General features: G+C 39.0%; 1 protein-coding gene across 2 annotated transcripts; it reads left to right on the top strand.

Moving 5' to 3' along the window:
* Window positions 1-10,690: 10,690 nt before the first annotated feature.
* On the top strand, window positions 10,691-34,014 carry HDAC2 (histone deacetylase 2). 2 transcript variants are annotated; one of them, XM_071806621.1, is made up of 14 exons: window positions 10,691-10,951; window positions 18,236-18,348; window positions 18,809-18,926; window positions 19,870-19,944; window positions 20,241-20,379; window positions 22,445-22,586; window positions 25,858-25,950; window positions 26,043-26,151; window positions 27,517-27,657; window positions 29,129-29,237; window positions 31,493-31,623; window positions 32,489-32,644; window positions 33,391-33,448; window positions 33,636-34,014. In XM_071806621.1, exons 1-14 carry the CDS (start codon window positions 10,708-10,710, stop codon window positions 33,664-33,666), a joined length of 1,659 nt encoding a protein of 552 aa, XP_071662722.1. In that variant the 5' UTR covers window positions 10,691-10,707; the 3' UTR covers window positions 33,667-34,014. The 2 variants fall into 2 exon arrangements, with proteins under 2 accessions (XP_071662722.1, XP_065690418.1); XM_065834346.2 differs by having other exon boundaries at window positions 10,693-10,920.
* The last annotated feature ends 38,075 nt before the right edge of the window (window positions 34,015-72,089 follow it).

The following is a 72,089-nucleotide window of genomic DNA, read 5'->3' on the forward strand; positions in this document are numbered from 1 at the left end:
AGTCTTGACAGCAAGGACTTGGTTATACTGAGAGGGGATTTCATCAATGTTTATAAATATCTCAAGGGTGGATGTCAAGGGGATGGGATCAGACTCTTTTCAGTGGTGCCCAGCGACAGGATGAGGAACAATGGGCACAGACTGAAGCACAGGAGGTTCCATCTGAATATGAGGAAAACCTTATTTACTCTGAGGGTGGCAGAGCACTGGAACAGGCTGCCCAGAGAGGTTGTGGAGTCTCCTTCTCTGGAGACATTCAGGACCTGCCTAGACACATTCCTGTGCAATCTACTCTAGGTGTACCTGTTTTAGCAGGTGGGTTGGACTAGATGATCTTCAGAGGTCCCTTCTAACCTCAACCATTCTGTGATTCTGTGATACTCTTGTTGTGTCAGAGCAGTTGACCTGAGATTATGGCTGGCACCTGACAGGGTGACAGTGATCTCAAAATAAGATTAAGTAGTTTGGGTGTGAGCATGCTGCCCCCTCCTTCGAGGCTTTTAAAATCTTTTGTTCCTTTCTCATCTTTCCCACCATCGTGTGCTACCACATATATCATATTGATGTGCTTGCTAGAAGATATTGATGCATTGAGATTAGAGTAAGTGATGAGGAGCTGCATGAGGAGGCAGCACTGTATAGAGAGGTCACAAAGCATGCATGGTAAAATAAAAAAAGTGCTGAGTAAAGTCTTTCCAGATACATGGATGCAGCTCCTCTTTCAGGATACCCTGTACAATAAGTTACCTACACATAAATGAGGTGTTTTGTATCATCCCTTGGGGCTAGAGCAAGGACACGAGCAAGGTTTTATGACCTTTGGACACACCTCATGAACAATCTAGCAAAGCAGCCCAAATGTGTCAGCATTTTAACTGCTCACGATGCTACAGTATTAAGTACAAGAAAACATAATTTGTAGAGACCATATCACAACCACCACTCTTTACTCATCAGAGCAGTAAGGTAGAGATTTGAAAAAAATGAATGAATGAATCGACATGGCTCCTTGGGTGAATTCTAACACAAAATATAATTTTTAAAATTTCCTTAAATAGAAGGAAGAAGGTTAGTGGAGAGGATAATTTTCATGAAACTAATTGGCATTTCATCCTATATTCTGACTCTGAAAAACCATAATAGTCTCCAACAGTGGTTTCCTTCTCTTTGCTTTTTCAGCTGCAGACTTGTAGGAAACATCTATTGAATATGGTTAGTAGCATCCAACTGGTGACTGCATTTTCTCTTTTTTTGGAAAATGACTCAGCTAGTTGTCTGTACTGCTTCAAGACTTGTCAGGGACAGAAATACAGCAAGTTCTTCCTGTACTCCAGAATGCACACTGAAACAGACTTTTCCATGGCTAAAAACAGCACAATAAGTAAAAACCCCAACACTTCCCACCAATAAAATTCCAGTTATATCTGTCTACTTGCTGTGAAATATAGTCCCCTGAGAAAGTCATTTCAAATCTTAGAGTTACAGCTTAAAATGAAAATGAGCTTGTCTTCAGATGCAATGAAAGTCAATATTTTTCTTCTAAAAAAGCACCAATAAATGTGACTTGATTTGCTTTTCTTCTGTTGAAAAATGACAGGTTTTAGCATAGGTCTCGATCAGTCATTGGAAACTCCTTGAACATTAGACAATGCAGATAATCTGCCAGTTGTCTGAAATGCAGCAACTCCATAGGGTGGATTCGCCTAACTGGTAAATTCATTATCTTCACTTTTTAAGTGGCAAATCTGAAAACAATCGTTTCCTTGGCTTTTTGCTAAACAAATCTGTAGCTATTTCTTTCCCAGCCCTTGAATAGGAGGTAAGCAGATGCAGTTTCAAAAGTTTATCCTATGGTTCAAAAATATGGTTCACAGCAATGTTGTGAAGGCTGCATATCAATACCTCAGGATGTTTAATCATTACCACCTGAAAATTTGAATCAAGGGACAGTTAATAGATAGTATTAAATCCTGCTTTAATTCAGGACTCCATAAAGAGCAAAGCAGTGGAGAAATAGGCCATCAGGTTATGTATGATAGAGTAACCTCAAGTTTTCATATTGTCCATGACTGAGTATTAAAAACCTGTGTTGAACAAATATGTGAGATTTAGTTCTGTTATCTGCTTTTCATGTCAGAACTAGAGAGAGGCTTTGGTTTCTGCTGTATTTCCCTTTTAAAACCTAGGTCTCTTGGGAGACTGAAGTTATATTTAGAACTCTTAATACCTTTGACATAAATATAATAATGGAAATAAGCACTGAGTGCTCTCAGTATAGGTTTGGCTGCTTAAGCAAACCACAATGAAAGTAGGTAGTTTGCAAATCACTTAGAATGTAACTTGTCCAGATCCTGAGCTGGTATGATTAGCTTAGGTGCTAAACCAGCTGTTTGTGTTGACATTTAGGCTTAAGTACATAACATTTGAAGAACAGAAGAAAAATGCTTGATGATAGAAACAAGCTAAAACTTAGAATTTTGGAATTCATTCTCAGGCTCTGAACCTGCTTTATCCCTCTGTATTTCTCATTAGATCAATGCATCTCTTTTAATTGCTTCATCTCTTCAGTCTTCATCACCAATGAAAAGTCTAAAATACAGAAGTGACTGCTGACCAGGAGACTTTGGAATTTGTGATGCTGAGAAGAGTGGGAGACCCCACTTGGGGTTGAAAACATGAAAGAATCAGGCTAGATTTAGAGTCAGGGTATATGTAAAATGCAACTAGTCATAGCCTCTCAGCTATGATCTTGCTAAAGAAGACTGCTTCCTTGTCATTTTATCTGGTCATTTTAGAGGGCAACCCTTCCATTGTGCTGTCTTATGCCATTGCATTTTATATTTCTCTTTTTCTTACCTTTCAGCATAATGGACTCTACGTATTATTGCAATATCATATGAGTACTCAACAGACCTGACTCATCATATTGCTCTTCCCTTTGGGAAATACTGGTCCCCACACTCTTCTCACTGGTTGAAGGACCCTGTGGCACTTCCCATGTCCCTGCCTGTCTGATCTTTGCTCAGAATGGCATTCCGATGGATGTGCCAAGGGATCCACTGACCTGCACAGAAACCAAGGAAGGGACTGAGAAGATGAGGATGGTACATGGAGACACTTTCCCTGGTCCAGTTGGCCTGCTGGGGTGCACAGCCAAATATGGAAACAGGAAAGTGCTGTAGGGGCCAGTAAGACAGATGTGACCATGCCAAACTTCAAACAGCCTTCTAAGATGTCTGTTATTTAACCCTCATATTGTTTAACCTTCATAATGTATCATGGGCTAAAACTGATTAAAAAGTAAAAACAATAGCATAGGCAATTTAATGGGGAATAAAAACGTAATAGGGACTTTCTCTCTCTTTATTTTTTTCTTCTGTAAGAATCTAAAAACTCTGTTTCAGGTTACTCCTCTATCACTTCAATGCCAAGAAACATGCTTCAGCCTGCATTTCAAATGCTTTGACCTCCTAGCTACCACCTGCATGAATGTGGTACTCCTGAAGAAATCTGCTTATCAAGTAGGGTGAAGCCAGGAAACAGGAATTTTGGCAGCCAAGCAAGTGTACAGCCAGCACATCACCACCAGTGGCTCCAGGATAAATTATGGTGGAAATGTACAGAGAAGAACTTGCTTTTTTTACTAAAGGGAGTGTTGCTAGTAAAAACACAAAATATGCATAGTATATACATTGCAGTATTTCCATCTGGGTATAATACGATACATTATTACAGACAGTTACCAATAAGTCACAGGTCCTAAAATGTGAAATGAGTATGGATTCAATAATGTAATATTAAGCTGGGTCAGTGAGGTGGAATTGGTATTTTGGTACTTGGAAGAGTTCTTTTTATTCAGTGGGCTCCCTGGAAATTAGATCATAGTTGCTTAAAAACTTCTAAATGAGGACCTTTTTTGACTAGATTTATGAGAAGTAATAAGAAAATCTTTCTTCAGGACTTATTTTGTAAAAATGCTTTTGCTCACCATTGCTTCTGTTCTTTGCCCCTCAGGTTTGCTGTGCTGCAAAGAAATGCTGTGGTACATTGCACCTGTGGTACATCCACGCTAAGAACAGATGAGGAAAGAAGGAACATTCATGACTTTGCAATAATGAGATTGCTGATCCACAGTCTGCTGGTAATTCCTGCACAGTGGAAATCAAGCCAAAGAGAATTGCCAAGAATCTCGCCTGCATGCTGACAACTGCACACCTCCTCAGACACATCCATCCTCAGGTCACCCTTTCTGGTTTTTATCCTTGCACTGGTACGGCAAACAGAGTGGTTAGCAGTCTTGATTTCTGAGCAGTGAACTGTCTACATAATCCAGTATTCCATTTATTTTATCTAGTTTTATTAATTGGCAGTTTATTCATGGCCAGGATTCAATCAGATAGGAAATTCAAACTGATAGGCACCAGTTTTATGAGAAGTTTGCCCCTGCTTCCCTTAAATTGTTTTCTAATTGATACAAATGACTATACGGCTCACTGGTTTTTGTTTGCTTGAGATATCAAGGGTTAATCAAGGAACCAGGAGGGAAAGTACATCATTCAGGGACCAGAATGTCTTATCAGCTGTGACCTGTTCAGCCCTTGAGACAGAGAAGAAATAAGGAAGTGATTTATAGGTTATAGCAGTTCAGGGCTCACTCTTCAGGAGTTGCTGGAGAACAGTGATGCTCTGCACACTGCTCACCCATGTCCTGATATGCTCCTCATCTGGTGACTTCACACCAGCAGACTGTTTCCTACTACCAGGGTACAAGTTTCCCATTATTAAACTGAAGGCAAAAACTTAACTGTGTTTGTCTGTACTAATTTCTGTAAACTAGGTTGTTGCTAAGAACAGAAACATTTAACCCCAGCAGTCTGTAAGCATGCAGAGCTGTGAAATAGGTTGAGAAGACCTGTCTGCTACTTTACACAAGTTCACATTCCATTCAACTTCGGTATTTAGCTCAGAAGTAGATAGGACAAGGCAAAGCAAAGCAGACACCAGTAAGTCACGAGTACTGTGCTTGTGGTGTGTGACTCTGCGAAAATTATTCTAATGGATGGTTATTTTTTTATCTATACTTTTTTAATCTCATAACTATCTGTCGTATTTTCTTTAAAAAGATGTCTATCTTTCCTCAGGCATTATCAGATACAGAGAATATAATTCAGTCATCACACCAAAAACTAGCATAATTTAAGCTGATGTCTCTTTGCAAACAACAAACATTGTAATATTGCACATACCAGGCACTTCAGCAGTCACCAAGAAACAATATTTTAACTGCAGGAACAAGTGATAGCCATTTAAGTTCGTACAGAGGTGAATGTATACTATTTTCTCTAAGTCTGTTAAAATTTTCAATACAAATAAGAAAGGTGAATTACACTACTCTCATCATACTATAACTAGCACTGCATTTTTCTTCTGATCCACCTTCCTCCTACTAACCACTTTATAATAAGTTTTCTAAAATAAAATATTTTAATATTGATTATTATGTGTTTTAAAAACATTATGTAGCCATTTTTTGTTAAGAGAAAAACAAGCATTAGGGCCATTGTATCGTATCACGCTGCTTTGCATAAACACTGCATCTGTGTTTACATGGTGCACACCAAAGACAGACTTTTCCTGGCTACTAGACTGCCAGACACACAAAGGAACAGGGAACCAGTTTCAGGAAATTACAGAAGAGACTCAATGGGTGGGTATGGCTGCCCCAGGTAGAATATACTACTGATATAGTATGTTAACACACATCACATAGAGATGAAGAAACTACACAGAGAAATGATAGGCATGTAAGAGAATATACTACCCTGTTTTACTGTTGACATGAGCACACAGGAGCAGAGCAAGTTCCCTTAGCTCCCAGACAAACAGTAATGACTATTCTATAGTATTAATACAAAACCACTATGAGTGTTGGCATTTTCCAGCAATGATTAAGGAAGAATGTTCAGCAGTCTACCCTCTTGAAATTCAAAAGCAATTAGTAGAGAGCAATGTTGCCTGTGCTTATTGCACAAATAACCAAGGGAGAAAACCTGGATCTCAGAGTTAGTTTTCTATTCAGTTCTCTTTATCTGTTTGTTCTTTAATGACTTGGACATATTGCATTAAGTGATTTCATTAGCAATGTATCTGCATGATCAAACCTGTGTTTCCTTCTCAGGAAAGCAGCCCCAAAGTCCTATTTACTTTTTTTTTTTAGAACTTTTGTAAAGTCTATAAATGTCTTCAGAAAACTACTTTTTCCATGTTAACTTTCTTCTGTGCTCTCAAGAGATTGCTAGCACTACCAGACAATGGGGGAAGTCAATAGTATTGTCTGTGACTTTCTCCTTGCATTTATGTATGTGTGATTAAAAGTTTGTGTTTGTGAATGCTGCTAATTGGTAGCACCTGAAAATACTTGTCACAGGTAAAAAGGTGCAGGGGGAAAAAGAATGAGTATGACTATGGCAAGAGTTAAAGAAAGGAGGGCTGGGTTGTACTGTATTTAATGCTATAAGGGATAACTATTCTATGAAAAAGTAAACTAATGAAAAGATTTTGTGTGTATCCCTAGGTTAAATTAGTTTGGGTTTTCTTGGAGTGTATGATCTGGAGTGAGTTACTTTAAAAGGCTCTCTTTGGCCTTTGATCATGAGGCTTACTGAGTTCTGCTAAAATGAACTGAGACAGCTGTATGTACAAGCGCATGTATGGGATTACACATTTTGGGTAAGAAATGAGCGAGGTGATGGCAAGTTTTCTAGCTGTATTGTTCTGTTTGTAGATTATGCAAGGAGAGAGAAGGATGGTGGTCTGGTCATAATTCCTGTAGTATCTGAGCAATGCCACTTTTCTACAGCAGTTGTTAGAAGGAAAAAAAGAAGTGCTATAGATCCTTCCTTTAAGCCATCTGTTTTAAAAGTCTGCTTGTTTTCACCATAGGGGAGGGGGGGTGGTACTCTAGATTTGAGAATGCCACCTTGATCACTTTTTGATAAGAAAAATAAAGGTTTAAACTTTTAGAGATTTCTCATTTGCTATTTGCATAAGCATTCACTGAGCTTTCAAAGTAGATGTGCTTTAGGAGAGAAAGAAAGAAATAGTAATAGTTTATATTGTAATGCTGGCTGCAAATGCTGAAGCTGAAAGGTATTCTGTTTAAAAGCTCCTTATTGCTCCTTTTTTCATGTCACTTAATAAATAAACACTATCTAAGGTACAATATAAATACTATGTGAAAGAACAAGCTAATGCTCGTATAATGATGCAGAGAAAATGTGAAATAAAGCAAAAATGTGAAATAAAGTCAGCCAGTAACAGCAACAAGCAATTACAGGAAGGTATAAAAATATCTCCATTATGTTGTAAAATCATGTCTGGATGTAGCTACATATTAAAATTGAATAGTCACCTTTTCCACTAACGCTTTGTTATATACAGTTTTCTGTCTCAAAACTGGCCTAGGACTCAAACAGCTGATGTTCATGTGCACTTACCAGGGGGAACAACTGCTCTAGAGTTTCTTCCATGTCATTAGCTTTAGTGTAGCATGGCTGCTGTGCCACTGCCTTAACAAGTACCTTTGAATGTATCTGCAGAACTTGCATTTCTAGAAGTGAGTCTGAGCTGGGCAATCAACCTTGTATACATACCTTTGAAACTGGATAGTTAAGCTTTACTGACCTGTTAAAACTAATAGTGTCTTTACTGCGATACTGGATTATTGCAAATTCAGTGAATGAATTCTTATGTCTTGGATTAAAGGGTAACTTTGTATGCTTGTCTGCATGCGCTTGATTCAGGTGAGTTACCATTCTGGGAGCTTCTCTAAATGAGAACTATACCTAGGTAGATGCAGGTGTTAGAAGAACACATATAGTAATTTTTACCCTGAAAGTAAAGCAACTTCTCTTGATTTAACTAATGTCATTTCAGTTTCATTTAAACCAAATCACCTTTTTCTATATGAAGTTGAGTACCCATCTGAAAGTACTTTTATAACTTATTAATATAATAAAGATTTTTTTTTTTAAATTTGGATAAAGTCCCTAAGAAGAACTTTGACAATACATCACTGCTTGTATTGAATTCCCTTCAAGGTGCAAGTAAAACTGCTCCTCATACTGAACCAGCTGACTTGTGCTATTATATTATTTGGATACAAATGTTTATCAGGCAACTACAAAACACTAAGTAACTTCACAAATGCATTGAATTTCAAGGTCAGAAAAGTATATAATACTTTATTTTATATTAGGTAACCAATTTACAGAGCTTCTGGAGTCCACTTTAACTCTTTTCAAGCAGTGACAGCATTAAGCAGTCTGAGACCAAAAGGAACTCAGCGGTAAGTGAATAATATCATGCCTATTATGGCTTATAATGTCATGCAGGTATTTTGCTGCTGTTTGCAGCAAGAAGCATATTACTGGCTGTATGATAAGCTGTAGAAATCAATTTTGCATGTCATTTCTAAGAGAGGTATTTCCAAAAAGAATATGACAACTGCTTCTTAAATATGCTATATCACCTGGCTACATGAAAAATAGTATCCTTTTGTTACAACACAAAGAGGGCAAAACAATCCAGATCCCATTTTTATTTCAGGTTTATCCTCAGGGTGTTCTGTGAATATGGATTCACAGAATGTTAGGGATTGGAAGGGACCTCAAAAGATCATCTAGTCCAATGCCCCTGCCAGAGCAGGAACATCTAGATGAGGTTACAGAGGAAGGCGTCCAGGCGGGTTTTGAATGTCTCCAGAGAAGGAGGCTCCACAACCTTTCCAAGCAGCCTGTTCCAGTGTTCTGTCACCCTCACCGCAAAGAAGCTTCTTCTTATATTTAAGTGGAACCTCCTGTGTTCCAGTTTGTACCCATTGTCCCTTGTCCTGTCATTGGTTTTCACCGAGAAGAGCCTGGCTCCATTCTGGTGACACCCTTTACATATTTATAAACATTAATGAGGCCACCCCTCAGTCTCCTCCAAGCTAAAGAGACCCAGCTCCCTCAGCCTTTCCTCATAAGGGAGAACACATGTGGTTAACATAAATACATTTTACAGTTGGTTCTCTCTTAACAATATAAAGGCAGTTTTTGTCAGCAGCTTCCTGTTAGGTATCTCTAGGAGTGAAAATAACCTAATTTTGGGAACAAAGAACTATCCTATGTTTGTGCATGTATTGGTTTCAATGAGCGACACTGATAACAAGTAGGCATTTATATAATCTAATATAAAGGTACATGTGGCAACAGTCAGGCTTTCTAGGTACTTTTAGAGTCTCCAATAAATCAAGAAACCTTGGTTAGGACTTCTATAAGGAGTGCAAGTGCTGAAATATTGGATTTTCACATCAGCTGAAGAAACAGTAATATTTTGTGTAACTGAGACACATCCCTAGACTCAGATGCATCAGACTTCAAGTTCTAACAAGTCTGAATCTCTATATAAATGCAAATACAAGAAAGTTGTAGTTACTGAGTTAAGTAAAAATGTGATCATGTTAACATTCTGTATTTCCTCCTCCTGTGTTTGTAGCTGAGCTGAGGCAGGCAGAGAATACAGGTGGCAGATGTCAAACTGCAACTTGATTCAGATGTCAAGCCCTTTATATCCAACCCCAACTACCTTCATCTTGCATAGCATGCCTTAATTTTGGAAGAAGCAATTGCTATGTATCCTGTGGGGTATGCCCTGAACTTCTAGAGCAGGGATCCTCAGCAGCAACAGTGTCAACACGGCCCAGGTACCGCCAGCAGCGCTCCCAGGTCTGCATCAGCCCGGAGCCTGGGCCGGAGCCACCTGCTGCCTCAGATGCCTGGCGAAGAGGCAGTGCGGGACGGAGAGCTGAGGTCTTCTCAAACAGCTCTTCCATAAACCTTCAGGACTTCATTAATTAACACAAGGAAAAAAAAAAAAAAAAACCACCAAGAAAGAGTTGTAGAGAACTCCGCTAGTAAAGAAAAAAAAACAAACAAGCAAAACAACCAACCAAACCCCACTTTTGCTGTGGAAAGCGGCAGAATGAGTGACTACTCACTGGGGGGGGGTGGTACACGGCAAGACGCCCCCACCATATCAAATATCTGCCCCCGCCCCGTCCCAGGAAGACGGGCCGAGAGCGAGGCACCGCACCCAGCGCGGCGGGAAGCGCCTCCTGGTCACGGGCGAGGCAGCCCTGCAGCCCCGGCTGCTCCTAGGCGGGAGGCTGAAGGGAGTCACCGCATCTTACTCCCGTGCTGAGCAGGGGACGAGACCGCTGTTCTTCGGGCACGGAGCCGCCCGGTGAAACAGGGGCTCCCTGTTGGCCACGGGCTGCCCCGCCGCAGCCGCTGCCCAGGCGCGACCCCTACCCCGCCATCGCCACGCGATACCGCGCCCGCACGGGGCTGAAGGGGGCAGCCACTCCGCGCATGCGCCAGAGAGTTCCGCTGAGGGGCGGGGACAGAGCCCGACGCCCGCCGGCGGACCGTACCACTGTGCGGCGTGGGGGTGGGCGAGGAAAAAGCTTCCTCCAATAGTTCGATTGTGAGGATTTCCCTCTGGCTCCTTGCTTGAGTTTGTGTGTAGCTAAGGGACAAGGGCAGTGATAAGCAGGCAAGAGCCCTTGCTTGCTCAGACGCGTCCTTTTGGCATCCTTATCTCACTCGCTTCCCCCGGCGGCAGCGGATTGGGCGCGTCCAGCTTGCTCGCCCCCTCCCGCTATCGATGGTCGGGCCCGCTCGCGCTGCCTGTGGCCCGGCGTCGCGAGTTCCCGCTCTCCCGTGTCCGCCCCCTCCCTCTTTCCCTCCCTCCGTGCCGGCTCGGCGCTCGCCTCGACCTCCCGCTCCCTCCCCCCAGCCCCGGCTCGGCCCCGGCGCGGCAGCCCTATGGCGTACAGTCAGGGCGGCGGCAAGAAGAAAGTCTGCTACTACTATGACGGTGAGCGGGGCCGGCGCGGGAGCGCGCGTGTGTAAGTGGGGGGAGCCCCTGTAGCGGCCGTCTAGGTCGGCCTGCCCCTGGCCCCGCCATTACGGGCGCCCCCTCCCCTGCGGAACAAGTTTCCCCTCTCGGTTCCACGGAGCCCGGGGGTCTCCGGCGCCTTCACATGCGCCGCAACGCCTCGATCCCGCCATCGGCCCGGCGCCATCGCCCTTCGCTGTGAGACTGAACCCCGGGGCTGCCGGACGACGGGAAAGGGGCGGCGGGGATCGGGGAGGGTGGCGGAGGCGGTGGCGGTCGGAGCCGGGCGAGGTGCGGGTCGGGGAGCTGCATGGCCCGGCGGTGAGTGCTATGTCTATTGTTTCTCTCCGACACACACACACACACACACTCCCCCGCTCCCCACCAAAAAGAAGAAAAGTTGAGACACTCCCCTTCATTCGCCTAGCACAGAGGCGTTGGAGTCGCTGCCGAGTCTGGCTCCTCCCCTGCAAAAAAAAAAAAAAAAAAAAGTGTAGGCCATGTGTGCCTTCGGCACCTGGTGATTGTTGAGCTGAGGCCTTCCCTTTCCTCTGGCTTTCATGCGGAGATCTGCTGTGAGGAAGGGTGACTCTGCCCCCCAGCCTCAAACGAACATGCATTAGGGTGAAGGTTTGGCTGCCAGGAGCCTATCCTCCAGCAAAACACAAAAGTTGCATGTGTAGGTGTTTAATAATACTGAAATTTGAGTTGCTTGCAGGCCTTCCAAGTTTGCACCCTTGTCTGATGGGGACAGAGTGACTTGTGATCTCCATTTTCAGTCACGACGAAAAAGTACATAAAGCTCGTGCTTAGTTTCAGATATTTGCAGCAACTTGTTTGTGGTTCTCTCTGACCACAGCAGCGAGAACTTTTCGTTTTCCTCTTGAGTTTGCGTTTGCTTTTCCTTTTTTTGTGCTTGGAGGGTAAACTCTTTGGTCAGATTAGTTAAGAGATCTGATTTTTTTTTTTTTTTAAATTGCCTTCTACTGTAACAGTTCTTGAAGTTGGCATCTGAGACTGGTGTTGGTAGTAGCCAGGAGACAGAGGTTTGAGGCTGTTTTGCTGTCTTGCTTTGGTGTTTTCACCATTTTGGAAATGAAGATGAATGGCTAAACCCACTAAGATATTAAAGGTATCTGCTGCTGTAACAAATCTGCCATTCTTTAGATGGCAGATCTTGTGGGGCCTGCTTTTTTTTTTTTTCTAACCACACTAAAGGAGGCAGAGTGGTGGTTGCCGCCCCCTTCTCTTTGTTGCTAGCTCTGGTTCTTTGTTCAGCCTAAAGGGGAAAGGAGGCCCCAGTTCGGGATAATTTTGGTGAGGCTGGAATCTTTTCTTTGAGAAGAGGAATCACTTTGCCTTGTTGAAAGGAAGACTGTGATGATAGTTTAGAAGCTTTCTCTCTGCAAATGTTTGCATTTTTAAAATCAATATACTTTTTAAAGAAAAATATTGAATGAAGCCTGGCAGCTGTATTTAAGGAGATATTGATACCTTAAATTTTTCTGCAATCCCTGGATTTTGGTACTGAGTGCTAGTGTCAGGCTCCCTTAACAGACAAAAAGCTGTACTCGTGAAGAGAGGGGGGAGACTGGAGAAGGAAGAAGTTTTCAGGTGACAGGGTAATGGCGACTTAAAAGCAGTTGTAGCTCATATCTTGCTAGGATAAATGCAGATAAAAATAATGTAGAAGGAATATCTGTTGTAAAAATGAACAGCTTTGGAATTATTTTGATGTCTTTTTGTTGTTGTTGGCAAAGCCAACAGTTACTTTATACTTTCTCTGGAAATAAATTTACTAGAAGGACTTTTAGAGTTAATACCTGCAGTAAATATTGCTAATACTAATTTGTGGTTCAGCTGGCAACTCTTGAGTATCTTGTAACTGTGTCGTACCAGCAAAGTCATGAATCAAAGAAAGGGGAGTGTTCACAGCCTTAAATAACTGAAAAACAAAAAATACAAAGATAACTCAAGCATGCTAAAAGCATGTCATAACCAAAGTAAATGACCTTTTTTTCATAATTTTCCCTCCACACATACTTTCACTTTGTGTCTGTAAAAGTATACACTAAAAAGTGTTCAAATGTATTAGAGTATTATATATGCATATATTTTGAGATGCAGTAAATTCCTACATGCTTTTTGTGAAACTCAGTGTGATCGTCATTTGAAGTTACTTTTTCAAATTAACCTGTCACTTTCCAGGTCTTCTTAGACCATGTTGCTGTTAACATTTTTTGATAATTACCTGTTTTAAGTCTTCAGAGTGTATCTGGAACCAATAAACTTTGTATAGAAGCAGCCTGATTTCATTTTCTGCAGTTTGTCTGTAAGTCAGCCACATCCATTTTGCAGAATTTGCATTGCTCATCATGCTCCAGACAGGAATTTTATTTAAATTTGAGCCAGTATACTATGAGAAGAACTATAAATGTACAAATTAAGATACTTAAGTCATCTCAGCTGAAATATTTTAATAACTGCCTCTAATCTTTATATATATATGGCTATAGCTTAGTGAAGTCTGTTGCTCACACTGCTTAGAACCATGCTAAATATGGAAGGATATTGTAGCTTTTATTTTAGCTTCTTACCATGTGTCTTCAGGTTGTTGCTGCGATCTGCAACATGAGGCTCAGGTAGTTCAGCGGCGTCTTCCAAACAGGTACATGTTGTACAGTTGCCCGCAGCAGTGAAGACAGGACCTAAGTGGTCTTTCCAACTCTGTGCTCCTGTAGAGCAAAGCACAGTTCTAGAGATTTATGCAGCAACTATCATGGCTACAGTTAATAAGTGTATTTATTCCATACCACTTCACTAGCAATATTGTTTAGATTGCTCATTATGCATAATTTAATGTTCAAAAGTCTCTACCTTCATGAAAAATTGGAGAGATCTGCATCAGAATGTGGTTCGTTCAACCCATGAAAACAAGACTAAGCCTGTTTTAATAGGGCAATATGCTGCTATATTCAGAACTGTTGAACTACATTAGCATTTGCAGTTTATCTTCTCTGCAGATGTAAGCTTGAACTGAAAAGTGTTTCATGAAGACTGATAGATGCTTTGTGCGGTGGCTTCCAAACATGGTGGTTGGTGTTCACCCTCTGCTCAGTAGTCAGAACTTTGCCAGTCATATGCTTAATTTTAAGAACCAGAACAAAACCCCCAACCCTTAAAATGCTAGTGCAGTAATTTTAGGCCTGTTTGAATAGCTGTTTGTCAAACTGATCAGACACTGGTGATATTTTCTAGATTAATCTTTACATGAGTTCACCCGTTAGTATTGCTGCAGTCAGTCCAAATGTAACTGCTGTAAAGATTTGTAGGCTTTTTTTCATTGTAGCGGTTATGTTTCTGCACTTAGTACAGTTCTGAAATGCCTCGTGATTTCATGGTAACCATAGTTAAAATAAACAGAGATATGGTCAGTGTGCATAATAATTTATCAAAGTTACAAAGTAATGTACCTTACAAGTTACAAAGTATCAAAAAGATAAGTCATTGTCTTGCCCCTTTGTTCAGGCCACTGAGACTTTTGTAATTTGTTAATTCAAATGTATTATTTTTCTATATATATATCTAGTAATTAGAGACACTAACATGCTTTTTTGGAGATACTGCAGCTTTTGTTGGTTGGTCGTGTGTTTGTCAAACATAACTGAAGTTCCCTGAGGGCATGTAGCCTCTTGTATTTTTCTGTGTATTAGATTATTTAACATCTGTAGACCTTGCTGAAGGCTTAGCTGGAGAAGTGAATGTCTAAAACTTAAACTCTCAAAAGGAATTCTGTGAGTTTGTTTTTATTTGATATCTCTCTCTAGAATTTAAGCAAGTAACTTGTATTAATTGAGAAGTAATTTTTTTTTAATATATTTGAATCCAGAACATTACAGTGTATGTAGCAACTTAATTTTCAGGTAGGTCCCCTAGCCATTTGTTGGTATCACATTTTGCATGATGTGGTGAAAAGCACAGGACCGTAAGCTTGTGCTAGCATTAAATTGACACTTATCATCTGATTTTATTTAAGGACTCAATTTTTCAGAGATTAAGTTATTACTTCTCGATGGGAGCCATTTAGCTGATGTTTTTACTGATATAAAACAGTAAATTTCAATCTTTGAAGCCTTGCTGTGAGACATTAATAGATTTGCCAACTTTCTGCATATACTACTTTGCATTTTTTCCCTCTCCTTCCTCTTTCAGTTATGTTCTTTTCTTTTGCACTTTCCACATGCACCCACACTGATGAGTGATATAAAATACACTTGTAACACTTCTGTGTGATTATTATCTTTGTATTAACAAGCTGAGGATCAAGTACTCATACTACCTGCAATATTAGTCTTGTGCTCTTGGCCTCACTGTACCCGTTTCTCATATTTATGTGTACACTAGTCAGAGTTAGTCTGTCACTAAGTGCAGGAATTTTTAGCTCACATCAGTGGGGGAGGTGTCCCATCTCCCCACACACTAATTCTCGGTACACTTTGTTTTTCTCATCAAAGTATTCCAGTACTGTGATATGTAAAGAGGAGATACATAGGTTTCAGGGCCAGGGGATGAAGTGTTTGTATCAGGAAAGGCACCTTCACGGGGTAAAGGAGGAGAGACTTTTGACACGTTAGCTTTCACCACAGGATGTCTCCAATATAGGTCACTTTGTGATGTGATTTTGACTGGAAATCAAGGTGCTAATGAAGAAAGAGAAACCTCTTTGTAGCTTTTCCTTCCCCACGCCTGTCAGCATACACATTGCAACAGTCCCTTGAAATGTAATGGGCTTTTTGTCCATATGTTTGATTTGTTTGTTTGTGAGGTTGGTTGGTTTGTTGTTTTTTGTTGAGGCTAATGCCAAAACCCTTTTTTGTTGGTGATGCTAAGACCTGGAAGATGTAAATGGTATTGCTTGTTGCTAAGGTGTGTTATATCAATATTTATTGTTAGTCATTACCACTGACCTCTAACACAGAAGGATCAATATGCTTCTGCCAGATGCTCCCGCACTGGTCTTCTATTTGATTAAATAAACTCCCATTAAATTTACTAACTTGCCAATTCTTTTAAAAGTTCTCCTTTCTGGTAAAAAATAAAGTGAAAGTTAAAAGGTATGATTAATATATTGATTTTTTTTTTTAAAGTGTATATTGCAGTGTGTGATATCTAGAATATGATTATATTTTGGATCTGTTTGATTTATTGCAATGTATTGAAGTATTTGTTGCAAGTATATTTGAAAAGCTTGCTGATGTTTGAGGTGTTTTTACTGTTTTACATATGGGAAAACAAAATCTTATATTTTACATAACACACAAAAAAATCATTATTAGTTGTCTACTTCTGTATTCATCAGCATTCTGAGTAAAATATAAGTGATAATGACTATACAAGGTGAAATAGTTAAAATTAAATTACCTGATTAAAAAAAAGTATGAGATACATACACATTCTTTAAGACACAAATGCATTTGGAATGAAGATTCCTCAAAGACATCATGTTGTTAAAAGTCACTATTGACTTAATTTTCAAAAATTTAGGCTCTTACTAGCTTGGAGCTTTGTAAATCTGTGATGTAACAGTAACTTCACAAAACAAAGTAGGGCTAGTAAATGGTTGGTGTCGTTTTACCAGTCATTAGTTTTCAGAGATGTGGTAGATCTTTCCTGAACAACAAATTTGTAAGGTAGTGCTTTGTAAAATGCTTGGAAATATTTTTGCTGACGGGGAGGGGTGTGGATATACTCTTTTAATACCTTTTGCTCTTGATGTGCATGTAACCTCCCACAGGCCTGCACTTTTTTGTATTTGCAAGACTCCAGGTCTTAGTAACTGATAAGAAGTGCTAATCTTCCACTTAAATACTTTAATTAGGGTAGGTCCAAGTTCTTCAAAGTTCTTAACTTGATGCTAAAACTTGGTATATCCATTGTTGCAGGATGACTAAGTTAGGTGCGAAGTAATTGTTTTTCTCGATAACTTCATTTTACATTACATGAGGTTATATCTGTTTTCCTAAGTGTTGTTATTCTCCTTGTCACTTTAAAAGCTGGATTTTAGAATACTTTGAGACTTAAAAATCTTACTGCAATGCTTGCTTTTCTGTATAGTTGGTGAGGCTACTGTGAGCTGACATTTTCCCTTTCTCCTGAGGTGGAACTCATGTTGAAGAAATTGAAGCCATTTTGTAGTGGTGCTTCTTTTTACCTCTGCCTACCAGAATTTGTAAAATAGTATGACACTGTGAAAATAGTATTTATTTTGTCCGAAGTGGACAAGGCAGAGCATATTGGAGGATGTGAAAGAAAAGTAAAAATTTCAAGAAGGTAAAGTTAATTAGTCTTGTCAGGAAATTTTGTCCAAAAGAGATGCTATTAATAAGAGTTATTAGGAATTCTCCAGCTGAAACCTGTTCACAACTGGACATACCTTTTAGGCTTGTCTATGTTTCCAGAAACATATGGACCACTAGTTCTATTTAAAATGAGTTGTCTCTTGTGAATGTCAGTGTTCAAAGGGGAGGCACATATGTTGTAACAGTACCCAAGAGGAGAAAACTTGACAAGCCCGTGATAGCAGCCATTCTTTTCTTGGAAGTTTGTGTCAAATTAGTTATTTTAATAATCTATCTAGTTTCTCTGCAGTTTGACAGAGCCAGGCTAATCTGGATTACAAGGTTCTTTTAAACTATTGTGGATCCCTAGTGGCAGGTGGCTGGGGAATGTTTGTACATGTGGTTGCAGCAATAGATGTGAAGCTAACTTCTGGAATGTAACTGGTAGAGTTAGTAGTTAAGGGCAGGCTGAAGGTAGTATCTTAAAATCAGCTCCTGCAAAATGGTAGGTTTTACCACAGCCTATATTGTGGTATAATATGGCTGTGTCATCAATTGTTTCTGCTCTCCTCTGAATTCTACTTTTGCTTCCCATTTCTTTATTCTTTAGTTCCTCTCCACTATTTTCTTCATACTTGATTTGAAACCACTTCTTGTAGGCATTTTGCTCCTCTACTACTGTCTACTTGTAGTAAAGGTGTTTGACTTCCTTTTTGCCCTCTGCTTCTGGCATACAACTTTCTGTAGGCAGTTTATTTTTGTCATGGCCTTTTTGAAATAGACTATTTCCTTTATCAGTTTAGTGGGTGGTGGTGGTTGTTGGTTTTGGGTTTTGTTTGGTGTGTGATTTTTTTTGTTTCAATCACCATACCTGCTTTCTGCTGGAAATGATTCTAACTAGCAATGAAAGACTGTTTTATGGTATGACTAGCTATTCATTTGTGTAATATTGACAGGTGATATTGGAAACTATTACTATGGACAGGGGCATCCAATGAAACCTCATAGGATCCGAATGACCCACAACTTGCTGCTTAATTATGGCTTGTACAGAAAAATGGAAATTTATGTGAGTATGAGCAATAGAATGTCCACTGTTTTTGTTATTTTTAAATGGCTTCAAGTATTCTCACACAAATTAAGTGGAGAGAAGTGGAAGTGGAAATAGAAAATGCTTGAACAGTGTATTCAGAGCTCTCTTAGAAATGAAACAGTATTTTACAACTGGTGAGGACTGCAGATTGTTGTCCATGTCTGGAAGAAGTAATATAGAGGCCCAGTAGAGACTTTTCACCACTATTTTGATGGCTGGGGGGGTGGAGTGTTGGGGGAACATTGGGTTAACTGCACAAAGAACTAATTAAGTTGTATACTTACAAGAGAGTAGTCCTTGCTTTATTTAAAACAGTACTATTATCAGTTTCACTATTTTGCATTCAAAGTAGATTCGATTTCCTTCAAGTTATCTGTTTTAGCTAATTATTAGCTGATTTTGCAGAACATTGATTATTTCTATAACTTGTTATCAGCGACCCCACAAAGCTACTGCTGAGGAAATGACCAAGTACCATAGTGATGAATACATCAAATTTCTCCGATCAATAAGGCCTGACAATATGTCTGAGTACAGCAAGCAAATGCAGAGATGTAAGTGTCAACATGAGGCTAAATCTATGTGTATGTACTTTGTTGGTTAGCCTTGTTTAAAGCTGAATATTCAACAGTACAGAGGTATGAATGTGGCTTAATGATATGGGTGGGTTAGAGAAATATTGTAACGAGTAGCATGTGCCTGCGTTTAGTTACACTAGTTTTGGGACTTCTCTAAGAAAAGCAGCCATCTTGGCAAAAATGTTCTTTAAGCTTATGTAAGGAATTTTGCTTCCCCATTCACAGGGTCTATTCTAGATGTGAAATAATACTCTGTAAACTAATGCACAGATTAAACTTCAGTTATGAGGTGTTTGCAAAAGTGTCTTAAAATTCTGTTCTAATGCAAAATCATTCTGAAAAAGAATGGCTTTTAGAAGAGTAGAGAATTAAAAATCAATGTGTGAAAATGTGTTAAAGTCAAGAAAAGGACTTACTCATTCCTGTTGGAGGGAAATAGTAAAAATTGTACATTATTCACTGCTCACCCTTTCTGTTAAATTTATTTCTTTAATTATAGGAATGGGCTCAAAGTACTGTTAGGAATGCAGTTTGACAGCTATTATATCAATTTAAAAGGTAGTATTGTAACCCCTTTATGATGCATTATTCTCAGTGAATTATTTTTCAAAGAATTGTGTATTTCTTAACATGGCCTGTATTAATCAGCACTACTTAAAAAAAAAATCTAGAAACTATCTGTTTTCTTGCTGATGAGGAGACAAAGCTTTCTGGAAAAAAGAAAAAATATTAGATCGAAGTCATCTTAGATAATAAAGACTTTACCTTGTTTTCAGTGTTTTAACATTTAGCTTGACAAAAATGACATGGGGGGGGTAGTTAAAGTGCTGAATGAACTATGCATTGCATCTGTGTTATGCATGCATATAGCAATGCTGTTGGAATGGTGTTTTTGAAAAGTAATGCATTTCTTACACAGTTAATGTTGGAGAAGATTGTCCTGTATTTGATGGCCTGTTTGAGTTTTGTCAGCTGTCGACTGGAGGCTCTGTGGGTAAGCACATATTGTTTGCCAGCTATTTTGTAACTTTATTACATTTGTATCAGCAACTTAAAACTTTGCTTCAGTTTTAAATATACTATCAAACATAAGGGGTTTTTTATTAATTAATTGTTTATCAGTTACTTGATATATCTCATATTTGACAGCCTCTATCTCAGCATTGATGAGAGATCAGATCTAATATCAGCTTATTTAAAAATAAGATACTATTTCATGTAATAAATTTCAAGGCCTTCAGAAGTTTCTGACTGCATTTCCTTTCAATTTTTGTGTATGTTTTCTTACAGCTGGGGCGGTAAAATTGAACAGACAACAAACAGACATGGCTGTTAATTGGGCTGGAGGACTTCATCATGCCAAGAAATCAGAGGCATCTGGTTTCTGTTATGTCAATGATATAGTGCTCGCCATCCTTGAGTTACTGAAGTAAGTTTATGATGAGAACAAGAAATAATTATAGAAAGTGTCAAATTCAAGTACTTAAATGTTTGAAGATATGAATTCTAATTATTATTTCAATGTGTTTTCATAGCCTATGTTGAACTTACGCAGTTTCAATTAAGAAAACTACAAGCTGTGCCTGATTTGGCTTCAACAAGAAGTTTAAACTAGATCACAGGCAAGCTGAAATATAACTAATAGAAGATATGCTTAAAACAGACATATAGGAAGTACTTCATTACACAGAGAATAGTGAACTTCAGGAACTTGCTGCTACAGGAGGCTGAAGGAAGCAGACTGCAACAACAGATTCAAAGAAGAGGTTAGACATAATAATGGACAAGAAGTCTGTAAATGGATGTTAAAGATCCAAGCAGCAGTGGAGCCTGTAAAACTCCATATACTCTAACTCTAGATAGTGGGGAAGTACTAGGGAAGCAGACGTCAGAAAATGGATAGGTTTACATGCTTTCTGTAAATGTTCATCTGCTGTTGCTACTTATAAGGACAGAGCAGTGGGCTAGATGGATCACTGCCCTGACCCCTTAGGGCAGTCATTATGCTCACAATCATGCACCGATTTGGTTTCTCAATATGCCTGCTTGTTTCCTATCATTTGAGTCCTTACTAAATCAAACAGGAATATTCAGGGACAATCATGCACTGAACTTCCTTGCATTGTTACATGAATTAATGTGGCTGTTATGAATAAATAATGAAATAACAGCTGTGCTGCTATGACTGCAAAATAAAAAAAATGAGAGGAGTAATGAAAAAGTGATAATAATTAACTTCAAACAGTAATGCTTCACTAAAACTTCATATCCCAAATGTTACTTGTACTGCTTCAGAGAGCTGTATCCTTTCTAGTAACACATAAATCTCATTTTTTACAAAAAAATATTTTAGGTATTTGACTCTTAGGAATGGAGCAGCTGAGTCTGCTGGTGAGGGATGGGGGAGGCAGCTATAGTCTGGAATTGCTTTTTAAAGATGAAAAACATTTCTAAAGGCACTACACAAATAGATAATATTAACATGTTAATTAAGACATTCATGTTAATATACAGCATGTTTGTAGGATCTGTCTTTGCAATCTAAGAAAAGCTATATAATTTTCTGTGGTCCGGTCTTGAATTTTTTAGCTTAATGTGCATGTGAAGGAAGGAAGGTTTCAAGTAGTCATGGGTTATTTAACTATAGGAAACTGTCCTGCTCAGTGTCTTGTTAAGTGAAAAATCTTAGCCTACCTGAAATTATGGCTGCTTAGACTCACATTCTATAGCACTATGCAAAACATGATGATGATGTGTCTTCTAATGTTGATAGACTTTCTTTACTGAACAACACAGAATATAAGGGGTACTTACTGTTGTTTGCAATGGTCGAAGGCTTCAGACAATTGTTTTCTTTATTCATTTCAAATAAACTGATCTGAAACTTGCAGTATTTAAGGAGATGCTAAGCAGTAGTGTCATTATTTCATGCTAATAGTCTGATACGCTTGGAAGTAAGGATGTTGCTACCTTGATAAGTTACAGAGGTGAAGAAGAAAAGTTGATGTAAAATAAATATTTAAATTTATTTGTTGTGGGCTTATGGAACATGGGTTATTCCTGCTCCTGGCACTATGCTGTTTGAAGTGTGCACTAAGAGAAATTTTAGTGCAGACTGTGTTGGTAATTATTGAGAACACAGAAAGAAATGCCCTGTGAAAGGGGCAAATTCAGCAGATGTGAACAACAGAAAGTTATGTGAACAGAAATACAAGGTATTGATTCTACAGAGTGAGACAGCTTGGGGTACATACTAAATACAGTATGTACTTAAAATACTTATTTTGATGAAGATAAACTTATTTTCATTGTTATCCAAACTGTACTGAGAATTCTAAGAGCATATAATCACTTCAGTCGAAATAATCAAAATGATAATAATCTTGGATTTTAGTGTTTGGTTGTTTTTTTTCATTTGTTTTTTCCTTTTAGGTACCAGTATATTATGAACATGATAGATAATGATGATTCCTCATACATGATTTTCTTCCTAGGTATCACCAAAGAGTGTTGTATATTGATATTGATATCCATCATGGTGATGGTGTCGAAGAAGCATTTTATACCACAGATCGTGTGATGACAGTATCATTCCATAAGTATGGTGAATATTTTCCAGGCACGGGGGACCTTAGGGTAAGGTTGAACACAAAATTTTATTAGGTGATAAATTGCCTCTTATTCTCTTCCTTGTAGATATTGTTGTAGTACAAGGTTGCAATAGCTGTGTCCAGTAATACTATACTTCAGTAAATTTTCAGAAAATAAGTTAGTCTAGAGTGAGAGGTTTATTGAGAAATGTAAGAAAAAAATACAGCCTAGTGAGGAAGTAAATTATTTGCTTTTACATGAAATGAACACCTTCACTTCTAGATAAATTTACTGAAAATTTAGTTCAAATATATAATTAATTTAGTTCACTGAGATTTTGGAAACATGGTATATTTATAATCATTATCTATACATTTCGGTTCTACACATACAGCGAAAAGTAGCTGTTTGGAGATCACATGGCTTCAAAACTTACTTCAAATCTTAAAATAACTTTATGCCAGAGCTTCAATTGCAACTTGAATTTCATAGAATCATAAAATCATGTTGATTGGAAAAGACCCTCAAGGTCATCAAGTCCAACCATCAACCCAACAGTGGCACCAAACCATGTCCCCAAGAACATGCGTGTCTTCCAAATACCTCCAGGGATGGTGACTCCACCACATCTCTGGGCAGCCTGTTCCAATGCCTGACAGCCCTCTCCATGAAAAAATTTTTCATTATGTCTAATCAAAACCTCCCCTGGTGCAACCCAGGGCCACCTCCTCTTGTCCTATTGCTTGTCACTTGGGAAAAGAGACCAACACACCTCCTCTTGTCCTATTGCTTGTCACTTGGGAAAAGAGACCAACACACTTCTTGCTACAACCTCCTTAATTTACTGTATGCTATTTGCCTAGTAATACAGCTGTCTCATTTTGGAAGTATTTATGTCATAAAGTGTGTCTTGACTTCTTATGATGCTTACTACTGAAGAACTTTAGCGTGCCTCGCAGACTATGCTAAGCCTTATAGCTAGATTGAAGGAGGGAGCATTGGCCTGTGAATAATTATAATTTAACCTGTTACAGAATCTTTGGCAAAGCTGAGAATGGAAACCAATTTTCCTGGCCCTTCATATTAATTTTAAGTTAGTTAGTCATTCCTCATGTTGCACTGTTGTCCATTAAAACAGGAAATTGTTCCACTTTGCAATTTGAAAGAATATTTCAAGTATTAGGATTAACAAATTCCTAGCTTCAAACTCTTACATTATACCTTTTTATGAGAGACACTCCCAGGATAAGTCACTCCTGTGGTATTAGCAACTTTCTTCTTTAGCTTGTACGTATTTAAAAAAAAAATTGTAAACATTTCAAAAAAGTTTACTGACAAAACTTCTGTGCTGGGAAAGAGTTCACTGTTTTCCTACTACTTTTATATTGATTCTAGAGATGCGCACGTGCGTGTTTCTGCTAATATTCCAGGAGCATGCTCTCCCCAGCGTGCTGATGATACCCAGAGGACACAGGAGTAGATGAAAGTTGAGCTTTAAATCAGTGGGGTACTAAGTGCTCATTTTCGTGTGGCTGGAGCTGAATGTTATTACAGTTGTTAGATTTTGATAAACTCTGTTCTAAATTGATTTAGGTAGAAATCACATTAGGCATTGTTTTTATGCATGTGGTTTAACCTGACTGGCCACAAGGTGGTAGTGGTGCTTCAAACAAAAAACAGCTGAGACCAGGATGTTTATAAAGACAAGCTGTTGCTGAATTTCACTAGAATTTTTTTGAAGGGTTAGCTATCTTGGCTTTTTAGAAATGGCACTTACCGTTGACAGAGAAGTTTATGGATTCTTCACCTCACCACACCCAGGACAAAGAATTTAAAGATACATAGCTGAAATAAATAGAAGAGTATTGTATGTTATTGGGATTTTTTTAACACAGTGTCAGTGACAAGCAGTACCTCAGGCATGGTAACTTTTATTCTGTGCTGCTAGCTAGTATTTTGAAGTGAGTATTGTCTGCATACAGACTTCAGCAGGCTTTATTGTGATTATTACATCCTCATAGGGGGAAAAAAACAAAACAAAACAAAACAAAAAAAAAAAAAAACCAAAAACAAAAAAAACCCAAACATTAGCTTTTCCTTATCTCCAGAGCTTGCAAAGCTAATTGAACTAAAAGGAGAACTAATTCTCTGAAAAGTCAGCATTTCTTCTGGAGACCAGTGTTGTGTTGGTTGCTTGTACTCAACTTGGTCTACCATTACTGGTTATTTACATCAACTTCAACAGCCAGATCTTATGTTTGTTTTTGTCAGTGGGCTCCGTTCACGCTTGTTTCTGTTATTCTTTAGTTTGTTGGTCTGATTTGATGCAGAAACAAATCATGCATCATCTGGTGATTTTGTGATCTCTGCTCTATCAGTGTAGCCGAATCTCACAGAAATTGTCTAGTTCATTCATCCATTTTCTACTGAAGGTATTGTGCAGTCTGAACTTCCAGTGTCCTTAGTAAGTTATTTGACTTCCTGTACATCTTAGATCATAGCACTGATGTTGTCCTGGATATAAGTAGATATGTCAGTTCATACTGTAGTGCTACTTAGAGGCCTGTGTTCTCCAAGGAAATTTGATCAGTTGATGAATGGGCAACTACCAGAATGTTATATTGTTTCTTTAGAATTTATAATAGATGCAAGTATCAGTTACAAATGAAAAAGAAGTGGATGGATTCAGGGTTTATTCATTTTTTTTTTTCCTCCAAAGTTTTTCCTTTTAGTACATGTGTTGTCCAGGAAGGTCTGGTTAGATAGACTACTACAGTTCCTGCCTTGTCACCTGATGGATCTGAGCATAATCTGCAAGTTAATTTTTTGTTTAAAAAAGTCTCAGTTTCTTCAAAAGCACCTATAAGTTGCCTCTGATTTTCTTCTCTTCCTTTTGCTGCAGCTAGTTCTTCATCCTGCATTTGGAGCAAAGAATATGGTTTTAAAACCTTAAATCCAGACCTTCTGTACAGCACTGAAAACATGCATATCACCTTGATCTTTTCAGTTTTCTTGCTTGTTTTTGTTTCTCTAGTTTTAGTGGGCTAAACGGATCGGTTACATTTTGTCTTTTTGTCTTAAATCTATCAATTAAAAAAATAATGTAGTCTTCTGCAAATTTAGTCTTGGTTTACAATTCCTGCGCTCCAGAATGATTTTTATGGGAGAATGGGGAATCAAGTAAGGTTCTTTGCCTCTTTTTCCCCACGCCGACATGAATAATGGTACAAAATAGTATATCAGAATTGTGTAACTTTTTTCAATTATATAATCATGTGTTTCTGTGTAATAAAGCATTTGGAGTCTTTGATTGTAGGACATTGGTGCTGGAAAAGGAAAATACTATGCTGTCAACTTTCCAATGAGGGACGGTATAGATGATGAATCGTATGGACAGATATTCAAACCAGTGAGTACTTTCTTTTTTTAAGCTCTGGAAAAATACTGGTTTTATTTTGTCCATTTATTTTTTTAATGTGAATTAACAACTTACTGTTTTAGATTATATCCAAAGTAATGGAGATGTACCAGCCCAGTGCTGTGGTATTACAGTGTGGAGCAGATTCATTGTCTGGTGACAGGCTGGGATGTTTTAATCTTACTGTTAAAGGTAAGCATAAAAGTGTTTGTCTGTAACTTTTTATTTAATAGAAACCTCTGTCCTTCATACTATTTTTCAAGACACTTTCATGATATGGACTGGGATCAGAAAGATTTTGTTCGTTACTGTTATTAATCACTTGTTTCTTTGCCGTACAAGGATGGCCAAAAGAAACCCAGAAGTTGCTTTTTTCTTTCTGTCCATGTTTTCCATGTTCTTCCTCTCCAATCAAGTGATTCCTTCTGTGCACAGGTTTTCTGTAACTTTAAAGGAATGTTCTGGAGTGATAGGATGGCAACAACTTGCAACGCTTAATATGATGGGCAAATAACTAGTGGTTCACTTAGTAGAACTGCAGATACTAAACATCAAACACCATCTTGGGCATAAAATAGGTATTACTGAAGTGAGACCACTCACTGCATTGTTAAATTTATAGTGGTGTTTCTTATACTGAGCCTTATTTTAACTGCCATTTTTTATTAACTTCCGTAGCATTAACTTATTTTAGTATTACTTACATTTCTACTCAAAAGAGTGATTCTTGAAATTGCGATGAGATGTTAATTTAGCAAATATTATTATATTTTATTATCTCTATTTAAGTGCTCAAATGTTAAATGTGTATTGAACTTTTGCGAAGCCTTGAATCCAGCCTCTTTGAATCACTCATCTTCTGGTCTTCTTAATGAAGCAATTAGAGTTTTGTAGGCAACAAATTGCAGTATAGTATCTGTTGGGTTTGCAGTGTTTCAGGGTTCTTTTTTTGGTTTGCACCAGGTGGCAAAGCTACTTCAGTTGCCTATACAGCTCAGATTTTTTTCCATCTTACATATCTTGGAAACCAAGAGAGCTGCTGCCTGCTACAGATGCCTGTCAGTATGCTGTATCTCCCTGGAGTGTGTACTGTCTTGGCACCAGTTCACTCTGTAAGCAAGACTTAGCAACCCCTAATACAGGTTCAAAGTTAGAAGTAGAAAGGACCAAGTACTGATTTTCTGTTTTCCCTTCTTCCTCCTTTGCATTTGAGTGAGAAATTGTCCCTGGATTTGCCACTGGGTATTGACATCAGTTATGAAAAAACAAAATGCTCAGTGTTCTATGAGAATTTCGGAACAGCAGCAATAGACCGTCGTGCAAAATTTCTGAAGACTGGGGTGGACAATGTTCAGTTTATTTTGTATGTTTCTTACCTGTAGATCTTGACTTCTTGTGAGGTTGTGCTTAGCTCTAGGGGGAGACAGTTCTGTTTTACCTGAATCAATTAAATTCTTACTTGTTAAGTGTGACTGCATGTCTGATTAAATATTTCATTATATGTTTTTCTGTTTAATAGATATTTTGCATATATTATCAACTCTTTGTGTTTGACAGGTCATGCTAAATGTGTGGAAGTTGTAAAGACATTTAACTTGCCATTGCTGATGTTAGGAGGAGGAGGATATACTATTCGTAATGTGGCTCGATGCTGGACGTATGAAACTGCTGTTGCCTTAGATTGTGAAATTCCTAATGGTAAATATTAATACCCAAATTATTATTTTATTAAGCAATAATCAGGGACAGATAGCAAATATTCCTATTGCTAACTGTAATGCATCTGTTTAGAATAAACTATGTAGAAAGCTATTGTTACAATTTAGTCAATAAATAGTGAACTTTCTATTCTTTCAAATAGTTGCATAGTGAAGCAGTTTCTCTGAGGAAGATCCCCAAAGATCCTGCACTCCCTTTATTTCTGGCCAAATATATTTCTGGGTGTGTTTTTTAGAATGCCTTTTTATGCAACAAACCAGTCCAAACACTGATTTTATGTTAGTCATGGCAATTTTCCTGCTGGACTGCAACTTTTGCTGATAACCTTTTGCTGTTTGTGTGTTTGTTGCTGAAGTCATAGTGTTTCTATCTGACTTAAGTGGAATGCTGCTGTCAGTGAGAAAAGAATATTTGGACAGTACCTTTCAAGATGTATACTTTCCATATTGCATGTCAATATATATATATTTGTTGCCAACCAAAGCTTTTGAAGAGACAGAGTTTTTCCTTATCTGGAAACTTTTTTCCATTAGTATGTCCAATTCAATGGATATATATGAGGTCTTTTGGATTTATTTTTTTTTTAACATTCCTCTCAACTTTGTGGGTTCCTGTCATGTTTAATCTATCCTGAGGAGAAACAGTGCATCTTGAAATGTTGCAATAGCAAGTTAATCTTCCTGTCTCCTTTCTGTCTGACTCACAAATTGCTTATTCTGTAATACTCCTAAAGGAAGAAACAAGACATAGGGTTCAATTACAAGTGGATTTCAGTGTTTTATTTCTTAAGGGTTCTAGGTTTTTTAGATTTGTTACCTTATCTGGGAAGATACAGTTGTGTTCAATATAAATTACTGAGACTTTCCTTGATATGGACTCTTCATCTTTATTTTGGAGACTAGATGTTCTAGTTGGGGGCCATTATCTGTGAAAATACAAAAATTGGAGTGGAGGGAACAGACAGACAAGGGCATCACTGAACCACTGTACAGCACTCAATATTGAACTAGTTGTGATCTTCAGCCTAATAATATCTGCTACATGTTTTGCTGAAGGAGTATTTTGAATGGCTCACGCAAACTTTTCAAACTGGACTAGCTTTGAAAGCAGCTATAAGAAAACATCAGTTGATCTTATCTTTTCTGCAGATGCAGCGCTTTTAATTATTTTGCCAAATTTGTTACTTACGTTGATCCCGTGTATGTTTTAACATTATTACAGTGGAACTTGCTCTTGCTCTTTGTATTTTGCCAACAGATTTAATTTCATGTATTGAATAATCTAGAGGAAAACACTGAAGAGTTCAGATAGTACTTAAATATTATTGCTTGCCTGAATATTTTAGGTCTGATAGTTCTCTAACTGAAATTCTGTCAAAATTACTGATGTATTTAGAATGTTTAAAGTCTTTTTAGGGTCACAAAGTTATCTTTTGTGTTTGGATTTACAGAGTTGCCATACAATGACTACTTTGAGTATTTTGGACCAGACTTCAAGCTTCATATTAGCCCTTCAAATATGACAAATCAGAATACTCCAGAATATATGGAGAAGATCAAGTAAGTAGCAATTACCTTACCTATCAAGTAGGTCACGTGGATCAGATTTCTCCAGAGGTTTAACTGCTAGACAGTTTTGAAAACTCTACCCCTTTCTCTGTTAGACACTAAAAAGAAGTACTGAAAAGATTTGACATATTTTTAATTTCTGTCAGAAGAGTTACTTTTAAAAAGTCTGTTCCTAAAATAGCAGTGTATGCATATGAAGTCCTATGGCTATAAATATAAAAATTTTAAGACCCAGCTTGGATTTTCACTTTTTCCAGCAACTAAAGAGATTACTGTTTTATTTGGCTTCCCATTCTGATTTTGTAGACTTATCACGTCAGGAAAGAAGCTGGTATGCTGAGATGATCAGGATTTCTAATTCTCATCTCTGTATCTAAACATGAACCAAGATTGTCGTTCTTTGTAGCTACCAGCTGTGAAAATAAAAAGTCACATGTGAGCTCGGACATCCAGAACTGTGGACGGTGATACGTGTGCAGGCAATTGAGTGACTGTGGTTTGACAAATCCACAAGATTTGAGAAGTGCTCATTGCCAAGCTATAGCGGGTTTGCGTTTTTAGCCTGTGCTGCTTCTGATACTTAGTTTATTCCTCCTCACGTCCTGAAGGTTTGATTTTAGACAAATATTTTACTCCACAAATGGTGTATGCATACATACAATCTTGTACTCAACTAATAAAAGAAAATCAGTTAGCCTGGAGTACTCTTTGGTTACTGAGGCTTATCCCTGCTCTGGGTTTAAAAGAATAAACCCCCACCCCTACTTTAACAGGCTGTTAATGGTGCTCAGGAATTCTTTTGGTTACTAAAAATAGCTGAAAAGAGATGTGAAAGTAGCTGTATAAGTTTTGCCAGTACTGCTATAATCTGTAAAACTGTCAAATTGCAAAATTCACCCAAGCAGTTAAAATTCTAATATTTGAAGTGGATGCTGTATAGACTGTGGCTGGTGTTCATAGTGCAAATATATAAATCACAATCAAATGAAAGGGGTTTAGTTTTTAATAATGTACAAGGGGGGAAAGAAAGCCTATTTTTCACTGATGTAATTCTGCAGAATTTCTCTGCAGTAATAGTGTGCTAGCTGGTGATCCGCCAGGCTGCTTGCTGTATATTGTGTATTGTTGAGTGTTTGTGGTGTGAGTAGGCTGCAAAACTTGCTTGCTCTATAACACCTCCCTGAGCATGGATTATGTATGTTTTGTTGCCAGAGATAGAATCTCACATCCTTGTACCAGCACCCACAAAAAGAGCAATGAACCATTGTTTCAGGAAATCCTCCTTCAGTTAGTTGTATGTTTTCATGGAGACCTAACTTTAGGGGACTCCCTGGATTAGCAAAATTGTTTTACCAGGTCATGTAATTTGTGCAGAGGCAGAGACTATAAGGATTCAAAAAAATCAGCAGTTGCTATTTAGCTCTTCAAATTGAGCAGAAGGATCCTGAGATAGTTGTTAGAAGAGCTAATATTTGATGATTGCCACACCTTTTTCTCTGCTCAGGCTTATTTGGAATGACAGTTTTAAGCCCAAGAAGAATCATAGAATGGTTTGAGTTGGAAGGGACCTTTAAAGGTCATCTCCTTGAAGTTTCCAGGAACATCTTCAACTAGATCGGGTTGCTCAGAGCCCTGTTCAGCTTGGCCATAAATGTTTCCGTGGGTGGAGCCCAATGTCCTTTCTTTTCCTGCACATGGTACTTTGGAGTGTGGGGTTCATCCCATCAGGTTGCTTAGACAGGAGAGAAATTATCTCTGTTCTCCCTGAAACAGCCAATAGGGAATCTTTTCCAGATGGATCGCTTTTGACTCTGCAGTCATTGCTGTACACAGTGTGGAAGTCTTCATGCTTTAAGTGTCTGGCTTGCTTTCTAAGGAACTAGAGGATAGTTTATTATCCTGCCTGATACTCTAGCTTATTAAAACAGTGTAATACTGTCACTCATTTCAGCCTATGTGTGCTGTACTTGTGCTGACCCTGTGGGGAATTGAAGTTGATTGAAATAAGTGTTTAAAAAGTTCAGAGCAAATGATACTCAAGTATACTGTGGATGCTAATGATTTGTTAGGGATGGAAAACTTTCTGAACTTGGCATGCCTCTTTCTTTTTTTTTTTTTTTGGAAATGAAACAATGACTACAAAGCAAAACAAGTTAACTTTGAATGCAGAGTTTTCAGAATCAGATTGAAAATCCAAGGAAGTGTTACTCCGTGTAGTAATATCTTTCCTTGTCTGTTATTTGCAGGCAACGCTTATTTGAAAACCTGCGCATGTTACCTCATGCACCTGGTGTACAGATGCAGGCCATTCCTGAAGATGCTGTTCATGAAGATAGTGGAGACGAGGATGGAGAAGATCCAGATAAACGCATTTCTAGTAAGAAATACGTTTTCATGAAAGAGCATGTCCAAGTAGAGTCTTTTTAGATTTGATTGTTCAGAACGTTAGTCCTAGTAGTGCAGTATTGGAAGACTGGCAGTTTTGTCTCCCGAGTAATTTTGCCACCAATCTGCCAGTTTTGCTGTTCTTAAGGTGGGTGGCATCTGTGCACAAATCGGAACCTGTTAAAGAGGTCTAAAAACATGCTGAAAGAACATGGCTTTTTTTCACCTTATGAAAGAGTCTTGACTATTTAAAAACTGGAGTAGATACTCCAGAGGTCTCAGATATCTGAATTGTGTAGCTAAAGGTAGGCAGGACTTGGCTTCTGCCTTTTGCTCTTCACAAAAAAAAGTTATGTTCCCTTCCCCATTTATGTCAAGTGAGATACTGTGTTTCAAAAAACCCTTTTTGTTTTTGTTGCGAGAGAGGTTTTCCATACTCACTACACTTCACTTTATTACTGTTAACCTTTGTATAGACAGTCATTCATTAGCTACAGATAAGAGTTTTCTGCTACAATTAACTTTTTGATGGTGACTGAAGTAATTCTGTAGCCTCTTACTGATGCTCTGTTGAAACCATGTTTTTTCCTGTGATTTAGTTTTCAGGATTTGAAATTCTCTTGATACATGTTACAAATACTCCCACCCTCCCCAAGTGTCTCTGTAAAGCTATTTTCAGAAGTCCTCGTGAGAGTCCCAGAGTATCATGAAAGATAGTATTTTTATCCATAATTAGTTCATCAGCATTAAATGACTATAGGATGTTATTACTCATTCTCAATTTGATAGTTCTTTTGTTATTAGGCCTATTGTAGTTGCACTTTATGCTCAATTGATTTCACAATTCTGAATCCTAGTTCGAGCATCTGATAAGCGCATAGCCTGTGATGAAGAATTTTCAGATTCTGAAGATGAAGGGGAAGGTGGACGACGAAATGTTGCAGATCATAAGAAAGGAGCAAAGAAAGCCAGGATAGAGGAAGACAAAAAAGAGACAGAGGACAAAAAAACAGGTAGGACTTGGCTGTGATTTCATGCTGTATTTTAGAACTGCCAATGTCACTTCTGCCAGGAGAAAGATGCATTTGCTGTTAATAGTTAATTAGCTGTTGAGGTGATGATTTATTTTTTCCATCATATTTAAAGCATCTCTGTTTTAAATTAATCAGTTTTAAGATACAGCTATTCACACTAGAATACTATTTTCAGCCAAGGGTTATTGTTGTTTCCTCACAAAGTTGTAATTTAAAAACAGGAATGTGCATAGGTTAATGAAAATAAGGATAAAAAGGTGTTCTTGCTTTAAGTACATTAGACAAAGAGTTTTTTCCTGTTTGCTTTTGTGGGGTGAGCCAACTGTGGTGTGTTGTTGGTTTTTTTTTGTTTGTTTGTAAAACAGAAGACAGGTAGGGTTCTGGGTTTAGTGTAATTCCAAGGACTATTGACCTTTCCAAGAACAGGAGCTACATCTTAGGGCTGTAAGACCCCATGGAGCTGAAGGAGAAATCAGGTCTCATTACTGCATACCATCATCATGGCCAGGCAAGAGAGACTTACCCTGAGGTGTGCTCAGATCACTCCTTTGGATGGATGGATTTAATACTGTATGTTATATGTAACCAGTGACGACTTCTAAAAGCTACTTCTCCTCGGCTAGGAATATATGCAAAAAAATATAAGTTGGTCATGCTTTTTTCTTCTGTAGTCTTAAGGTTTTCTTGCATTTTGTTGTATTGAAAATCGTGTTGTTTTTTTTCAGATGTTAAGGAGGAGGATAAATCCAAGGACAGCAGTGGTGAAAAGACAGACGCCAAAGGGTAAACACTAACTAATTAATAATGAACGTCAGTTTTTTGAAGAGTGTTTATTAATTTAAAATATTACAAAGTGTTGATTTCTGTAGAGATCACTTACAATTCTTCATAATACTAAATGTTTTAGAGTCATGAGAGTAGTAGTTCAAAAAATGAAATATTTTAACATTTTATTTTTGCCTTTGTACAGAGCAAAATCAGAACAGCTCAGCAATCCTTGAACAAAAGATAGCCTGTCATCGATTGGAGAACGTAATACTGGAGGTGGAGGATACCTAAAAGAAGAAAAGTTTTCATATTGAGAAAGACTGCTGATTTCATTTTGTACTATTTGGCATGGACCGTATTTATTTTCAAACGGCTTTGTTCTGGTTTTTGGCAAGTTGTATTGTGAGTTTTCTAATTATGAGGCAGAAATTTCTTTCTTCACCATGCTTTATGTAATAGTATTTAAAAATGGATGTGAGTTATTATGTTAAATGTCTAAACTGATCTATTAAAGTAATTTGCCTTTCCTGAGCTGATTTTACCTTTTTTGTAATTTTATCTTTATTAAAAAAAAAATGGTACTTGGTTGTCTTTTGTCCATCATTGAACTACAAAGAGGAAGAACTCTGTAGAAATTAAGTAGACTTATATTGAGCTATGGGTAGCTGGTGGAGTTAAATGGCCAGTGGGCAAACACATGTTGAGCTGTGTTGCTTTCATTGACTTCACACATCAGTGGCTTCTGCATGGGGTGCAAACAAACATGAGATCTGAACAGACTGAATAAATAGGTGAAATGTTGGTATACAGTGGTTGTATGAACGTGTGTTTTAACCTTAAAGGTTTAATGCTCTGTGGTCAAATACCTTGTACTGTCCAAGAACCTTTCCCACCTCAGAATCTGCCCAAAAGACTGATTAATTTGCTGTTAATTAAGTTTGTATACAGTCATCTTTCAGAGCTTGCAAGATAGGCACTGAAAGTTTGGATTTAACTTATAACCCATTATGGTTTTTGTTTGTTTTGTTTTGTTTTGTTTTGTTTGTTTGTTTGTTTTACTACTATGAGCAACATAAAACTTTGTCCCCCTTAAAAAGAAAGATTTTTGTTGCCTGCCTTCTCCTTTACTTCATTAACTAGTTCTGGTGCCTGAATTAAAACAGAGACCCAAGTGCACATACTTTATTCTTTCTCAATCTACAGCAGTTGTCTTACAGGTTGACATTTAATGAAGTGTGCAAGCTTTGGCAGCAAGATTTCAGGGCAGTGAGCACAGAAATACGCAGACCTGCATTGCTACCCAATATCTTTTTTATTATTTTCTTTTAATAGAAAATAAATTGTAGTACTTTTGTTTGTTTGTTTGTTTTAAAAAACTCTCTCCATAAAATTCTGGGATTGTGGTCTGTGGCCTAAACGATTCATTTGTGTTAAAATTCCAATGCACTACTTTGAATTATTTGTGCATTTGTTCTGTCCAAATGTTCTATTCACTGAAAGCTCTTCTGAAGGCATGTCATGTGTCGACTAATTTGACTTTTTTTTTCCAATGAGAATAACTTTCACTAAAATTAGGAGTACTTGAATATGTAAGAGAGGAAAAGTTTTGTTTTCTTAAAGCCTTTTCAGTATGTTTGGGTTTTTTGTTTTTTTTTTGATCTTAGTTTAATCTGCATGAACATTTTAAATTTTATATTGTAATCTCTTCTGTTTGGACTCTTGGGTAAATTTAATAAGGGTTAGATTCTGAAATGTTCAGGGGAAGGTCTAGTGGTATTTCTCAATTCCTGTGTAGTAGTGCTGTGTTCTTCCTGCCATGAAACTACCCATAAGATTCCCATTAGGGTTTGTCCAACTCTGTATTGAAAAATCCGATTTGATTTTTTTTCTGCAGTTCAGTTGAGCTGACTGACTTCTGCAAGGATGGGGGAAGAGCATTTGGGCGGGGCGGGGGGGGGGCAGGGGGTTTGCTGTTAAAATGAATTATTTGAGCTTCTGTAGATTATATGTACTCTCTAGACACAAAGCATCTGAAACTTCTGAGATGCTCTTTGCAACCTTAAGAGGCTTGGGGATGACTTGCTGCATTTTTCTGTTCTTGATTGAGCCCTGCACTTAGAGACAACATGAGGGAGCAGGTGTGCAGTCTCCTGTGTGAATTTACGACCTACAAGCTCTCTAAGGCAAAGAGGGTAAAAGTTTGATTTAGGGAACTGGTAGAAAGGCTGTGGGATTGTACCAAGAGGGTGGGATGAAATCAGTGACACTGATATTTGTGAGGAGTGCGTCTGCTGATTTTTGTAAGGAGCTTGATACTCCAAATCTTATTACAGAAGTTTTGACTTCATAGAACTGAAGGTGACATATATGTCTGTATTTGCAGTGTATATACATCTTAGTATTTTTTAAGTTGTTATGTACCTTGTTCATGTTTATTACAGGATTCTTGTCCAAGTAACGTAATTTCTGCCACCATGACAAGTAGATCAAGAATTATTCTTCAGTAGCTGGGTTTTCCAGATACAGGTATTGAAAAGATCCAAGACTTTGCTGCTTTGCACTGAAGCGAGCCAAAGTGTGGAGACCTTATTAGAGGAATGAAATCCAGGAATATGTGTAAGTGATACTAACCCTCAGCTCCCTCAAGATACGTAAAGAAGTTAACCTTTTTACCTCATCCTCAATCATTTATTGAAAAAAACAATGCTACTCAAACCCTGCTGAGGATTGATGATTATCTCTTCTATTATTAAAGCAAGGTGTAATACTAAAATACGTAGCTTTGTATGTAGCCTCACTACTCAGGCAACTTTCCTTGAATTAACCATACAAGTTTTCTGGGCATAAGCATTTGATTTTAAACTGCTCTACCCCCTTCAGAAAAGCTGTTGCTGACACTGGTATAGCTTGTGCAGACTTTCTCTGCAAGATTTGATGACCTCTAGTGCCTTGTGTACAGTTACTTTATGCTTTGTGTTTAGGCCTGGAGGAAGGAAGTTTATCTCCCTTGTCCTTAAAAAACTGATCCATATTTCAAGCACAATTTGCTTTTAGCTTTACCTATCCAAGAAAATGTTTTTGCTTATTCCAAACACAGTCACCATCCAGTTTTTAAAAACATGAAAGCTAAGAATAAAAAAAAGGTTGTTTTTTGTTTAAAAATGTTCGTGCTGGCTGTCAATGCTGAAGGGTTTTTTAAATTACTTTTCCTTGTATTTCATTTATTACTACTATCTCCATTCTTTGTGAAGGATCTTGTAAAACATTTGATATTGTCGTCACTTAGTAGGCATTTGTGAATGATTTGTCTTAGGAAGAGCTCAGGATACTCAAGAGTATTCCAAAAATACAGTGTTCAGATACTTTGCAGGCTGTTTTTTGGTGTAAACAACTACTTTCTGCTCAGGTATAAATATGTGATGTTCCGATTTAATGAGCTACAGTACCTGTACCAAGACATCCTATGAAGAATTTGCAGATGTTTATATTGCTAATTACTCATTCTGCAACAAGAACATAAATATGAATATCAGCAGCTATTTCTTGGGGATGGGAGGGAGAAGGATCAGGATTTTTTTTCTTTGCATTTGATTCCTTCTTTGGTTCTGTTCCCCAAGTGACTGTGCAATGTTTGGCTGGTCTTTCAGGGAGGAGAGAAGTAACTGGAGAGGAGTAGCCCTGTCCTTTTAGCAAAAAAGCTACTTCAAAATGGACTTGAAAGTGTAGCCAAAAACCTGAATTTATAACGTGGTTTTCATTTATGTATTCATAAGCCCAACTGAAAAGATATTTCATGTACTCACGGCTTCCCATTCTTTCAGTAAGTAGCATTTTGGGACCTGGAGTTTGTGTGTGGGGAGAAAAAAAAGTCTAAAAAGGAATTTGAGACTCCAGAATTTCTTCTGCTCAGAACCTAGAATTGCCTGTTTCTGTTGACACACATGCTAGTGGTTTAAGATGGATGATGTGGCTCTTTTTAGCCAAATTTTCAGTGGGATCAAGAAATCTGCGAATTGAATCATATTTAAAAGGATTATTGCATATGGTTAATATATGTTGCAAACCTACAGTTTGTAAGATACTATTAATAACATGGCAGCAGTAATAGTACCTATGATCAATACAGTTACCAACCATGGGGTGTTTCATTGTTTGTGAGTTTTTTGGTTGGCTGGGTTGTTTTTTTTTTTGTTTTGGGGTTTTTTGGGGTTTTTTGTTGGTGGTTTAGGTTTTCTTGTTGGTTTTGTGGGGTTTTTGTTTGGTTTTCTGTTATTTTTTAATGTAATAATTTGTAATAATTGCCTATTCGTGAGGTGAAGATTTCAAAAATTGAGACTGACATGTGAACCATGTTTGGTCGTATCACAATTCACTCCAAATGATTGAAGGTTGACCTCAATAAATATAATTGTAACTTCAAACATAAACATCTGTTCTTTGGGTGTAGTTGAAGCACAGGCATGAATGGCAGATTTGCAGAGGGGAGGGGATTAGGTAAACTACAGCCGTCATCTTTTTTCCCCTCTACTGCTGTTTCCTCAGCACCACCCAATATGTTATTTATTCCCCATCCCACCGCAAGAGTAGCTCAATCTATTCCCCCTCTATGGCTTGTATCTTCTTTTTAGTCTTTTTTTTTTTTTTTAATGAGATAATTTTGCACCAAAAAATCATTCTTTAGCTCACTAAAACTATGAATGCATACAACCATTTGAAAATGTTGTCTTCTGAGTGACAGGTTTATTACTTTTTTTTGCCAGCAAAAGAATCCATCAAAAATATTTGCCTTTTTTTCTGTCTCTCTTGTGTCATTCTGTTCAGTCATATCACCTCTGGAAGAGTACATGCAAATGGAACAGGGGATTGTGAGCTTATTTAAAAAGAAGTTATATGCCACAGTTAGCAGTAAATTTAGTGAAGTGCTTAATGTTTTTCAGCTTACCTTAGAGAGTACCATATCTTTTTGAAATGGTATTAGTTGTAAATAGATGACTTGGCAAAACTAGCTATGGAAGCTGGATAGCAGCAGGCAGAAATAAAATAACAACTTTCTAGGTTAGAAACTTACACTAATAATAGTCTAGGCCTAATGTTTTCCATGATCGTGGTGCCAGAAGTAGGAAGAAAGAAAGAAAAAAGCTCTGGGCAAGCTTTAAGTAATTCCATGTTGCATTTGCCAAACCAGCTCCACATGGATAATGCATATGCTGAATTCTCTCTCTCTCGTTGTGGGGGCTTTTTTTGTTTGGTGTTTGTTTTTGTTTTGTTTTTAAATCTATTTTTAAAACTTTCTTTATGAGATGCTGCTTTTAACAATATTTGATTCCATAAAATGCCCCAGAGACTTAGCTGGTGGAGGAAAAAATTCCGTATCATTGCAGATTGTATCATGCTGCTGTATTAAGCCTAGAACAAAATTGACTCAATATTTTAAAAGCAGTTGTTCTTTTATTTTCTTTTTCAGGCTAGCAAGCAGTTGAAGAGAGACAAATCAGAATTCAGACTTGAAAGGAAGGGAAGATCAGTGTGAGTGAGAAGGGTTATGAGTCAGAAAACCATGCTGATTTGTGGCTGACTGAGACCCCATTTGGGCCAGAAGGTTTTTCAACACAATAGCAACATTCTTTTAAAATTTCTATTTAGTACCTTTCTGTGGAGACCAAAATTATGAGGGAGATTTCTGACAGCCCAGATTGGAAGAAAAAGACTTAAGCACCATGGATCTTTAAATGGAATCTTTTTCTTTTCTAACAGTCTTCACATTAACCTTTTCATTATGTGAATGAATGGGGCATGCTTCTCTACTTGCATCACTGTGCAGGGCTTTTTGGCTGTCACCACTCCCTTTTTTTCCCTAGGTTTTTGGCAGTGGATTTTTCATTCCATGGTCGGTGAGTGGTAACATACTAAAGTCCATGAATAGACCGCGCTGCTGTAACTGTAGATACATATATTATCAGTCTAAAAAACTGCACTATGTATCTGAACATCAAAACCGTCAATGCTCTCCTTTGTGTTTTTGTTGTTGATGTTTTGGTTTTGTTTTCATCTGTTAGTTTGGGGGTGTTGTTTGTTGTTTTGTTTGTTTTGGGTTTTTTTGTTTGGGTTTCTTTTTTGGGGGGGTGGTTGGTTTGTGGTTTGGGTTTTTTTGTTGTTGTTGTTTTTTGTTTTGGGTTGGGTTTTTTTAATTTTTAAAAAAGGAAAGAAAAAAGCCAGATATTGCTAGAATTGCCCTGCAGAACCTTACATCCTTCTTCCGTCAAGGGGAAACATTAAAACAAGTAAAGGTGGCACATTCTCATCAGACTGGAGGTTGGTCTAAACCATTGGCAGCACAGGAATGAAACACAGAAGCCTGTTCCCTTGACCCACATCCAGCGGGAGCCTGTGACTCCACATACGCACAGAGCACGAGGAAAGCAGTGCCTTGGTCAGCGGTGCTGAGATCACAGCTTTGTGTTTTGCAGAAGTAAGGACTTGTGCTGTACGTGTGCGACATACGGGATGAGGAAGAAGCACCACTGCAAGGCTGTGCTGCTCCTCAAACCATAGTGCAGGTCCCTTGTACTTTAAGGGTCAGCTTTCAGCAGCAGTCTAAGGGGGACAATACAGGTCTCTGTTTAGTCTAATTTAAACTTTATGTTGTTTATGCCTTGCAGGCTGTTGTTTCTTAGCCTGGTCTGCATGCAGGAGACAGCTCTAAGAGTCCCATAAGCTCCTAAATCGATTTTGTTTGGAAACCCCCTTCATTCTTCTTGCCTATGTCTAAAGATTTGTTTGCTGTGTCAGAAGGAAACAGGCTTGGAGGAAGAAAAAATCCAAGCCCTGGTATCTGTGCCATTTGACAAAAGCGTTTTCTGTTCTGTTTACCCTACTAGGTGTTTCCTGTTCCCAGATGGCTGGTGCCTTAAGTCTTCAAACAATGGGTTAAATTCAAGATATGAGCTATTTTTGGTGCCTAATCTGAAAGAGCCATTTGAGATTTAATGTTGAAAGGCAGATTAACAGCAGTTTTATAAATCAGCACCTCCAAATGAAAGTTGCTATGGAAAGCCTGAACATTCTTCTAGTTTTTAAATTGATGAACTGAAATTTTGAAACATGAGTTAAGCCTTTATGTGACAGCAACAATGATTACTTACTGCATACATGCCTATTCTGGTTTCTCTGTGCTCCATGATGACACAAAAAGTTTCTTTACAAATTTCTGGGTTTAATATTAAAAATATTTCCAGTACTGTTACAAGTCCACTTCGGCATGGGTTCATTGTTTGTTTTCTTTTCTCAGATTGCCAAATTGTCTTCTGAAAGCAGGCTAGAGAATTGCAATGCAGGTCTTGGCATGCCCCTATTGTCTTCATTGTTAGTATGTGGTAAGCATGTCTAGGCACGCTACAAAGGAGCAACAGTGCATGATATCATTGACTGGTCTGGCTCTTTGAAGCCCGGAGTGATGGAAACCTTGACAAACGGTTGGGGTAGCTCCTGCAGGTACAAGCGTTGACACAGACCGCAACTAAAGGCACGTCTTTTATAACACACTGGCTTGAAATAGCCTTGCTCAGCTTTCAGTAGCAGTCTTGCCAGGACAGAGTTCAGCTCAGGTTGATTTAAAATTAGGTCTCAGGTAGGCTGAGCTTGTGTATAACTGAAACAAAGGCTTTTGAGGTGCTGACTGAACGCATCCCAGCCCTGGGGAGCTGAAGTCTAATGTTAAGACTGAAACTAAGATATGTGAGAGGAGATAGAAGGGAAATTCGTTATTGTAGGACTCTTACTGTTAGTCCTGGAGACTTTGTTTCACCAGAGCCTCCTTTTCCCCCCACAGCAATCTCAGCTCTGCTTGTTTAAAAACAAGCAGGTCTTGCCTGCACAGTCCCAACCATGGTATTTCCTATTTGAGCTCTCCAACAAGAGGATATGGGAGTTACCAGGAGTACTGAACCCTGCAAGAAGAGCCTTTGGGTAAGATATTTATGTAGATTCAGATGTTGCAAGGTTAGCTAGGGCGCACTCCTCTGTTCCCTTTCTTTTGGTGGATCACTTCTGTTCGTGGGCAGCACGCAGCTCAGGTCTGCCTGTGCTCCACATGCTGTACGAGCTGGTGGGCATGACCAGTTGCCTGTGCCCAAACAGAACCTGTAGTGATTTCTGCAAAGCACGAATCTGTGGCTCTGAGGAGGTGGCTGCCAGCAGAAGAGGAATCGGGGTCTCTACCTCTTCCCTCTTCCCTGTGCAGGAAGTTATGTGGGAGTTTGTTCTGCTGTCACCCTTGCAGGGACCTGGCCCCCAGGACAGAGGAGGTATGACCTCACTCAGCTCGGTTCCCTCGCAATGAAACAATGTAAACAAGGGCTGCCTGCGCATAATAGTTCTCAATAATCCAAACACAGCTAATACAAAAGATGTGCAAGGCCCTCCAGAAACAACTCAGCAAAACACCAGAGCCAAAAGCCCCATTAGCAAGCACTTAACTAACATGCTTCTGATTTTCAAAAGAAGCTCAGAGAATACCCAGTGAACTCCTATAGCCTCTTCCCTGAACTCATGAATGGGCATTAAGACCACTGTTGCCCTGTTTAAGGCTAAAATGTGCTGAGTATCCCCATCACACCCCAGTGGAATAAGACTGGTGCCAGAGACCAGAAGCACTGGATGAGCTTTGCTTTTGATTTTTCTCTCGCCCTCACACCTCCTCACCTCTGCCAGTAACCCAGTGGAAGGTGACATAACTGTCTGTGTTGTGGAATGAATGTGGGACTTGGAACAACCCAGCAAAAAGCTTTTGCTGTCATTCTGACATGAGCTGGCGCCACTGCAAGGCTTGTGCAGTGGTGACAGCAGGTGGCAAGAGGCAGGGGTCACTTGATGGGGTACCAGAAGGGCTTACCGGTTTTTCTTTGGTGTTCTTTCTCCTTGTTGCTTATAGCACTCATTTTTCAGGGTACAAATTACATAAGTTTAAAAGCAGCATTGCAGAAGTATTCCATATTGAAGGTGCCTGCTCTTTCCAGTGTTAAAGTAGTGAGTAAAATAGTCCTTGCTTAGTAAGACAACTGGAAAATACCTGATTTTTAAAAGGAGAACAGTTCCCAATTAAAAACAGCCTTGAGCATTTGATGCCTAACTCCTGTTGAGTTCCTAGGCTGCTGATCTGGCAAGGACATCTTGTTAGGTCTGATAAAAACTTTGCTACCTTTTCAGGGCAAAACCTTATGTGTTATGTTTGGTTGGGATTCTTTTGTTCTTTGTTTGTTTGTTTTGTTGTGGTTTTTTTGTTTGGTTTGTTTTGTTTTTAGAAAAAATGACGTTTCTGCAAAATACTCTGTCAGGTTTGATCTCTTCACAGTTTTGGCTCTTTTTTACTTCTGTCCATATTCTCCAATGCCGGCTGATGAGGCCAGTGAAATGCTGGTGCGTGTTACCCGTGTTCATTGATGAACTTGACACTGAAGAGCTGTTACAACCCACTGTTGTGCTCCTGCTAATATGCTTATTTTTATTTATTGTTTAACTTCTGCCTGAAGTTCTGTTAGAGATGGAGGGTTTGTTTGTAAATTCCTTTGGAGTTTCTCTTCTCGATGAGATCTGTAGGGGGTGGGGGCTTAATGTGTTACTTCTCTGCCAAAAATACTTGAACACATCCTTCAAATGTTCTATTGTCATAGGCCTCTTTCAGCTGCTTTGTGATTTTTATTATTTTTTATTTTTTTGTACTATCCCTACTTCCGCTATTTGCTGATTTTTTTTTTTATTTTTTTTTTTTTTCTGAGTCATCATGAAATCCCAATTTAACAGTCACGGAGTCTGTGTAGAATTCTTTACTTAGATTGTAAAATCCCTTCTGAAATAAGTTGTTTGATAAAACATGATGGGATGACCTGGCACTTTGCGTACTTTTCAGTGAGCCCTTGTGAGTTAGGTGAATTCTATTGCTTCCTTCAATTGACAGGAACGGGGAGGCAACAATTAGGAAGTCCTAACCCAGTATAAGTGAAAGACAGTCTTTTACAATTTTTTTTTTTAAATTTTATTTCCATCCCCTCCCATCTCTTCAAGTTTTCATACCACCACTCAGTTTCCTTTTTATCGTCTGAAGCAGACAATAGATAAAGATCCTAATGAAAATAGCTGCAGGCAAGACAAATGTCAGATATTGAAAGAGCATGTGTAGCACAGGGTATAAAATATTAGCAACACATATATTCATGTTGACCTTTGTCCTTTAATTCCACTTGGAAGCAGCATATTGAGAAATAAACCACTTCTAATTAACCCCACCCTCTCAAAACAAATAAGGCAGTTGTAGCACTCTGTCACTGCCCTGAAATGGAAGAAAAAGCCCTTGTTATGCACATGGCTAGGAATGCATTTTGAAGATTTCAAAAGGGCTGGTTTAGGCAATCTGAGCCCTTCCCTGCAAGTCCCTAAGATCACTGGTCTTCTGTAAAAGTCCTATTTAAATTGGCCAAATAACCTACTGTGGAATGACAATCTATTGGTGTGAATTGGATCCATCATTTGCAATACTCTAGGGAAGAGGTAATTCCCTTAAAATTGTACGAATGCTATAAAAAAACATTAGAAAGATTTTGCTCTTTTAGCTACGTAGACTTTTATCAGCCGAAGTTTTGCTTTCTGCTCGGACGTCAAGAAACTGTGTTCTGTATAATGTATCTGGGATTTACATTAATAAATTGGATTTAAGCATTGTGAGTTTTAGCATCACTGCACCTAAGTTTTGATTGTCTGGAAGAATGCAGATTCTTTAGCATTGTTCCTAAATTTTCTGTGATGTGAGACAATTACACTGGAAGCCTACTGAACAGGTAGCTTCTTAAAGTAGGCCTTAATAGAAGCTGACATATGGTTTTAAACTACCTCTCAAGCACTCTTTGGCAGACATGCACTGAGAGGTGCTTCATTTCCTTCCAATTTCTTTAGTCAGGACTTCCTGAAAGTAGGTACCTAAGTATTGAATTTAAAAAAAAGCAAGAAATTTACTTTTCTTCCCTCTCTGCAAATCACAGTTGGTGAAAGGCTAATGCTGCTTCTTGCACAAGTCATTTTAGCTTTGGAGCTGTGATTAAATCATGCTTTCTTGGGGCTAGTGCTTCTACAAGTCACAATCTGTGTGAGGTTGAATTCTCTCAGAAGGAAGATGAAGAGCTACAGTTTTTTACATTTTGGGTGAGTTCCATAACAGCTGATCCATAAAAGGAGAAATACCCTGTAGGAGACCTCATGTGATGCAGAAAGCTTAAGGCTCTTCTATAAGAGAAGCAGAGGAACAGTGGGCGGGCTCCTAGGTGTTCATCTTCCCTGAATGTGCTCCACAGATCAGAATTCTGAAAACCAGTGTGCTTCTGCCACTGCAATGTTTTCAAGATTAGATAGTATGGAATGCTAAAATTCCTACATGGATATGATTTTAATTCTCCAGTGTATAGGATAGCAACAGACTGTATGACTAAAACCTTTATTCAATATATTTGTGTCTGGATTATTCCCTCTACCTCCCCCTCCAGCCCACTACATTCTCTCTTATCACAGGGCTGCCTAGATGAAGGTCCTGTGGTTGTGTTGTATGGCAATGCAGGGAATGGATAGTTGCTCATTGTGTTCTCCACTATCTTCAGGCGTTGTATAAAGCAAACATGCTGGTCATGCTGCATTCCAGAAATTAAATTTGCCTAGAAGGCAAATAGAAGGATAGGACTGGAAACATGGAAATTCTTGAAGGGTCTCAAGACAAAGAAAAAAGTTTAGCATATGTCAGCTTTGCATCCTGGAGTTGCAGACAAGGACATTCCTGAGCTGTCTTTGGAACTAGATGTGGCATAATCACATTGGATGGTGTTCCCCTGAATTAAGTTCTGCTGAAGCACAGGACTTGTGTAGTGTAGGATCATATGGACATGTCTGATCCATATTTAGCTGAAAAAACACTGTCTTCATGCAGTGCTGTAGCTGTGCATCTCTGTTGGCACTCCATTGCACAGCCAATTCAAACTTTCAGTTCATGTTTTACGCCAAAAAGATAGGTCTTAACTGCTTAACATGCTTAGACAGACACTTTTAAAAATCAGTTTCTGAAAATCATTATAGTAGTTCTGTTGATAAAATCCTGATCCTCTTATCTCATTCCAGGAATGACCATGCTGAAGAAAACACCTTTTTTTTGGGGGGGTGGTTTTTTGTTGTTGTTTTGTTTTGGTTTGTTTGTTTTTTGGTTTTTTCTTTGGGCTTTTTGTTCGTTTGGTTGGTTGGTTGGGTTTTTTTTTTAGGATTCTAAACCTTGTGTAGGATCAAGATGGAGCAACTGTTTAATTAAATTATTTGTGCCAATCTGATGGCTGGGATAATCCACCCAAAGGGCACATATATTACTTCAGCATATAGGATGCTCTGCATTAGTTGATCATACTGTTTCCAGATAAGTATCCATGAAAAAGGGACAAATCATTCAAAATTGAGTAGCTGGGTAACACAGAAACTATAGAAAAACATTTTTTAAAAGGTCAACCACAGATGATGAGGAAGTGCCTCATTCAGGAAGCGGCGGTAAAAGCGCACTTAACAAAAGACATTGGGGAAAATTCTCAGCTGATGTGTACAGATGCAGCTATAATGACATCAGCCCTGTTGAATCCTTGCTGTTACTTTGTAGCATTCACAAAATAAGAAAAGGTATTAACACATTTGCTCACTAAATAGTTATTTACTAGCTACATACAAATATTCAAGCCTTTTCCCCTTCAGTAGCCGAGTGTGGATGTGTTGTTTTCCATAGAAGGTAGCAAAGCTGTGTTATTCAAGATTTTTCAATAAACAGACTAAGATTTTCAATAAGCAACCACCTACATGTTACAAAGTTGGGTTGAATATTTGGGTTTTTTTTGTTTTGGTTGTGTGGGGCTGTGTTTGTTGTTGTTGTTGTTGTTTTTCTTCTCCTTGAGGCACTACCCACTAATTGTGCTCTGCGTTTGATTCTAGATGTCAGTTCTGGTCTCCGTGTATTAGCTCAGATTTTTTCTTCCACGTGAAAATTGTGTGGCTGTCTGGGTCCATTTGATTTTGAATTCAGAGTGAATGTCTGCGCTTATTGTTTCTTTGAAAGACTACTGTAGATCAGGGTTTTAAAGGTCTAGATAAAAGCTTTTTTACCTTATCAGTCCATCCATCAATGGTTTGGTTTAGCAGAATGCACAATGAGCTGCATTTTTCCTGGCATGACTGAAACTTTTTTTCCTTTGTAAGGCCATAGCAGACCATTCATTTTTTTGAGGGGAAAAAAAAAATGCTTTCTCAACACAGGACTGTACTTGGACGCAAATGCCTTTTGAGATGCTCTCAGGATGTTCTAGCTCTCCTAGGACTGACATTTTTTCCAAGAAACACTCAGTACCTGAAATAGCTTATATGTACAGTTAATATTTTCCTGTTGTACCAAAATAAGGCCATGAGGGTGCACAAATATGTGTTGGTCACAAAGGGTACCTCACAATTATCTTCAGTCTGTTTTACACACAAGCTTGAGCTAGGTAGGTTCTGAAGAAATCTTCATCAGTCTATAGAACAAGTATACTCTCTATTTTAAGGCAGAATGATCTATATATGTTTTTAGGATAACGGTTAACGTGGAAATCACCGTACCTGTGGAGAGCATCATTCTTTCCATTATTGGTGCTGCTGGTGGGTTCCGTTCCCACACTAGGTGTCTTTGCAAATAACTCAAGGCTTTGAAAATGTCCAAGTCCTACTTCTAGCCTTCCCCTCTGTTTGCAGAATGTGTTTCTCCTTTTTCAAAACCAATTTCTGTTACTAAATCTTAAGGTCCTGGCACAATCCTGAAAAACATCACTTTCCTCCTACATTTTTTTTTTTTCTCCTTTGGCTGGATGTTGGAATTCTTTAAACCTTTGGCATTCAGTGCTCTGCCAATCTCTCTGTTGTCCTCTGCCAAACAAAACACAATATCCTTCTTTATAGCCTGGCGACTTAGCACATGCTGTATATAACCTTCTGCAGTCTTCCATGGGAAATGAGGATTTGCACTTTTTTGAAAGATCCAAGTTTTCTGTAACTTCATAACCACATATATATATATGTATGTGTGTATATATATATATTGCCTGATAATCATCCTGTGGCATTGCTGAAACAGCACACCTTTGATCAAGTTACAGAGTTCTCTATCAGTTATTCTGTCTTAGCAGGAGAAAGGTTGATTATGTAAGATTTTCTGGTAGGGTTCTTAAAATGATGGATTTGCTTTTTGGGCCAACTGAACATCTTAACAACAGGAAGAAACAAAGTTATAATAGTGTATGCTCTTGACAGCAAAAGCATTAGTGCTGTGAAATGATTTGATGTATTAAAACATGTGATGTGTGTTGTGTGTGACACTTTCCGCTTGATACTTGGTTTATTTGCAGAGCACATCACATGCTGCAATTGCAGCTTTCCAGTATCAGTGTTTATAATCTCCACTTAAACAGCAGAGCCCAGAATTCTGTGTTACAAAAAGTTCTCTGTTCTCTTTCATTTTTATTTGTAAAATCAAAATGTTTTGCAGTCTCTTCTTGCTTTGGATCCAATTATTGTCAGGGTTTCTGTGATCTCAGCAAACCTTCTGTTTGCTATTTGAAGTGGACCTCTGTACACAGTGAAGCTGTTTCCTTTTTCTCATTGCAGATACCATGACCTATTAGACTTATCCAGTCTTCCAGTCCTCACTGAAGCTCTTAGACTTGTCAAGTGTCTCTAGATTTTTTTTTTTAATTTTGGTTCTAGCTGTAAAATAGGTCATTCAGAGTTAGGATTCTAAGTTTTTCAGATCTTACTCCCAAAATACATCACTTAGAATTGACTGAAACCATTTTGAGCCCTTCCAAAAGCTGAAACTATGCAGAATAATCAAATAATTCATTTAAAAAAACATTTTATTTCTTAAATCTTTTTTCCTAGTAAGCTAACTACCTTTAAATAAATTTTGAATCTAGAAGTAAAACAGAATTAGTGGTGAGCACTGCATTTATAATTTCCTATTGTAGAGAAAAGCAGTTTTCTTTGTATGTTTTTAAGGTTCACAAAAAAAGCTCCAAAACCACACCCCAAAGAATAACCCACATCAACATATGTTCACTTCGATTAGCAATCGAAAAAGCAAACTCAGCAATCTTCAGCACAGGTCTGCTGCCAATTCTGGTGCTGGAGGCTGTAGAGTTATCTCCCCTTTCCCTACAGTCCTGGGGTCACTCCTGATTCTGTTCTCTTATTCAAGGTTTGAACAAGTTAGGTGTATGGGGATCAATATAAGGGTAAATATAATGCAATAGTATATGCAAGACATGAATACATCTATGCAGCTGCACCTGGCTTCCAGGTTACTGTCTTTATTAACTGTGATACAAGCCCTCCAGAGGTTGTTAAGCTGGCCTGCCTCTTATGTGGAAAGCAGAGACATTAATAAATATTACATGGTTTCTATATACTATGTAATCTGTTGATTTGACAGCTGAAAATCTGTGCCAATATCTGTAATAGGATCTTTCCTTGAAGAGGGAAAGGAAAGTTTTTATGGATAGATACATACTTTTACAATTACATTCATAATTAGCCACCTTGAAGAAAAAGATAGGAATCTCAGGGGAAGGGCAAAACTAATTTGAAATCAGGTCCCTGGGAGAATCCTGAATAGTCTTCTGAGATCTGCTTAAAGTGTGTTCGTTTACCCTAATGATAATTTATTGGATTGATTTAATATTTCCAAGTGTAATGGGACTGGGTTTTATAATGATGAAATAGCTCATATTGTTTTTCTGGTAGAAGAGGCTGAATGTAAATCTCATCCTACCCTTGAACACTAAAAAGCATATCTGGAAAACAGTGAATACAGAAGAAATGTTTTGTTCATTGTTATGCTTTTTAAAGTGTAATAGTAGAGCTGTATTTCTGGAGGTATTCTGACTTTTGGGGATGGAAGGGTAAAAGATACTGAGAGTAAGGGATGCTTCAGTAATACCAGTATCCAAAATAGTATGGGCAGCAATCTAAATATCCATTCTTATTGAAAATACCAGCAGAGCACCATCCTTAGCAAGAAATGAAAATACTTTAACTGCTTCTAGGAAGGTAGCAAGAAAGATGGATTTGAGCAGATGCTATAGGAGTTTTGTAAACAATGACTGATTACAGTGACCTTCTTGCATAAATAAGGCCAAATGAAGAACATGCTCTAGCAATCTGCTTTGAGGATTTAACCCCTGAACATGTAGTGGTGAAACCCTGTCATTTCAGGGAGCCATGGTGGCCACAGTTGCCTTCATGGCATCTGCTGTGAGAGTCATGGTACAGGAGATGACCTTCATTGGCAAACCACATCTCTTCACTTAGTCCAAAAATGTTTCATGTTGCTACATCAGGCTGAGAGGCTGATACGAGGCTTGATGTTGTTGCACTGTGGTGGCAGCCAGCATCGTAGTGTCTGTTGGTGGCTGCTTTCTTGACATAAGATGTGACAAAAGCGGTTTGGGAACTTTCAGTTTCATGCTGATTCCTGTGGACGTCAATAAGTGCAATGGCCGGGCCTGTGATTTCCTACCCGATCCATGGTTTGTTCTCTCCTTCCTGGTATAGAGCCATCCTAAGATTATATCACTCTCTTCTCTTGGACTTGCAGACAGATCAGTAACATTATTCTTGGAAAAGCCATACCTGTGTTATGTCCCAGTTGCTGGCATACTGTTATTCGAAAAAGCAGTAACTTTCTGAACTCGATCTGTTTCTGTCACTTCAAATAATAACAAAGTTGGACATAAGTTCTCTCTCTCTCACTGATGTGAGAGAACACATGGGAAAATCACAGAGACATGTTTCTCATTGATTTAAAAAATGCCACAAACTCCAGAAAACAATAAACTAATAAAAATCAAATAACAGTGTGACAGCCTTTACAAACAAATCATGTGGATAAAATCTGAGGAGTAAAAATTGAATTTCTTACAAAACATCATTATTTTAAACCTGATCTATCCCTGGGAGAGGAGACTTACACTAACCATGTGCAGAATTTTGGCAAAATACTGAATGCAGTTCCTTGTGTTGTGTGTTTTTGTTGTCGTTTTGTTAAGTTTTTTTGTTGTTTGTTTGTTTTTCCCCATTGGATCAACTCTACTGCAGAGATACCTTTGTTTACTCGATAATCACTTGGATTAGGATTTCTGAAACAAGCACTCCTAAACTCAAGTATGAATCAGTGCCATAATGTCAGAGTTCAAAAGGAGTGATTTAATCAGGGCTTTAGTGATTACTAAGTTTCTAGCCTATTTTTGTTCCTTTACATCAGGTGTCATTCCACACTACAGTTTCTTTACCAGCAAAAGTGTTTCCCATTTTCCTTCAGTTCTCACTTTCCTCCCAAACTCATTTCTATCCACAAACAACATTTATTGTCCCTTCATTTGTGGCATGTTGCAGGGCTACACTGACAGAATGTCCTATGAAATAATCTGAGTTAGTTATTTTTTTTGAAGTGTCTGCAGAGATTGGTTTTGTTGCTGGGATTGTTCTGTTCTGCTGCTTTGTTAATCAAATTGTTTCATTAAGAGATTCCAACTTTCCCCTATCATTTGACAAAGCAATTGCTATTTGTTTCTGTATAAATGGGATCATTTAACTAATGTGGTTTATTGCACAGCCCTATAAAAAGAACAGTAACAGCAATAAAGTGCAGATTGAGAACAGGAATAAGCAGTTCAGTCTGGAGAGTTCTTATATCTGGAATTTAATATATTTGCTCTATTGCCTGAGAGAATATTGCACAAAACAAATTCATTGGGTTTTTTTATGTTCTTTGTGGCTGAGATGATCAAGAAGGTAAACTTCAGCTTTAGATGTGTCTGAACTTTACGAACAATTTGGCTCAAATCAGTATTCCTAGCAAGTTGAACCGGAATAGTGCTTCAAGTGCTAGAAGTCTTGCTCTGTTAGGAGTTTTGAGATAGTCCCTCATCATGTGTTCCATTCAAATCACTGGGCATTGAAATTTCAAAAACAAATTGCAAATATGACTTACAATTTAAGCTGGAATTCCATAGACACTCTGAAGTTGGAATAAGTGGTCATGGTCACCGAAACTACATTTTCACAGCCTAGTTGAGCTGATCCAGTTGCTGTAATTGAGCAGGAGTCATGGGCATATCGCTCCTCTGCTGCCCTGCTTGCAGATGTCATCCTGCTTCTCCATGTGGATGGGCTCTGCAGACACCTGACCCTACAGGCAGCCCACACGCAGGGACTGAAGCAGGGAGGGACCCGTTTGCTCTCCCATGTGGTTCAGTTTTCTGTCCATTTAGGTTTCCAAACTGACTCACTGCACAGTCACGTGAGTGATACCAAAGCCAATGTGAGTCTGCCAGAAAGACCTCCAGGCTTCGCTGGGAGACATCACAAAGTAAAAAGCCATCTTCTCTTCTGGTGGTCAGTGGCCCTCCTTGAAGAAGAATTGTGTCATTTTTTCAGTTTACCCTATCCAGCCTACCTATCTTACAGTCCCTGATTTGGACTGTGACGATGTCAGAAAGTGCTCTGAACAAAGCTATCCTACCTTTTATCAAAAGAAAACTAGAGAAAGGGGGTTTACCTCTGTGTTCAGTATTCATGAGAACCATCATTTATTCAAGACTCATAGACAACGTTAAAATTGCAGAAGATACTGAAGAAAACCACAAAATTTAAGGGCTGAATACAATGTTTTTCAGTGAGAAGCTTCAGAAATCAAATCTATTTAATTTAGCAAAGATTGAGAAGTACAGTGAGTAAGTTTCTTCATGAGGAGATAGTACTATAATAAGATCTTTAATCTAGTGGAGTGTACTAAGAATCCGTGGCTGAAAACTGAAGGATTTTCTTTTCTTGATGTCTCCAAACTGAGACTGAACAACTTTCTGAGGAACTGCTTTGCCAAGTACCAGTTATGAGCACAGTGCAAGGTTAACTGGGTGAAGTGTACTGCTCTAGAATGTACAGGAGGTCAGAGTAGATGATCTAAGCATCCCTTCTGGCCTTAACTTCTATGCATCTAGGAATTATCCCGGATTTGTTGGCATGCAGTAATATTGGAAAAGCAAGCTTTTGAGGAAGAAACTGTGATTTGTCTTAGGAAAGTAATCTTCTGGTTTTAATTTCACAAGTTGGATGGATATTAGCTGTGGCAGTGACATGTGCAGGAGATCCTGGTGCCGCCCTTATTCCCCAGTGTGCCCCTGCCAGGTAGCAACCACTTCTGCGAAGCAATAATTGTTTGTTGAGCTGGATTTCTCCCCAGCAAAGTGCCAGGAGCTCAAAGGGAGAACTCAAGGTGACTAAATAGGTGTCAGCTTCCTAAAGTGCTCTCCTCACTGAAACAAAAATTCAAAGTGAGTGTATTTTCATTTCACCCCAGTAGCTGTGCTGCTGGTAAGGCTGGCCCCATGCACAGCTGATGCACTGCATTCCCTGGTGCAGTCAGGATCTCACAGGCTGGAACCTTCCTGCACCCTGTCAGGCCATTTTTAACTCTTGTGTTCTCTCAGTTTCCTCTAACGCTGTAACTACAGGAGAAAAAACAAAACAAAACACAAACAAAACCATAAACAAACAAAAACAACAACAAAAAACAACATTGCCACCAGCCTTGCAAGCTTCTGGTATTCTCATGATGGGACTCAAGTGTCCCCAACACCATCAAAGGAAACTTTGCTCAGAGGACAGTGCGCTGTCACCATGTCCTGCAGTTCTTCGTGTTCATGCAGTTGCCCAGAGCTGCTGCTTGTGCATCAACACACATATGCCCAATGGCCCTGGGAACCACTTTGTGCTGTTTGCAACTTCAGGCTAATTTTGATTTGAGATGATTGAGTTCACCGGGTGGGCAGCACCAGTACATCATAGTCCAGTGAAGAAAATCTATGGAAACACAGTCACTAGAGTGGATACTGTGGGTGCATGATTTTCCAAAGTGGTTCAGCTAATGAAATTCTCTCATGTACCCACAGCTAATAGAATAAATGACAGTTCCTATACTATGTAGTGACAAGGCCTTGAGCTAACAAACATTAATCCTATGAAATACAATTTTGCTCTGTTCAGTTTTGCTATAGGAGCATTTAGTTACCTGATGGACTTGTAAACCCTAGAAACATTCTTTTAGCCTAAGATAATACAGTTTCTTTGCCATGCATAATTTGAAAGCCTCATAATGACAGAGACTTAAATTATGAGCATTGGCAAATGCTAAAGAGAATCACAAATTAATATATGTACAAACATTAAAGAAAAAGTAACGATTGTTCAATCACAAGAGCATGGATTTCAGGGTAAAAACGCCTATGTTAGTGCTGGAAAAGGAATGAAAATGCAAGGAGTTAAGATGGACAGAAAGAAGAAACTAATTTAACCAAATCTAGTTATGCTGGAAAGCAAGGTATTTCCCTCTGATAAGATGTTCATCTTCCTGAGAAAAACAGCTCCAACACTTCCAGAGCTTTAAATTCCTTCCACACTGAGACAAAGTGGTAGGTGTTTCACTGCTGAGGACAAACCACATTTGCAGGCAAGGGTACAAAGACTGAAGAAAAACATCACATTGCTACATTTACCTTATACAATGGTCTAGAGAGAAGCTGAACATTTTTACTATTCCCATCACAGCAATAGAAAAAATACAGTATTATGGCTGAGATTTTAGTTCTCTGTATCCATGTGTGTGTGTGCATGCAAGCATATGCTGCTCTCCCCTCAAAACAATCTAATTGCAAATGATTATTTCAACAAGGACTGCATGGTTTTAAGAAAGCCTTTTAGCTGGACAAGTTTACACTTTATTTTCCTATAAGCCCAGTAAAAGAACAAAGAGAGTACAAAACAGAAAAAAGAAAGCTGAAATGGAGTAAGCCTGTTGATCTGGCTCTTTTCAGCAGCACACAGATTGACAAGAAAATCACTTACTGATTGACAGTTTAACTGGTATGAACCTTCCCAACATTGTCAGCACTGGCATTTTATCCAGGTATATAACAGGGACACAATAGTGAAGCTGGAATGCAAAGAATACAATATTTCTTTCAAATGGTGGGAAACTGTTTATACATGGTGTGAGGGTGGTAAGTCTGTGCTACTAAGACTGATATTTGCATGTGCATTTACCCATTGAGATGAACATTGTGGCTTTAATATTAGTTTATGAAAAGACAGATTTTGTTCTCCTTTTAGAGCACTAGGAAGCATTTGAAAGAAAACAATAAAAATGAATCCATGTTGTGCCATCAACATACCTGTGTTCTGCTCTGGACAGACTGCACTCAATACCAGCTATTTTGAGCTGCTTCAGCTTATTTCATAGAGCTGCTACTCCTCTCCACGGGTTTGAATAGGAACAACCAGCCCCAAGGCAGCCCAAGAACAGGATCACCCACCCGTCAAATCCCTGTACAGAGGTCACAGCTGGAAGTAAAATTTTACAGCCCCCTGTCCCAGCAAGCTGCCTGTCCGTGTTGAGGGAGGGTGTGAAAGGGAGTATCTGTTTCTCAGATAGACCTGTTTCCCTTGGGAGTTAGGCTGAGCACTTCCCACATATTTCACATAAGCTACTGAAGAGCCCGCAGTTAAGAGCTCTGAGTGGTTTCCTGGAGGAGTAGGGCCTAACTAACCTGAGTGTAAGAAAGCATCATATCCCATTCCTACCTCCCTGATCTTCCTCAATCATCCAGACATTCAGTTTTTAACATCTGTAAAGCAGTGTGCTAAATTGGATTCAGGGAGTGTATCTTCAGAGTGTCACATTTAAAGACCAAAAGCCAAAGGAAGAGAACAGGACCTCTGCTAAGCCTCCCATCCAACCTGAAGAACCTCTTCCAGGCTCACCAACAGCAGTCTTCAACAAAAACAGAAGCCCAGAACTAAACAATTATCACAATTATGTTTTGTGCTTGCAAAAACAATTAGATAAGTGATACTTCTAAGAAAGTAAACTTAGTAAACTTCTTCTATAAATGCTTGCGACAGATCTAAACACTTTCCAATACATGGCAGCTTGCAGCTGGAGAAAGAGAATGCCACAACATTTATGTGTAATCATTAAGAATTATGTTAAACAGTTTGATGGGGAGAAAGTGCAGTTTTCCAAAGAAAAAATTCTAAAGAAAGAACTCACAACTTTTGGAAACAAGATCCAGTGTACCAGATGTCTCTGATAAGAATAAGTAATTTCAAATGTTTCTTACTATTGCTATGACTTGTTCAGCTTCATGGGATTCAGCAAAAGGCAGCCTATTTGCACAGAGAGACGCAGCCATTAGTATCTCCATTACAAGTTTGATCACAAATCCACCAAAACCAAGAAGACCTCTCCTCATTTTCCAATGGGACTGAGTTGGATGGGACACTTAATGCAACTGGGAACAACAGCCAAGAATGAAGGAGAGGATTATTGAGGATTTCTTAGGAACAAACTACAAGGTACCATACAGGACTGAATCTTCATTATCAAGAATAGTCAACATCTTTTAGAAATCCAGGATGCTTTTTTTAAAACAAAACAAACAAAACAAAACAAACAAACAAAAACCCTGCTATAACATTACTACTCCAAGTTCTTGTATCCCTCCAATGTTATAACCCAGCCCAGTCCTCAGAGTGATGCTATCATGTTCCCTTTTGGCTTCATTTGCCTTGCAAGGGACAGAGGAAGGAGGACAGAGGCAGCAACTGAAAGTAAATAACATAAAAGCATTATATTAATAAATATATTTGTTTCCTGTCAATACAAACTGGAGAGAGGTGATAAGAGGAACCACTGCTCCTGTGCCCAGCTGGGGCCCTTGCTGAGGCAGACAGAGGGGAAGAGCAGATGCCTCCATGGGAACAGCAGAGACAGGACAACTGACAGTTGCTTCTCCTTATGATGCACTTCATTGTAAACAAAGTTATTTTCTTTTACAAAGCATGTTTTCCTAACATTTTCTTTTCTGCCATAGTGGCTTTCTGCTCAGCCATGAAGTTTGTCATACTTCACTCTTCTCAGGTTGGTAGCTACAGCCAAAGATCCCAGTCAACAGAGTTTTAAGGCAGCCTGATTTTCAGGTCCTACAGATTCTGTTAGTGAATACCATAAGGAACCAGAGAAAACAAACTTCCTTTGACCAAGCCCATGTTTGCTGACTGAGCACTTTGTGTTCATTCCCCCTCTGTATGAACTGACACATTGCTCTCTAGAAAAAACACAGCACAGACAGACCTTTGGATGGATGTATCTGTCCCTATGCCTTCAATTAAGTTTAGTCCTTGGATTGCTCAGCCACAACTCTCTTTTGAAAAGAAAAACAAAACAATACACCTTGGGGAAAAAGATTCCTTGAAAAAGAAAACTTATTCAAGAAAAGGTTTTGTTCTGCATTTAGTACAGAGCAGACTTCAACGTGCAGAACTTCAGTTTCTAACACAGTCAAGTAAAGCATAATCTGGTCAAGGCAAAAATAATGTATGTGTTTCAAATACATAGTCACATTACATGGCATATCCTTTCAAAGGAAAAGACTGTCAGGCTATGATGAATAGATCAGCTGCATCAGATTTTCTGTTACCAAAATGTAGCAGTGAAATAGTTAACAAGTCTGGCTTTTACATTGTCATAAGCAGACTTCATTGCTAGCATCCCACTGAGATGAATGAAGGCAGCTTATGTCTAGTGTTATTGTTTCCATGTGTTTGGCTCCAGACTCAAGCCAGCATTCCCCTCAGTTTATACTTGAAAGGTTATCTTCACAACCAGAAGAGACAGAAACTTTCTGTAAATATATGTATGTGTAAAAAGAAGGGCAAATACAGGTTAACTCCACTTATTCAGTTCCAGCTTTCCTGAATTAATATTTTGATAGTTATAGCAAAAAGAATTTTGTTTACAAAAGCTTCTGATTATCTGAGTGGCTGAGATGTCCCTTACAGTACATTTGCTCTGTTTTGAATATAAAGGGCAATCTGATCGATACTAACATAATGTTATCTCACAGTCGATAATTTTTAGTCTTTTAGGCTAGGTAATGAAGTATCAGCTAACAAAGAACAGAGCAAAATATGCATCAAGGAATAGCAAATGGAAGAAACGATGTCTGAATGTAATTTTGAAAAGGAAAGCCAAACAATCTGCATTTAGGTAAATGAAAATATACCATTTGTAACAATAGCGCTCCAGAAGGGAAATGTGTGTGAAGAGTGGGAGTATTTCAGTTGGCTTGAGTTTCACCATGTGATTCTCTCTAAAGCCTGTTTGTTTGGGTTTTGTTGTTTTTTGTTTGTTTGGGTTTTTGTTTGTTTGTGGTTGTTGTTGTTTGGGTTTTGGTTTTTTGTTTGTTTTTCCCCTTTCTCCATCAGTAATCTACCACTGAAGTTTCTGCAGGGAAGAGTATGTGTAATTGTGCATTACCTGTGCTTCCCTGGAGACAAGAAAGATTCAGAAACAGCTTATGCAGATTGTTTTTACCCTGCCTTGAAAATCATGCTTCTCTGAATGAAATATTTATCTTAGGGAAAATTAACAGTGCTAAATACAGTGTCTCCAGCAATATCTACTTTTGGGTTTTGCTGAATTCAGAATTCTTCTGATACAGAGTTTAATACACATAGCTATAACACTGTGTCATCCTTATTTTCTGTAATACTAGCTAACAGCTTGGAATTTTTCCTCTTTAGAACATGAGATTTTATTTTAAAACTGATCCATGAAGATATAATTCCACAGACTATTTTATTGGACATCTGGCAAGAATGGAGGTGATACATTGACAAGGGTGATATAAGAATGGCATTGCAGTGCCTAAGTTATAAGCACCCCCTTCTCTTTAGGTAGTAAAAGCCTCATACAAAGAGCCATCAGAGTCATATTCAGGTGGCCTCAGTTCCAGCCTTATGCAGAGCCCTCAGTTTCTTGTCAGCAAGAGGCCTCTAAGAGCTTAGAGCTGCCATGAGGAAACATGAACTTTTAGGTGGAATTTAGGATGTCTAAGTATGGTCCCTGGGAGCTCAGAGAATCAGACCCACAAAAATCAGTCTGCAGACTGAGATGCAGGCCTGTAAGCTGACTGGAAATAGGAAAGAAGGGGTTATGCCTTAAGATCAGTCCTTTTCAGGAACAGATCCAGAACAGGACTTTAACATTTCTGTTCTGTAGAAGGTCCTTCTTTAGGCATTGTAGTCCAAAGCTGAGGTCAAGATATTGTTATTTGTGTGCCCAAAAGCACAGGCTGCCTGAGGGGCTCTATTGCCCCAAAAAATTAGTTACTTGGATAAGTTATAGATGGGTAGATAATTTGAGAATCACAACTCTTGTTTCACAAAAGAAGAACTATATCTATTAAATATATAAAATACATTAAAATACGAAGTTCATACTATTAATTATGGGTTTTGTTTGTTTGTGGATTTTTATTTGGTGGTTTGGTTTTAGTTGGTTGGTTGTTGGTTTTGTGTGTGTGTGTGTGGTTTGCTTTGTTTTATTTTGTTTTTCCTGTAAAATTCTCATTTTCATGGATTTCTAGTTTCCACCACTGAGTTTGCTAAACAGCCAGAGACAAAGTAAATTTTTAACTGCACAAATGTTCCAATAAACTTTTGCTAAAGGAAGCCTTTGGCCCCCTCAGAATTGAAAGCAGCAGGCCCATTTCTCATCCAGCCTAAGGTGACATTAGTGCTACACTGATTTACATCAGAATGCAAGAACCTGTCATACAAAGAGCTGCTCCTCTATTCAGCTTAATCTCGTGGAATTTTATTAGCACTAAGCAACATAGCTACTCAGGTAGCTGGCAATGTCAGTCCTATGGTGCTAGTATGACAGGCTTTAGCAATAGTTGTTCAGTGAAACTCAAAGCTGTACACAACTTGTATTCAAAACTTCACCAGTTCATCAATACAGCCCGTTCAAAAATGACATTTTCTGAGACTCATTATGCAAAGTTTGAAAGGTCTTGCAGAAAGCCTGTGAGGTTTGAGCAATGGATGCAGATGAGAAAACCAGTAAAAAACAATTAGGACAGAGTGACCTGGAAAGGTGAGTCCTTTCAATTATTGTTATGGTAGCATATTGCTCAACCAACCTTAATTGCCTTGTAATGAAGTTTTATTTTGAAAGTGGAAGCAGGAATTAACATGATTGTTGATTTTTTTAAGAGACACTGAAAGAACAGGTTACAATCAAATCCTTATCATTATTTAATGACAACAGAACAGAAATAATGAAGTTAAAGCAGCAGCAGAGAAAAATTAGCCTAAACGTAGAACTCTTAATCTGTAGAGTTACACAGAGGTGGATTTTGTCATAGCAAGCTGTGTAAATATTTTCATCAAAAATACAGAGGCTTACATTAGGTACCTTTCCAATGAAGATGGTTCCCAGGATAATGAGTTTGACATATGTATGGACTACACACCCTCCTTCTTTCAGCTAGGTCTCAATCCATTCTTCTTGATGTACACCATCCTCCTGTCCTTGAATGACTCAAGAAAAACTACAAAAATTCTTTGGGCTATTTTATGACCCAGCTTTTACTCTTTTGTTTCCATGACTATCCCTTCTCAATCCTCTGGGACCACAAACTCTATCTCCCTTGGCTGCAGAAATTTAATAAGAACCAAATTTTTATCTTGGTTGCTCCCATTCAGCCCCAGTCTTATACACAGAATTATGTGAATGAAATGGCAATTAGAAAACATGGCTAAGGTTAAGTATGAGGGGAACCTTTCAGTCTCTCTCACACTCTTAGGGCTCAGGTTCTCTTTATGGCTACATACCAAACAATATTATGTTCCCAATCAGAAGGCAGTAATCTTCTCTGGGACACAGGCTTGGAGCTCTTCTGGCTGCTGGGCAGGGAATGCAGTGGCTTGGCAGCACAGAGCCAGTGCAGCAACAGTTTCAGCCTGGATCATTCTCATGAGTTCCACAAATATCAGCAAATTTATCCCTTCAGCTCCCACATTTGAAAAGATCTATTTCAGCAGAAGCAAACTCACAACAGAAGTGTGTGCAAGAATGAAAACAATATCTAGAGGGAAGATAAAGGATTATGAGCAGGTAAAATTGCCTGAATATGTGAGATCGCTTGTGTTTCCATCTCATATTGGCATTAAATACCATAATTATTTTGACCCTGTGCAGGGCTCACCTGAGAGGTAAGGCACAGTTACTGAAATAAAGAGAATTAAGATGCTTCTTAGCACTGCCTCCTAAGGGACATCCACACCTGCAAAATAAACTGTAACAAGAGGCAGAAAATCGGGTCATCCAGCCTCAGTGGAGTGGGGAAGGGAGAATCCCACATAGCGGCTTACACAGACATGGGCTTCCCTTGTGCACTGGACAACCGCAAAGGCAGGATCTGTTTTGGTTTGAGGTGTTAAGCAGTGGAAACCAGTGAGACCTATGTGCTAGCAGTGCACAGCAAAAACTGTGGAGGGCTCTCATCTCCTTCCTTCAGCATCCTGTTAAAGCCATCAGTGTAACAGCTGCAAGGGGACACACACGAAGGCCAATCTCAATCTGCCTCTGCAAACACTCACCCTAGCTAACATGCTGCATTCACAAAGCCGCCAGCAGGAAACCAGCCCAGCAAACACTTCACCATCAGGAAAGGAGACCACTTCCAGCTTCCAGGGAGGGAATGGACAACAGGGAGGTCGTGTTGCTCTCGTGTGATGGTAGGCTCTGCAGAAATGCCCCCAAATCAGTTCCTGATCCCTTTAAGCCTGGAAAATTGCTATAAGAAAGTTACATTTGTGTTTGCTTCTTTAGCCATACGAATTGTAGGGTATTATACCTGTTCTTTAAAATTTCCCTCAGACATAACTCCATGTGAGAAGGCTTACCCAGGGAACACAGGGACTTTGTACCAAATGTACTACAGACCTGCCCGTTCTTATATTACAGATGAACGCCCATACGGTTCCTTATTTTTTAGGTCTTCTTATCTCTTATTAAGACTGAACAGTTGTAAAAGTCTAGTCTTCTTCCTCCCAGAAAAGCAGATTTAATTTATGGCTGTTTCCCTTCAGTTTGAAGCACAAAGATAGGGTCCTGTCAACAGCTGGGAAGAAATACTTAGAGATTTAATTACCTTCCCTGTCTCTGACCAAGTGGCTACTTAAAAAACAGCTGCAAGGGAGGCAATCCTGTGATAGCATGCTGCTTCAAGGAATCTTGAGGTCAAGGAAAATCGTGTAAGCTAATGAAGAGAAAACTACTAACAAGCTGTGAAATAAGTAAATGGGAATATATGGCCCTTTCTCTGCTTTTCACTAAGCTCCTGGTTTGGAATCCGTAGTGTTTCTACAGTATTTCCAGAAGAAAAAAAAAAAAACAGAAAGTTTGTTTAGGCAGAATTTGTCTAGTTTACTACTTGGAATTTATGAATACTTGTGTCCATTTTTCCTGGACAAATCACAGCTAGGAAGAGCAGTGTTCCTGACATGCAGGATTCAGGCAGGCAACATGTGTGGCGTGTCCCTGCGGACTGAAGTCCCTGTGTTTGTGCTACGCAGAGAAAGTATGTGTGGCTTTATAGGCAAAATTCTGGCTAAAAATACAGAGGTGCCTACCTGACAGTGGGTGAATGGGTTATTCTAATTCTCCTTTCTGGCTGTTGGCAGCCAGGGCACACGGTGATGCTATTGGTATCTTTTGTTATTTCATGTGCTTTGAGGAAGGAACAGGGGGGATCCAAGCAATTGGGAGGATCAGTCCCTCCTCTTCATCCACCCTCCACATGCAAGTCCTTGATCATTCTGGGGAGAAGGTGGGGGCAGGAAAGATAAATCTTTAGGGACTGAAGAGGAGCTTGATCATATGAGGCTTTGGAGGAGGCCAAAGAGCAGCGGAAACTCTGTATGTGATGTATTTGGTGAGGCAGGAAGAACTTCCCTACAGGCCTGTTTTTTCATTAGGAAAATAAAGATTATAGAGCTCTTGCCATGGTCATTAAGAAAAGGTCAAACTTAAAGCCTGCTGTGTCATTAATGTAACAGGTAGGCTAAACACTGGAAGGAGAAAGCTTTGTGGAGGAGGAAAGGCATCTATGTGTCCCTCAAACTACACTTGTACACTACTAACAAGATATTAGTTCAAAACAAAATTATTCCAGTTGTTACACTTCAGGCCCATTTTTAAAAGGCCTTTGTCCTTACAAGGAAAACAGTCTGAGAAAGGATTTTGTGACTGCCTGATGAATTTTCTACACTGTTTTTGAAAGAAAAAAAATATCTGCACCTCTATTATTTGTATGGAGGAAAACTTTAGAGCATTGACAGTTCATTGAGCATTGAGTCTTCTGTTAAAAATCATTGAAGATTTTTTTTTTCCTGTAAGCTGAACTGGAAGAGACCCACTAATGTGACTTTTACAAAATGGAGCAGATAAGGAAGAAAGCCAAAATGAGTGTCTTTGGGATCTCCCTTGTTCTGGGCCACCGGAGGCAAGTTCTGAGTGGTGCTGGCCGCTTTGAAGTGGCTGCCTGCAGCTCCCGCCCGCCTTTGCCACACTGCCTGCATGAGGGTGTGGTGTGGAAGGAGCAAGAAGAATCCACCCTGACCCCAGGATGGGTCTGCTGATGGCCAAGACAGCTTGACACTGGGCAGTGACAGAAATTGTCTATAATGCATCCTAACATCTGGCCCATGTCATCTTTTTTCTGGTTCAGCCAATGCCTTTTATCATGTGAAAATACTAAAAACAGATCCAAAGCCTCCACATATAATTGAGGCTGTAACTGTTGTTTCTTTTTTATTATTACTTGAGAAAACCTTTATAGCTCCCTTTAGATTTTGCTGCTCATGAATTACAAGTCTGCTCTTCAAAGCAGAAGAATGCAGCTTTCTGGCACTGAGCTGTCACATCTCCTGTAGGAAGGTAGACAGTCTGCTCCGAGCTGTATAATTGCAACAGCCAAAGAAAAGATTAACTTATTTTTCCTTTCTAGGGCACACAATATGAAGAGATGGATAAACTGTCTTGTCTTTGTCCCTCAAAAATGTATTTCCGTGCTGTCCTGTCTAGCTAATCTCATTTCTGTTGAATGAACAGAGCAAGGGTAGGAGCAGCACAGATCTTGCCTTGTTCGCTTTCTTTCCCACAGATCCCTTCACGTGTTGCCTCCAGAAAGTCCAAGCTCTTGTAGATGTTATGTGGGACTACATTTACTTTCTCCAGGCCACTTGGAAGGACAGGCTAAGTGGGAAGAGTATAACCTTGGTCTCTAGCAAACACAGGGAACAAGGAGCAGGGTAGTATCAAGGCTATTCTGAAGGTACAGGGCCACAGCTTTTCTATGAGGAGAGATCTTCCCACTGGAGCCTCCCAGCACAGCCCCTCTGCAGCTGGCAGGAGGCTGCAGTGGTGGGACTGCCTGGAGCTCTGCAGACAAGTGTGGGAGAGGCTGCAGCTTCCTGAACACTGGCGGTGTGCACCCTGCCCAGAGGCAGATGAACGAGTAGCTGTAGGGAGTAAAGGAGCTCATAGGTATGGAGGTCAGAAGAAGGCTGTTATAAGACCACTGGGGGATGTAAAGTTCTCTTCCTGGGCTTCTTGGTTTTGGTTGCTTTCATCTCTAGGGGCAGAGTGCCCTGTCTATGTTTTCATAGCCTGTAATAACAGATGCTTTTTAATGAGTGCACGGACAGACAGCCTATTGTCTGGGTTTGTGCCTCAGAACTACATGGTGGGAAGGGCTATTGGCACTTACTTTTGTTTACTCTGTTTGTAAGGATGTGTGGTCCTTAGAAGGATGTCTTTCAGGTGTTTTTATGGGCCAGGCCAGAACATAGCCTGTTTGTGTTCTGTTTTTCTTGGAAAAACCCAACTCATGCCACTGCTTGAGAAAGATTTCTACGTACATTTAATCTGAATGAACTCTGAGGGTATTCAAATGGCACAAATAAACAAGGGTGGCCTATCTGAAAACATTTTCTGGTTGTGAACATTGCAATGTAGGCTGACTCTAGTCAGAAATCCTGGCTTGTGTGTACATATTTTCTCTTCTTTTACTGTCCCAATGGGGCAGAGAGTGCCTGGAAGGCTATCAAGCACGGACTGGCTTTCAGAGTTTACTCCTTGCCAGCAGCCTCTTTATGTGAGGCCAATAAAATTTGTTTGCACTTGACAACAATAGAGTATTTTTGCACTTCACAGTATGTCTCCTCTGGACTAACTGCTGTTTGGGAAGGCCCTTAGGTCTGTCCCTCCCCTTTATCCCATGCAGGGTGAAGACACCACCCTTTCATGCCCTGTCTCTAGAAGATGGTGACTGCTATAAATGCTGCTATAATGGCTTGCAGTTTGGCTGGAGAGGAGTTGCTTCCTAGCACACACCTAAAATGGGTCAAAGGAGAGATAAAAGCTGGAGAAGTGGAACTTAACTCTGAAGCCAAATAACTCCTGAGTGAAGGGTGTTCTTTGAAGAGGCATTGAGATGTGGTAGAACTGTGGGGCAGCTAGCTGTTCTTCCTGTGGGTGTAGGGGCAGATCATGCCATGTAGACCCCCTTTGTTCACCCCTTTTCTCACCCAGTGTGTGCTGCCTACATTGAGGGGCCAAAGACTGATCACTTATAGAAGAGAAAGGGCATAGGGGAACTTCCAAGGACCGACTCAGAGCAGAGCTACATGTTCTGTCTATCCTGCTGAATGATGTTTGGGAACTTGGGTTTTTTTTAACGGTTGGATGGGTAGATGACGTCCCCCTTCAGCACGAGTCTTTCTCTTCTACTTCTCTCCCTGCTAGAGATTTTAAATAAAAGAGGCAAGCAGAGGAAAAGTGTTTTTATTTTAGCCAGTGTGTCTCTGAAACACACTGGTGTGGGACATCAGCATATGACTGATGTGCATTGCAGCATAGGGATGACCTGTGGTGATCAGGGAGGCATTTCAGCACTCCATGCAGCCTTGCTGGGTCAGAAAGAAGTGATCTGCCCTGCAGGGCTGGAGCTCACTTCAGCACTGGGACATGTAGAGGCCTTTCACTTTCTGAAATTGTCACCTCCAGACTGATCACCTCAAGTCTGGAGGGCAGTGTGGTCCCAGGAGCAGTGCTAACCCCAAGTGCCCAGGAGGCTGGGTGGCAGTTCCAGGAGCTTTGCCCTGTTCTTGGTACAGTGAAAGGTGTTTCACCAGTGTAGTGTAATGCTGAGAGGGGTCAGGCACTAAGCATTGCAAATGTTTTTCCTTTCCCTTTCTATCCCTTCCCTGGCTATCAGGGAAGATTTGGGATCCTTCTTTCTTTCTAGCCTTATGAGATAATTGTGGATATTTTAAAAATATGGGATAGACTGGAAAGTAGGCCATGGGTTTGTGCATAAGACTAGCGGCATACAGCAAATGAGAAGGTGTAGTACCTTCCTAGAGAGTGCTGTAATGAGTTGAGAGACAGATGTTCTGTCTGGGACAACCGAAATTCTGTGCGGTGGGGACTCGCTCGTGGCAGTCTAGGGCAGTCTATGAATTTGGGAGAAAAGCTCCTTGACTGAGATGGGACATCCTTGCTGGCACAGCAATCCATGGAGCAGCTGGGCAGGCCCCACCATGGTGAGGAGACCAGTGTTAGCTCATGGGATTGCTAATCCAATAGTTTGCTGACCATAGCTCTTTTTCTCACAGCGTCTTCAAAACCTCACCCAGATGTCTTTTGTTGTGTTGTTTTCATCAGTTCTAAACCCCTTATAAAATAAGATAATGTTCCTGAGACAGATAATTACTACAGATCTTATGATCCAGAAGAGTTTTCTAATCTCTCTAATCTACAGTGCCTAAATTATTGTGTAATGCTAAGAAAATGACAGCATCTCTATTTCAAAAATGGCCAGAGAGGGCTGTATTTAATACAGTTGTTTAAAACACTATACAGTGTATTTTACTACTGTGCAATCAAAAAAAAAAAAAGAAAAAAAAAGAAGTGAACAGTTATATCTCCCTCAAGCTTAGCAGCTGGATCTTTTTAAAAAAACTTAAGAGTTTGATTTGCCCAGTTCTTATAAGGGACAATTAAATTTCATGATCTGCACTTCAAAAAATGCCCTGTGATTTTGATAATTTTCATTTAATGGTTTCCCTACTTGAAATATGTCAGAAGTGTTTTATTTTTCAAACTGGTAGTATTTGGTGGTTCTTGAAAAGGAAACATGTCAGGAAGACAGAGCCACATAAACAGCTGACATAGAGTACCGAGGCAAAGTCTGTTCTTACATTTGCATTCACCTGATGGTTTGAATATGAACAACGGACTGCAAAAGCTGCTTCATTGAATTTTTTAAAAAGGAAAACATAGATTTTGGAGAAGAAATTAGAATTTTATTTAAAAGTGAACAATAATCAGGTGCTTCTTAATCTGTACAATAGCATGACACAATGTTTCCATTGTAGCTGTTCCACTTCCATACTAGATAATTTGTATGGTCAGTTTGGTAAAAATTAGAGGCTTTGATTAAGTTTTCTGTCTCATTTATAATATGATGTGTTTTTTGTAAGATCTCAAATTGCTGAAGGGGTAAAGGAGAAAAAGAAGCAGAAACCATCTTACGACTCATGTTTTTTCATTGCACAAATGACACATTTCTTTCAGGAAGCAGCTCATATACTTGTTTAATTTTGGAAAGGATTATTTGTTTGAAAGGGATACAGAACAGCTTTGGCTGCCTGGTCCTGATAAATCAACTTTTCTGGAAGTTGACTGACTCCTTTGGAGTTTTGAAATGTGTTTGCCTAGCTGAACAAGATAATGAAAATGAACCAGTCTGGGCACTAATTATATCATTAGCTGTTTATAAGTCAGCATTTACCACACTGCAGTGCTGTACATGAGAATAAGCTCTTGTTCATGCTGCATGTAGGGGCTCCATATACAATAAAGTTGTTTAGATGGTTCCCATGAAGCAAGCATGCAGAATTCAGTCTTTGACAGGAAAAAACCCTGAAGTTTTGCTGTTTATTTCAGGCAGTCATAGCAAAGGCTGAATAAAGCACAGCAAGATAAAATCAATTAGCAGTTGTGGCCTGCACACAAAACATTCTTTGCTAGGGATTTAGTGCAATGCTCTCTGTAAAAATATCATTATTCATTCCATTCTTTAATACTGTTAAACAATGGGTGTTCCTTAACAAGGGACATCCTTGTTCACACTATTTTGTGCATCTTGGTAAGCACAGGCAGCATTCACTCTTGACAGCTATAGCTCAAATTGCAAGCAAGCCACAGAGAATTATGTTTCTGCAGAGGGAACCCTTAGTCCCCTGCTGGGCTCCTATGAAAGAGGTGGCCAAAAGCCAGCTAACTTTGCTCCCCAACTGCAAGGAGCCAGGCTGCATTACACTTCTGGCAGTACTCAGCATCTCCGAGGAGGTTTTTCTGAGCAGAGTCCAAGCGCGGCCACCACCCAGGGCTGAACAGTCTGGTCTGCAGCTGGGGGAAGCTCATGCTGCAACTCATGGATGGGGTGGTGGCCAGGAGAAGACCCAGCCAGGGCAGCTGGAGCCTCGCCTCTTCCAGCCACCCACGCTGCTCCTGCAGGACATGTCGGTGTGGGTGCCACCACATCCATGCCTGTCTGCTCATGGTTGTCCCCATGGTCTGGGGGAACAGCGTTGTCCTCATGAGTATACTGCGTGAGCTGCACTGGCTTTCTCAGCAGCGCAAGATCCCCAGCGCCTGCTTCCCTGTCCGCCCCTGCCTGAGAGCATTTGGGCCGGTGTAAGAATACATCCCTCTGACAGCTCATTCTGTCAGACATCCCCATGACAGTTCATTCTTCCATGGGAGGAGAATAACTTATGCTGCAAAAATTTGCTTCACACAGGTACAGCTGTGTTCTCACCATGGATTGTATAACTCATTCGGTAAAATCACCAACACAGAGATTCAGTATACAGAATGAATTTATAAATAAAACCTTTTTTTTGACATACAACAAAGAGATTCTAGTATTATATAAGGCCATGACTTAGATGGGGGCGTGGGATGACTTTACCAATTTCTATTCTGACAGTTACACTTCACAGTTACCACTTCCATTGTTCACCAAAATGTTTGCAGGCATGCTTAATACTGGCTTTCAAAGCTGCAGCTGATGTTCATTTGTGCTCTATGCCAATACTCATCTCCTGCAAAACATATGGAGATATATATACAAATATATATATATATATATATATATATATACTGTAAAAGTGGTATTTTTTAAAAGGCCTGCTGGAACATCTCAAATTCTAGTAATGAGCTTGGTGAGGCTGCCCTTAGAAGATACATGAATGACCAGGGAGGATTTTTGTGGGTGTATTTTTTTCTTTCTTAATGAAGTATCCACGATGACTACAGCTCTATTAAAAATCCATTCTAATGACTGTTTAAGCATAGTTTGGTGCCAACTTTCATTTTAGCTTCAACTTAGCACTTCTCATTAATTTCTTACATTCTTCTGGGACTGAGGATCTCCATATTTGGTTTTACTCTTGGATTATGTCAGAAAAATTTGAACAAAATAGTTTCAGCTAAATGAACATGGCAAAAAAATACCTTCCATATGCTGTTATTGAAATTGTCTGCATCTGTTTAAGTCAAAAATGGCAAGCTAGAAGTCTTCATACTCACTTATGATATAGCCACTTCAGGAAAACACTCTTGGGTTGAAGAAAATTGGTTAAGGAGTTTTAAATCAACTTGCCTTTTTTTTTTTTTTGCATACTATGTAGATCTCTTTCATTATTCCCCTCTCTCTTTTTCTTAATTTAGTTTTAAACCCTTGTTTAAAATGAGTTTACCAGCGATTCATTTACTAAGAATATCTTTAATGACATCTCAGTTATGGAAACATTTGTCAAGAACTCCAGCTGTTAAGGCAAATTGACTTGAAAAAGCCAGAGTGGCTGTCATTGCTTCAGTACATGAGGGATGAAGAGCTTTAGAGTGTATTGTCAGCTCTCTCCCCCAGTTCATATCAGTTAAAGTGCCAGACCTGATGACCTTAAGTCAGTACAGTGACATAAAAGTGCTTGTGTACAGTCAGACTGTTTCTTGCCCTTTTAATCTAAAACAGAGAAATAACATACAAAAACTAGACTATATAGAAAAGTTGATGAATACCCACTTAAGTCAGAAAATCACAAAGGCTGTTACTACAACATTGAAAAGACTTCACACCCTCTTTATGTTCTTGTAAAGCTTACAACCTGCATTGACAAAAGTCCATGTTTGGAAAAAGAATAAGCCTTTAAACTCAAGTACTGAAATCCAGCAAAAAGTAAGAACTAAGGTAGCTCATTCTCTGGTCAACTAAGTATGGAATAATTTGGAGCCCAGTGGGATGGCCTCAGTGAGAGAGATATTAAACTCTCCCTTTCCTACTGCTTCTCTCCTGTAAGAGTGAATACATCGGGAGTGGTGGGACTTTTCTGTGAGACTGGTATTCAAATCTCTTCAGTCAGGCATGTAAGCTTGCCAGCAGCTCCCTAGAGCACTCTAACTCTCGGCTATTGTAAAAATAAGTACATTAAAACGTATGTACAAAGTCCCCCATATCCCTTCTTTCTCCTCTCTGCTGTGTTTCCCACTGGCTAAACAGGGCAGCTGGGAGCAAGGGATTAGAAATGTCTTTCCCAGGTAGGTAACTTTCTCCAGACATTATAAAGGGAGTTTAGACATCAAATACATGTGTGAAGTTAAGGAGTAATGTTATTCCCCCTTCTATAGAGAGAACACCCCAAAATTTCCAAATGGTCCACTACTTCTTCATTCCTCATTTTCCTGTAGAAAACCTTAAATACCAAGTTCCCATTTTGTTAGGCTAGACTGGTAAATATTCAACCAAGTTGAAAATAAAGCCCTACAAAAGACTTTTAAAATAGCAGACTAATCATTTGCCCAAGATTGTATGGCAAACCAGCAGCAGTGACACATTTCCCTAGGGCTCCCATCCTAGGGAGCTTCGTGCTTCAAGCACACAACTGTCCTTTCTCTTCTTCATTCCTACTTTGCTCCCTGAACTACAGGGATGTAAGATGTAAGAAATGTCAACCTCATTCTGTTCTGGTTTGAGGTACACTGCATTACTGTTTTATTTGCTGATCTACTGCATAAATAACCACATCTCAAATGCCTATAGACATATAATGGGTAGGTACTACTGAAACCCATGTGTTGGCTGAGGCAGGCATGTGAAAAAAAATCCTTCATGTTTAGGATGACATTATTAAAGTTTCCATGAAAACTGTGCTTGTTAAAAGAGGCCAAGTTACGTTTTCATGTGTAACTTCGTTTTTGACAGTTTATCAACCTTGGTTTTGTACTTTGTTCGCATTTCCTTGTTTTAGGAGGAAACTGGGCTCATAACAGACATCTGAAAGTCACATTCCTGCATGTTGTTTTAGTGGATACATGAGAAATTCTGATACTTTAAAAAGAAAGCAAGGGGAAAAAAATATTTGTTCCAAGATGCTCAGACTGACAGGACTCTGAGATCAGGGAATCTCCACCTTGATCAGACTGTAGTGATTACTGTCATGGAGTGAGAAAAATCCACTGCACTCCCCATTTGGCACTTGGGTGATTAATGAGATGACATGCATAGAAGTAGGTGGCTGAATTTCCCTTGAAATAAGACCAGTAACATTCATAGAAGAGAGTTAAAATAATAGAATCATAGAATCATAGAATCACTTCAGTTGGAAGAGACCCTCAGGATCATTGAGTCCAACCGTAACCCAGCCTAACTCTAGCACTAAACCATGTCCCTAAGAACCTCGTCTAAACACCTTTTAAACACCTCCAGGGATGGTGACTCCACCACTTCCCTGGGCATCCTGTATACATGTACACACTAGGAGAAAACACCAAATGGAGCAGTGTGTGTCCTGGGTAGACATAATATATAATAACTGAAATTGTGATGGAGCACCTGACACAATGTTCCCTGAAACTCATAACTGGTTCAAATGTGGTCAGTACAGTGAGGCAAACAAGATCATCACTGCTGTTGTTTGTAGGCTATATATGCAGATATGGATATGGATATAGATATGGATATGTACACATGCACTACATTATAGTGTGTGTATGTAAATATAAGAGGTTATAGACTGTGAAAAGGTGGATCTCATTTTAGTGGCTGAAGATCAGTGCAAAAGGGAGAATTCAGTGAAAAATGATGTGTCTCTGCTGAAAAATTTTTGTTTCTGATTAATTTCTACTGCTGGTCAGCATGTTACAGATGTGTTTGTCATTGTGTATAGTTGCACTCTATAACACTGTTTTGGTATATAACGCATTTGCTGCAGGTCCATCATAAGTTAAATATATAGCTATACTTGTAGATCTTTAAATTGCTACATTTAGCGGATGGTTTTTGAACCTTTGGTCACCAAAACCAATTCAAGTTTCAATTCAAATTTTTAATGTCAAGTACTAAGGAACAGGGACACTTTTACCGGTAAACCAGTTCTTCATCATTAAACCAGAATGGCAACACTTCGGTGCTGTTTTGTTTGCAACTCTTTTTCTATACAGGCTATAGATTTTAATGAGAATCTCATTTTTTGCTGTGAGTTTATAATACCTAACTCAATAGAGTCTGCCCTTTAAACTGAATAGTTA

The sequence above is a fragment of the Patagioenas fasciata genome, chromosome 3, assembly GCF_037038585.1.
Source record: "Patagioenas fasciata isolate bPatFas1 chromosome 3, bPatFas1.hap1, whole genome shotgun sequence".
NCBI lineage: Eukaryota > Metazoa > Chordata > Aves > Columbiformes > Columbidae > Patagioenas > Patagioenas fasciata.

Excerpts from the sequence above, each read along its gene's own strand:
- HDAC2 (XM_071806621.1), top strand. The coding sequence starts at position 10,708 with ATGGTCGGGCCCGCTCGCGCTGCCTGTGGCCCGGCGTCGCGAGTTCCC. Across the intron at positions 18,349-18,808 it reads ACAGAAAAATGGAAATTTAT|CGACCCCACAAAGCTACTGC; the intron begins GTGAGTATGAGC and ends ACTTGTTATCAG. Across the intron at positions 18,927-19,869 it reads CAGCAAGCAAATGCAGAGAT|TTAATGTTGGAGAAGATTGT; the intron begins GTAAGTGTCAAC and ends TTTCTTACACAG.